The sequence below is a fragment of the Myotis nattereri genome (genome assembly GCF_964212035.1).
Source record: "Myotis nattereri genome assembly, chromosome: 18".
Taxonomy (NCBI): domain Eukaryota; kingdom Metazoa; phylum Chordata; class Mammalia; order Chiroptera; family Vespertilionidae; genus Myotis; species Myotis nattereri.
Window position 1 is genome coordinate 11,997,542 of NC_138093.1, and position 71,932 is coordinate 12,069,473.

The window sequence follows — 71,932 nt, forward strand, 5'->3', positions numbered from 1 at the left end:
CCTTGCCTTGACCTTACCTGGAGAGCATGGGTAGATAGGCGTTCTTTCTTTGATTCATTCTTCTCTCTTTGGAAAATTACATTCTAGGAAAGATTTTCGATGATCTCACTAGATCAAGTAAGTTCAAATAGGGCCATCTTAAGTCTGAGGAGTAGAAATGAAAGGCGGGGGATGTACATTTCAACTGGGCACTGAAAGAGGGATGGGTTGGTCCTTATTGCTTGTCCATGACTAAGTCTACAGCTTATCCAATCATCCACTGAAGGACATCTTGTGAACAAAACTGCTATACAGATTTGCATGCAGGTTTTTGTGTGGACGTATTTTGAAACCAGATGGGTAAATTTCCAGGGGTGTTATTATTAGATCTTATGGTAAAATTTAGCTCTGCAAGGCCTTGAGTCAGTTTTGATAAGCTAGCTATTTTGAGGAATTTTTATATGTCATTAAATTTTTCTCTAACTTATCCTCTTAGAAGTCTGTCAGCCCTCTCTTCCCAGGCAACAGTCATCTACTTCCCCCTAGGACAGTGATGGCGAACCTATGACACGCGTGTCAGAGGTGACACGCGAACTCATTTTTTTGGTTGATTTTTCTTTGTTAAATGACATTTAAATATATAAAATAAATATCAAAAATATGTCTTTGTTTTACTATGGTTGCAAATATCAAAAAATTTCTATATGTGACACAGCACCAGAGTTAAGTTAGGGTTTTTCAAAATGCTGACATGCCGAGCTCAAAAGGTTCGCCATCACTGCCCTAGGAAGTCCAAGGAGCTTTTTCTCCCTAGAATTTTTCACAATTTTTACCCAGGTTTCTTTGTTTTCTTTTATGATTTTTTGTGGCAGGACCTAATAGCCCATGTACATTTCCTATCTCAGGAAGACTCTTATGAGGAGAAGTGTCTGATTCATTCAATTTCTTGCCCGACATCCTCAATCTCACTAGTACATACTCTACTGGTAAGTTCATATTTTTTATTAGCTCTTGAAATCACTCCCTTAAATATTCTGATACTAGTTAGGGAATATAGACAAACCTCAGATATATTGTGGTTTTGGTTCCAGACCACAATAAAGCAAATATTACAATAAACATCTGAGGGAACCACGTAAGTGTGGTTCCATCTAGGAACCATTCGGTGATGACAATGTAGACACCTGGCCCCAAGGTGCTGAAATGATGGCTCTGTGCGTGTATGGTCATGGTTAATGGTAATCTTGGCCCAAAGCCCTTCCTGACTGACAGGAACAGGAGCAGTTCTGGGAACCTGGCCTATTAACTGAGGGGGTGTGCTGCTGAGTTGATTCAGTGATCCTTGACTTTCTATGCCTCATCTTCCTCTTTCTCTCCTTCTTCTTTCTCTTCTTCCTCCTTTTGCAATGATGAAACCAAGTTCTTGGAAAGCTTCCTGATTATTGACCAAGACACGGAAGCGGCAGCAACATTGCTTTATAATGTTAATACACAAGAGTGAGTCTGCCCTACTGACTGCAGGTAGATTTCGTAAAGATACGGAAGGAGTAATTACAAATTGCATGGCCATCAGGTCTTCAGTGACTAATTGAGACAAAATGGACAGATAAGAGAAGATAATGCGGCAGGTTGAGGGGTCTGGAGGCCTTAAGGAGGACAGACAAACAGAAAACATATTTTAAAAATGACTGTCTTTAAAGACCTAAAACCTGTTTGTAGAGTAAGAGAAAGCAGATACATATGATCAGCTTAAGTTCATAGTTTCACCTCGATTTCAGACTTTGAGTGTTCAGACCTAACTCCCTTCCTTAATGTCCTCTCAATCATTAAGTCATGAGTGTTGAATGGTATTTTTATTTATATTTGCTTCTTGCAATTTAAAAACTGATAATTTATTTATGAAATAAAGAGGCTTTATTTTCTGATAAGAAAATTGCAAGAATTTCTTGCAGTACCAGCAGGCTAGGGCTGTGTTGGGTCAGATGGGTTGGGGAGATGCTGATCCCATAACAAGTGTGTTCCCCCATTACACAGTAACATCAGGTCAGTGCTGTAACTTGATTCCTATCTTAGATTGGGCCTTCTCATCAGCCATAGTTCAAAACTAAATGTTTCAGTACCTGATGGGGCAGCAAGGAAAAGAGGATAGTTCAGGTCCAAGATCCAATAGAGAAACTGTGGAAGAACTTTTGAGAGCTTACTCTGAAAAAGCAGAAATCAAGCCTGTATCCAAGATTGGAGAACATACTAGGACATTGTTTCCCAAACTCTAATTACTCCCATAAGGCCCGGTATATTTATACATCACATGTATCATATAACATTCTTAATATTTTTACATTTAAAATCACTTTATATACCAACTTGTTGAATTTCTGATTTTATTGATCATGGGAAATTATGTCCATGAAATGGCAGATGAAATATTCAAATTATGTATTTAATGCAGAATTAACATACTAGTAGACATACAGCCAATGTTTGAGTTACTCTGTTCCCATCTGAGGCCATCTCCCATAACACAAGAAGTATTCCTGCTTTTGGAGACGCGGTTAGGAATTGGGGACTGAAAAATTTTCCCTGTTGGCAGATGAAACATTTTCAAAAAGCTTTTTATAAATAACTTTAGTGCCTCTTTGTGTGGTCACCTCTCATTTGAGGCACAGAAGACCTCAGGACAGGGAGTGTGTGACCCTGAAAAGACCTTGGCTGGTACCTCATGCACTTCCTGATGGACGGGGAAAAGCTGAGGGCACATTTCTCAGGAGATTCAACTACCCCCCACTGGGTGGGCACCAGAACAGTGCACCCCGATAGCTGGTGTGCCGATCTGTGTTGCCCATTAACCTTTGCACAAGGAAGGACTGCATCTTGTTCTCTACCGTAGGCAACATTTGAGGGAACCACATGGGTGTGGTTCAGCAAATAGACTTTAATGAATGTTTGTGATTTTGGTTCGCTTCTCTGCATTTTATTAAATGGTGATTAAGAGTTCCTTTAAAAAAAAAATAAAAGAGCTCAAATGTACAACCGTGAGGGAAGCTAGGAGGAAAAGTGCTGAGAGGCTGATTCCCACTCTGAAATCTGCCAGAGTATTTGAATTGCGATAAAGTGTGGTCCCGGGAGATTCCATGTGACCAAGGTGGTACAGACTTATCAAGAACAAAGGGATTAGCTCCATGTCCTCCACTTGCAGAACCAAAACAGTGCCAATAAGACCATGGAGGTCACATTTTACTGAATGTTCCTCTTGTCATTACGGGGAATCTACCGCGATGATCTGCAGCCGTACCTCAGCCCGTTTTAGAAGAAGAAGAGAGGACTTAGATCGGCAGGCCAGCGGATCAAAGACAAATGCCTTTAAGGACATTTTGGGTAAAGAGAAAGGCTTTTTTTCAACCCAGCTGAAGTGGAACAGGGCAGAAGGTTTTATGACTCAAGGCAGGTGAAATATGGGAAAAGGTCATCTCCCCCAATCAAGAAAGAGAGCCTTTGAGCACCGGTTAGAGAATCCCCCAAGTTCTCCCACAGCCCTACGTCACTGGCTGAGAGCCAAGCCAGGGCCTCTGTGAGTCATGAGCATGGAGCCCAGTGAGAAGAGCCTGGAGATGATGTGTTCTGTTGTCAGCGTCCCTGTCAAGCCTGCATGGATGGATTTGCATTTTGGGTGGGAAATTCATGGACCAGGTCAGTTTAGGGCTCCACTTCCCCCTGGGTGGAGCGAGCACAGGCCCTATAAAGAGGCTGCCTGCCGTGCCACTGCCATCCTCCCAGCCGCGAGTTCTGATCTACGCTGAGAACACGGTGAGTCTGTTTCTAGAGTTCAACTGTTTTTCTGGTGCTTTCAACTGTTGAATTTACCTAAAGACAGAAAGTTTGGCAGGTCTGAAATCATGATCATGGGTTTGATGCTACTTATTTGATGAAACCTTAGAATTGGGGTGCATTGATAGACTGTTTTCACTTCTTTTTAGGCAGTTTGATTTCCTGTATGAAAAATTAATAGGAAAGCTTTGATGAAAAGGAGAGCAAAGACAATAATATTTGTTGTTGTTTTTTAATATGTATATTTTGGTGTCCCTTCCATTCTGGTGTGAATTCAAAGGCTCTTTGCCTTGCTCCCGAACAGCCCTTTGTTATGTGCCTGCACCAGCGTATTGGGACCTCGCAAGAGATAATGATGATAGAAATTGCTCGTGAAGTTGCCCATGATATTAGAACTTGTGATGGGCTTTCATGATGGTGTTATTTGCATACAAAACATATCACTTTATTCTTTCAGCAATATTTTCTTTGGAAAATATGGTAAGCGGAAAGACAAGTCTTTCTCGGGGCTGGTGAAACAATTTTATAAAGATGAAGGGAAAAGCCAGAGAGTCTTCAAGTGAACTTAAGAGATAAAAGCACATTCTTGGAGATTGGAGAGATAAATCTCATGGTGTTATCTAAGTGCTGGGTTCTCTCTCTCTAGGAGTGCCTTCTTATGACCACTGTCATGTACTTTCATTCAGGTTTTAAGACTCCAGAAAGATGTCTTACCAGCAGCAGCAGTGCAAGCAGCCCTGCCAGCCACCTCCCGTGTGCCAACCTAAGTGCCCAGAGCCATGCCCACCCCCAAAGTGCCCTGAGCCATGCCCACCACCAAAGTGTCCTGAGCCATGCCCACCTCCAAAGTGCCCTGAGCCATGCCCACCTCCAAAGTGCCCTGAGCCATGCCCACCACCAAAGTGCCCTGAACCATGCCCACCCCCAAAGTGCCCTGAGCCATGCCCACCACCAAAGTGCCCAGAGCCATGCCCACCTCAGCTGTGCCAGCAGCAATGCCCATCTGTGCAACCTCCTCCACCATGCCAGCAGAAGTGCCCACCCAAGAGCAAGTAACAGCTTCAGCATTCATCAGGGACAGGGAAGAATAAGAACAACTGGCTCACCTCGTTCCCCAGCCCCTCCTCCATCTTCTTTCAGAGCCCATCATGGATGCAGAAGAAGCTCCTCCACCCTTCAGCCTGATATGCTTGTGATGATTCCTGACAGCGAATGATTTCCTTCCTGAGTCTATTCTGGAAGGAAAGGAAGCTGAGAAAGGGCAGTTCTCCACTGCACCAGCGTTCCGTTCCCCAGCTTCAGAAGGAAGAGCAGCAGCTGTCTTCCCGGAGGGGCAGTGGGGCGGTGGGGGGCAGCAAAGGGTTCCCTTGATGGCTTCTGTGTCTGTGATCTGGGCAGAGGGCTCCTACCACCTGAACAACTGTACCTATTCTTCCATTTCCTGAATAAAGCACTATTTTGTTTGTGATGGAATTACATTTTCTTTCTTCTTTTAAACTTTAAATTCACTTTCCGTTTACTATAACAGCACAGAAAAGAGATCGAAGTATGTCATTTTGACACCTACTTTGAGAGATGCCCTGAGAAGGAGAGAGAGAGAGAGAGAGAGAGAGAGATTACTCCACTGTTCCACCTATCCATGAAATCACTGGTTGCTTCCTGTATGAGCCCTGACTGGAGATGAAACCCTCTACCATGTTCCAACCAACTGAACTATCCAGATAGGGTAGCTTTTTGACTTTAAATATATTTTTTAATCCTTGCCCAAGGGCATGTTTTTTATCATTTTAGAGAGAGAGAGAGAGAGAGAAACATCAATGTGAGAAACATTGGTTGATTGCCTTCTGAACATGCCCCAACTGGCAATCGAACACTCAACCTAGGTATGTGCTCTGACCAGGAGTGGAATCTGCTCCCCTTTTGGTCTACAGGATGATGCTCCAAATAACCAAGCCACCCAGCCAGGGCCCAGCAAGGGCAGTTCTTGAGGGTATTGATGAAGTAAACTGTGAGCCTAGATTAAAATGACTTTGCTATTTTAAGAATACAGACAACTTTCTGGCCCTCCTTTCTTACTTTCCACACTACCCACTTCATGTGTGGGCAATGCAGCTCACGTAAGAGGATAATTTCATGAGGTGTATACAAGACCCCCAGAGAACAATGGATAAAGGATTCTCTCTCAGAGAGAATAAAGGCAAATCTAATAAAGGCAAAGAGGAGAATGAATACAGAAATTCTTATACTTTGCTACTCTTTTGTATGATGCTTATTTTCTTCCATCTTCCCCCAACCCCCATCTTGACCAATGTATAATTGACAAATAAAATTGTATACTTTAAAGTAAATAAGATAATCATGTTTACTTAGCGACATGATCATCATAATCACTTTAACATATCTGTAGCCTCACATGGTTACCATCTGTGCGTATGTGTTAAGAACACATAATATTGATCATCTTAGCATATTTCAAGTACACAACACAGTATTATTAGGAATAATCACCATACTGTATGTTATACCCCCGGAGCTTATCCATCTTTTAACTGAACGTTTCTACCCTATGACCAATATCTCCATATATTTGCCACCCCTCAGCCCAGTAACATTTATTCTCCTCTCTGCTTCTGAGTTCTATGACTTGACAACACCCTCCTCAATAGCCAATGGGTCATGAAGAAATAATAAGGAAAATCAGAAAATGCTTTGGGAGAAAAAAAAATAAAAACAGAGCCTACTAAACTCATAAGACACAAGTAAAAACAGTGCACGTAGAAAACTTTAAGTCTGGAGACATCTATATTACAAAAGAAGAAAAATCTCAAATCAATAACCTTATAGAACTTTAAGTCAAACTATACCCCAAGTAAAGATAAAGATGGGAATAATAGAGACTAGAGTAGAAATAATAAAGAGTAGAAACATAAGGAATTAATAAACTAAAAGTTGGTTCTCTGAAAAGATCAATAAAACTGACAATTCTATAGACTGACCAAAAAGAGAAAAGACTCAAGTTACTGAAATTAGCAGAGAGGAGACATCATTACTGATCTTATAGAAATAAAAAGGATTGAATGAATTCAGAGGAAGATAAGGCACTCAGTCATGGTGAGATCATTTGAGGAAAGGAGCCTGGATTCCTTTATGACTGCATGGAGCAAAAACCTTCCCAAACCATGCTAGACTTGGACACAAGTAAGAAATTACTTCTACTGGACCGAGCCACAACAATTTAGGGGGTGTTTGTTATAGCAGCTAACCTGTGCTGACTAATAAATTATATGATTAGAACACTTTTTTTGTTTGTTTGTTTGACTACTTTATTTTGATGCTAGGTGGCACTGTTTACTCTGATATAGTAGACCTTACCTACTGATAAAACAAGAAGACAGGTTAGCCCTAACTGGTTTGCCTCAGTGGGTAGAGTGTCAGCCTGCGGACTGAAGGGCCCCAGGTTCAATTCTGGTCAAGGGCATGTACCTTGGTAGGGGGTGTGCAGGTGGCAGCTGATTGATGTTTCTAACTCTCTATCCCTCTCCCTTCCTCTCTGTAAAAAATCAATAAAATATATATTTTAAAAAAGGAGACAGATTAATAAAACTTTTAGGATGAACGTTTTTCAAATAGTTTTTAAAGAATGTGGTCAGGTAAAAACATGATGATCAAAACCAGCACAATTGTTTGTGTTATACCAAATGCTCATGTTTTTATTCATTCTTTCATTTTACAACCTAAGGAAAAATATATCTCTTTTAAAATTTTTTTATTGATTAAGTTATTGCATATGTGTCCTTATCCCCACATTACCCCCCACCCCCCACCCCCACTCATGCCCTCACATCCCTGTTGTCTGTGTCCATTGGTTAGGCCTATATCCATGCATACAAGTCCTTTGGTAGATCTTTCCCCCTTACCCCCACCCTCCTCTACCTTCCCTCTGAGGTTTGACGGTCTGATTGATATTTCTCTGTCTCTGGATCGGTTTTTGTTCATCAGTTTATGTTGTTCATTATATTCCATAAATGAGTGAGATCATGTGATATTTATCTTTCTCTGACTGGCTTATTTCACTTAGCATAATGCTCTCCAGTTCCATACATGCTGTTGCAAATGGTAAGAACTCCTTTTTTTACTGCAGCGTAGTATTCCATTGTGTAGATGTACCACAGTTTTTTAATCCACTCATCTACTGATGGACACCTAGGCTATTTCCAAATCTTAGCTATGATGAATTGAGCTGCTTTGAACATAGGTGTGCATATATCCTTTCTAATTGGTGTTTCTAGTTTTTTGGGATATATTCCTAGAAGTGGGATCACTGGGTCAAATGGGAGCTCCATTTTTAGTTTTTTGAGGAAACTCCATACTGTTCTCCACAGTGACTGCACTATACTTCTGCAGGAAATTTGCTGTGTTTTCCATCCCAGGAATATAAAAAGAAACATATTTTTGATACAAACATGAATATGGACACATATATATGAATGGATGGCTGACAATTCTATCATGCTTCATTTCTCTGTAAACATTTTTATATTCTAGGAAGATGGAGTGGTGGGCTTTCCAATCCTCACTGCCCGTGGTTCCTGCCACACTGTGTGTAAAGTAAACAGTTTGCATCCTGAGGATGCAGTAGATGAGCTTTGGTGTGTTACTCTGGGAAACCTCCAATCTAGCTTGCATGGGTGTGTATGTGTGTTTGTGTGAGGGGTTGAGTGGGGAGAGAAGTACATCCCTCTAGACAACTGGAAATGCCCTAAAGGTCCTCATTCCCTTCCTGGCAGAGTGGCACTCAGCGAATGGAAGAGGATTGATTGAGATAAATGTGGAGGGTGCGAGTCCTTGTGGATGTTTGAGAAACAGAGTCACAGGTATCAGAAAGAAATGAGCGAGGAGGAGCAGATTCACATATGTAGGAACAATATCCTTTGAAATAAACAGGAGTTGGCTAGATGAGTGAGCAATCTGAAAGCCAGGTGTAGGGGCAGGGCACTCAGGGTTAGAGAGTCAGAGTCAGCGCGGACAGGCACTAACTAGACTCCAGCATGACTCACTGAGTCGCAGGAGGAGAGCCCTGCTCCAGCCTTGGATGTCCAAGGAACAGCCTCTGGGTGGCATTACACAACCTCCCAATGCCAGCCCAAGAAAAGTCAGCGGTGGGGTAAGGGGGAGGGGGGACCCGCCACCCACCTACTACCAGGGCCCAAAGACTCTGAAAGATGCCCTTCCTCACCAACCTGTCTGGGAACAGGTCCTATTTCACAAGGGAAAGGAAGAAAGACAATGAGTCAGATCACGACACACACAGTCAGGAGTGAAATGGAAAGTGCTTTTAATGGGGGCAGAACAGAGCTGATCCACATATTTGCACCTTAAGTCCCTCTTCAGATGAATCCTGAGCTGAAACTAGGGTTCTAAGGTATCAAGACCCTCAGCCTCATTCAGAAGCTCAGAGGCCCGGAGTGTTTGGAAAGGAAGGCTTCATAGTACATATTTTTAGGGGGCAACTGAGGGAGGATTGTAACTCAGGGTAACAGCGTGCTAATTACAAGGAAAATGGCACTCAAGCAGAATGGGAGAGGGGATTCAGCATCAAGGACCACATTACTTCTGCTTGGTCTGCTGAATTGGTGCTGGGATGACCGTTGAGGGACATGGCTCAGGAACCTTGGGGTGGCATGGCTCAGGATCCTTGGTTTGGCATGGCTCAGGAACCTTGGGGTGGCAGGGCTCAGGAACCTTGGTTTGGCATGGCTCAGGAACCTTGGTGTGGCAGGGCTCAGGAACCTTGGTGTGGCATGGCTCAGGAACCTTGGGGTGGCAGGGCTCAGGATCCTTGGTTTGGCATGGCTCAGGAACCTTGGGGTGGCATGGCTCAGGAACCTTGGGGTGGCATGGCTCAGGAACCTTGGGGTGGCAGGGCTCAGGAACCTTGGTGTGGCAGGGCTCAGGAACCTTGGTTTGGCATGGCTCAGGAACCTTGGGGTGGCAGGGCTCAGGAACCTTGGTTTGGCATGGCTCAGGAACCTTGGTGTGGCAGGGCTCAGGAACCTTGGGGTGGCAGGGCTCAGGATCCTTGGTTTGGCATGGCTCAGGAACCTTGGGGTGGCATTGCTCAGGAACCTTGGGGTGGCAGGGCTCAGGATCCTTGGTTTGGCATGGCTCAGGAACCTTGGGGTGGCATTGCTCAGGAACCTTGGGGTGGCATGGCTCAGGAGCCTTAGGGTGGCATGGCTCCTTGGTTTGGGGAACACATGGTTCCTGGGGTGGAGGCTGGCAGGGCTGTTTCACCTGCTGCTGCTGAAGCTGGGGAGGTGTGGTGCAGGGCTGCTTCTGCTGGTAGGAACTCATGGTTCAAAGGAGGCTGGACCTAGAGCCAGAACAGATGGTTTAAACAGGGATTAGCTAGGGAAGGAGCCACATTCAATGCCAGTTCAGGTCTCCTAAGAAGCAAATGTTCCCCTTGCTCCGTTTATGACTAAGAACAACCTGGTGATTTCTGAACCTTTGAACAGGGGGAACCGAAAGGTAATTTGTTCAGCTCCACTCAGGCCTCTCCCAGTGCTCTCTTTCTTCCTGGCACAACTTAAAACCCAATTAGCAACGCAACACAGCCACAGGTTCCTGGCAGAAATATGAGAGCACAATATTGGATCACATGGAAATGTGATATGGTTTGAAAGAAAAAAAACACAAAAAACCCCCACAACCCAGTAACTTCAGCCTAACATTTCTGGAAACAGAATGGTTTATCACCTATAAGCTAATTACTGACTTCTCCAGAACCCACTTGATCCCCTTCTAGCCCACTCACACCCTACTCTTTCTCACACGCTTCCTTCAATCTGCTCGTTCAAGTACTACCTGAACACCATGGGTCACAGGCGGCTTCTGTGATCCTCATCCGATACCTTGGGAGGCATTCCTAGAGCAAGCCTTCTCTTTCCCAAACTGCACAGCACTTTGCTTGTCCTTACTGCTTTATGCAGGTGACTTTCTACGTTGACTTTCTGCTGCCCATGTCTTATTTTCCTGTATATGCTGTAGTTTCATGGAATAAATTCTCTGTTGTCTAAATTGGTTTTTTTTTAAGCAAAGTACCAACATAATAAATTCTCATAAAACACTTTGGTGAAAGAATAAAATTCTCCGCATTAAGGTTATGAATAAAGAAAGAGGTATAATGTCACTATAAGTTCTACCAACTCTAAGTTAGCAGGGTTTATCCTGCTCATGGAGGGTCTCACGCAAGCCAATCCTCTTCTCTCTGTCACAGCAAGAGCTGATGGGGCAGCATTGATAACATCTTATTAGTAAGTCTCTTCAAGCAAAAACTATGATTGCATTTACAACAAAGCTATTCCTAGAGGCTATAACTCTGATAACAGAACTTCAATAGTGCCAAGGAGGTTCCAATAAAAATAAAATACCTTGAGCAATTGGTAAGCGTTCGGAAGAAGGAGAGCCACCTGATGCGTAGAGAAGAGCAGGCTGCGTGGTCACTCGGGTCTGGTGTAGTGTCCCCAGCCAACTGGCTTTTTATAGATGGAAACCTGTCTCAAGGAAATGGGATTTTTTTTTTTGGACTGCTATGTCTTAATCCTTTGCCTGTCAAACATGATTCACCCCAGTCCCCTCATCTACCTGTTGGTTCAGTCTTTGTGATGAAACCACCCACTTGACATTTTTTTGGCACTTGCTGTCTGGCAATGATGTCACCTGGGCCTTGTCCCCACGGAGGGTCCTTTACACCCAAGTGGAGTATTTACAGTGGGGGTGGTGTGGGCTGAAAGGCAAGAAGAGGGAGAAGTTCTAGGGCTGCCGGATCCAGAAACATCCCTGTTTCCTGGAGGCCCTAATCTCTGGTACAGTCCAGGCTTATTGAACTGCTTAGTTTTGGAAGTGGATGTGGAGATAAGCAGTTGTTCCTGGTTCTCCTGGGAGGCCAAGGGCATGGTGCCATGAACTTCCTCAGGTGGAAAAAAGTAATAATTCTCTTTATCCATTCCTAAGTGTACCCAGGTCTGCGAGGGGAAAGGCAAGGCTCAAATGATTCTTTTGGCCCTAAAATTCCTTCACTCCAAGGGAGACCTCAGCGTCAATAGCAGACAGGGGTATGGGGACCCCGACCAGTGATGGGGATGCTGATTGGTGAAAACCTGGAGAAGCAGTCAGGTTCAGCAGCCCCAGAGAAACCTGGTCCTTTTACCCATCCACTTGTTCTGTCTAATGTGCCAGTGGACCCTGAAGATGCTGCCTCCCATGAGGACCCCTCCCTGGAAGCAACACAGGAACATGGGACCTGTGATTCCTTGACCCTTTATATCAGAGTCCACTCTGCTTAAGATAAAATGAAAGTGAGGTCACTAATCCAGCCTGCCTTTCATACACAATCTGTAACAAGCTGGGGTATTTGGAAAATCCAAATCATCCTTCAAACCCAGGTACTTGTGTGGTCCCTTCTTCCTTACCTTTGCTCACCTATATTTTGTGGAGTAGCTGCTGGCTCCACAGCTGCGTCACCTCCCCTGAACTGGAGCCCAGGACCAGCCAGCCATCACCAGGAGCGATTCCCACTCATCTCCTAGTGACTATTCTATTCTTCATTCCCACAAGGTACTTGATAGATTGACAATAATAGAATAGGTGGATGAATGAATGTCATTACTTTTATGAGATACACAGAGGCTGCTTTGAGAACAGCTAGAAAGTTTCTTTTCTTTTTTAAAAAATATATTTTTATTGATTTGAGAGCCTGAGAGGAAGGGAGAGGAAGAGAAACATCAATTGGCTGCTTTCTGCAACCCCCTACTGGGGATGGAACTTGAACCCTGGGCGTGCACCCTGATGAGAAATTGAACCAGCGACTTTCTGGTGCATGGGGCAATGCTCAAACAACTAAGTCTCACCAGCCAGGACACTAGGATGTTTCTTATAAAAGAAACACTCCCTTGTCACAAGCCACATGGTATGAGCTGAGAATAGGAGTAACGGTTCAGCAAGAGTCAGTGACCTGATACACCTATCTGACTTGTGTGTCCTTTCCCCCGGACAACACCTTTTCCTTTCTAGCACCTGAATTTCTTCTTTACCCCACTGCACTTTTGTCTAACGTACAGCGAATAGTTGGATACCACACCTTTTTATATTATACATGGAAGCTCAATTTCTTCACCAGCAGTGCTGAATTAGCCAATGAATTTTCTGGCAACCATATGGCTTCTGATTGCAGCCAGCATCTCCTCAATGACTTTCACACTAATGCCTTTGTCTGGATGCTGCTAATGTTCTTATTCCAAAGCCTGATCTTTCTTAGTCTCACTGATTAACTGTACTAGACACCTTTTGGGCATCTCTACAAATTCTCTCTGCCCTACTTTGTATCCACACACTGCCATGTGGCCTTCGAATGTAGGCTCAAATGGGATTTGTGCAAGATCCTCCTGTCCCTTCCTGATCTAAGTCTTCTATGATACTAAAGTGCAGGGCACCCATAGAACAATGCACTGTTGAGTGCATAATCCAGGGAGAGTTAATGCACCTGGAGTCAGACTGGACAACTGGTGGTTGTGAACGGGAGTGATAGGAGGTTATGGACAAATACTTCTGCCTTCATCTCCAGACAAAGAGTTCTACATCTTCTCACCACATGAGAAAAAGCACACACACAAAAATATTTTTTCAAATACGAACCACAATCTGATCACTTCAAAATAGACATGAATCTCAAGAACTCAGGCTCAGCCACATGGGAGATTGCGGCCTTCCTAAGATCGAGCAGGATTAGTCACTTCTCAAGTCACCTAAAAGGACAAGTCAGGGCGTGTCAGGTGATGACATACCCTGGAGTCTCCCCACTGGAATATGTGCTCAGCACTGGAGGCCTGGCTCATCTTGTAGTTTCAACAGATGCTGGTGACAATGGAAATTTTTGAGGATTCTCAACTATCGCTCAAAGGACCTCCTCTCATTCATTCATTCACCTGATTCTTGAGTGGCTACAATAAGTCAGGCAGAGTTCTAGACCCTTGGGGGTATATCAATGAACAATAACAAAAGATCTCTGACCTTGTGGAGTTCACATACTATAGGAGAGGGTGAAAATAAACAATAAAGAAACATGATGAATATGCAAATTATTTAAATGCTATGAACAAAAGGAATACCCATGTAAGCAATTGAGAGCACCAAAGAGGTGGTGGTGATGGTGGTGGTGGTGGTGGTGGTGTGTGTGTGTGTGTGTGTGTGCGAGCGCACACGCGCCCTCATTGAGAATGTGATGTTTGAACAGATTTGAGGGTTGAAAAGTTAGCTATTAGGCTCTCTGTGGAAACAGTTCCAGGTCAAGAGGATATTCGATGTAAATGCTCTAAGGCCAGAGCTTGCCTGGCATGTTCCAGGGACACTGGCTGGACTGGAGAGAGAAAGTGGAAGAGAGGCAAGAGCCGAAGGAAAATAAGTTATCCTCTGCTTTTACTTTCTGCTGTCAGCTGTCATTAGGACAAGGATGAATCTTTCTTCTTCTAGGGCGCCTCTTCAGTCAGCAACAACAATCAGCTCAGAATAAGATGCATCAAGGAGTGCTTTCAGGAGCCCAAATGCCACTTACATTTCGTGGACTTTCTTGAAAATGTCCACTCTACACAGGAAGGTATAAGGATGGATTAAAGTCACATATAAGAGGCTTTTGAAGACAGAAAAGCTCTCTTAGCAGGCTTTCGTGTGTCATGTGTGATGTAAAAAAAAAGATGAATTCTGGGTTACTCTAATTAACGTTTTGATATCATTGTTTTCCTTGAAAAATAGAATGGCTGTACCAGATGCTCTGACATCTTCTTTCATTCCTGGCATTTTAAATCTTAATGACCAGCTCTTTCCCAACACTGTGGCTGATTGTTCACCTCCCCTGGATCATGTATCCCCAATCCCTGCCAAAAACCCCCCTCCGGTTTTAAGTCACTGGTTAAATCTAAAAACCAGAATGATTAGGTTCAAGTAAGTAGCAGTGATGTTTTGAGGAATAAGCAGGAGCCTTGGGGGCAGGGTCCTCAGGATTAGAGGTGGCTTGGAGCAGGCGCCATGTCATGGAACCGAGGCATGACTCAGTCCAGTGCCAGAGGAGAGTCCTGCCCCAGGTGTGGCTGTCCAAAGTGACAGGCTCTGGATTCCATTACACAATAGCCATTGCCATTCTTGAGATGCCCCCTAAATGTAATCACACACACATGGAAACACACAGTATCAGGACAGATAGATGATGTCTACACCAACTCCTCTCTGATGACAGGTTCTATCATGATAGCGTGGCAGTAAATGGGGTAGAGTCACCCAATGACACATACAGTCAGGAGTGCACTCAGAAGTGATTTAATGGAGGGAGAGCAGGAAACATGCGTTTCTTCCCATTCAGATTCCCTCTTCAGATGAACCCTAAGCAGCTGAGACCAACAAAACCACTAAGACCCCTGCTTAACTTAGAGGCCCATGGACCTCTAAAATGAGTGTAAGGAAGGTTTCATAGCACATATCTTTAGATGCAAGAAAGACATGGTGACTCACGGTGAGAACATACTGATTATAAGATCTGCAGGCAGTTAAGACACAGAAACGGAAGGGAAGGTATTCAGTATCCTGTGGTCAGCCCCTCAAGGGCATGGCAGTGGACCACATGACTTCTGCTTGATCTTCTGCTGGGATGGGCCCATAGTAACCTGGAACCTTAGGGTGACTCAGATCTTGTACCTTGGTGGGGTTAGGCGGAGGAACCTCATTTAAACCTTGGTGGCTTCAGCTGTCAGTTACTGGGCAGGATTTGAGGTCCTTGGCCGGTGAGTCTGAGTGGGTTGTTGGCTCCAGTGTACCTACCAGAAGATCAAAATTGGGATGGAGCTGTGTGAAGGGATGAGACATAGGGGCTACCCCAACCAGGATGTGGCATCCCACCCTTGGGCTGCTGATCTGGGACCTGCTGCAGAGCCTCAGGAATGTTCTTGATGGGCAGAACATACATTTATTCTAGCAACATCTTCACTGACTTTTTTATTTTCTAATATCAGGATTAGAAGCTCTACAAAAATCAAATAACATTGTATAATGCATAAAGTGGCAAAACAGAGCTATTAAAAAATGAACACTAACATATAAGCAGCCAGAAATAGCCATAGTTATATTTTGCTTTATTCAGTGTTGTTTTATTCAGGATATATTTTTTCCCCTGTAAACCCAGACACATGCATCCATTATTAAAAAGATGTTTTTGCTTATATTGTTTAGTATCTGCTTTTGTAATAATATAATCGGAACTTTTCCCAATAAGACTAATCATTTTCCTACAACAATCTTTTTAATGCCTGTAGTATAATCCCAGCACAGACATCTCATCTGTTGTTGCATTATCTATTGATATGCATTTCAGTGTTATCAACTTTTTTTGTATTAGATACAATGCTGAAACAAATATCCTCATGTATAAAATATTTGTGTACATGCATGAATATTTCCTAAAAATAAAATTCTGGAATCAAATGATCATTCAAGAGTCAGGTAGATTGTCAAACCTTTTGATTCTTTCCTGCCAAACTCTTCTTTATGATGTTTAAACTATATTTATAAAATCTGTGTATTACAGAGTCCATTTCCCCATTAAGAATCAGCCTATTTAATTGTGAGTGGCCCAGAGTTATCGCTAGACTCTTCCACTATTGAAATCAGCAGAAACATGAAGCCATTTCAAATGTGCATACCAGGCAGCCCCAAGACACGTCATTCCCTTCTGCCAGTGTGACAACTACTCAGCACATTGTAATAACTTGTTGGACGGTTTCTGTCTTGCAGTTTCCAAAGATTTCCGAGTTCTTGCCAACTCTGTTTGGAGTGCTTGTGCATCACGCCACTCAGATACTGTCACCTGCCTCACACCTGCTAGGTGTTATGGACCATCAACCTTGTCAAGAAATGGGCTTCACTTCCCAGTGACCACTGCAGCCATTCTGAAATTTTATGTTGGCTTTACTGGTTTTGGAAAAAAGTTCCCTAAAATCTCAGACCCACTCAACAAAAACCTGCAAACCTATTGATCACCCTTGAGATCAAAAGTGGCTGCAGGAGAAAGTTAGGGTGTAGATATATAGAGATCTAGGTTCTAGGTGTGATTCAGAAACAATTTCTCGTTGGTCTTGATCTTCTTCTCCTTTCTGGATATCAGTCTCTTTATCTGGAAATTCAGGGGCTGTACTAGGTGCTATTTAACTCTCCTTTCGCTCCTGACATTTTATAGCTTAATGACCTGCTTTCCACCAGTTCCTGACTAGTTATCCACCTCACTTGGATCACTTACTCCTCCTCGTAATCTCTTCTTCAAACTCAGCTCCTTTTTCTAATCTCTTGATAGATAGCCGTCCATGGTTTATTTTGGGAGGACCACCATCTGAAGTGGGTGCGTGTGGTTGTATATATGTTTATATGAGGACCTGAATATTGTATCTCCCAGAGAAGACTACAGATTCTCTGAGGGGAGGCACTGTGTATCCTCCTCTCCCTCTTCCTGGTAGAGATAGTATCAGGCCTCCCTGCACATGATGGGTGCCCAGCAAAAGATAACATTGTCTGAGCTGAGGACCGAGCTATATGGATAATTAGGTGTATGTGGCTACTTGAATAAATGTGCCTCTTTGTGAGTGTGTGTCTGTATGTGTTGGATGTCTGGAAGGTAAAATAAATGAAGAAAACCAGAAATATTAGGTTCAAGCATGTAGCAGTGATGTTTTGGGGAATAAGCAGGACCCTTGGGGGCAGAGTCTTCAGGATCAGAGATGGCTTGGAGCAGGCACCATGGGACTGAGGCATGACTCAGTCCAGTGTCAAAGGAGAGCCCTGCTCCAGGTGTGACTGCCCAAAGTGACAGGCTCTGTGTTCCATTACACAATAGCTATTGCCATTCTTGAGATGCCCCTTAAATGTAATCACACACACACACACACACACACACACACACACACACACACACACACACTCATGGAAGCACACAGTAACAGGACAGGTAGATGATGTCTACACCAACTCCTCTCTAATTGCAGGTCCTAGAACAGGAAGGGGCAGATTTACTCACTAAGACAAGCAGCCAAAAGTGGGATTAAAGTGCTTTAATAAGGACAGAGCAGGAAATAGGCATTGTTCTCATCCAGACTGACTCTTCAGGTGAGTCCTGAGCAACATAGGACCAGCAGAGCCACTCGGGCCTTCTGAATAATTCAGAGGCTCAGAGGACTCTTCAGAGTGTGCAAGGAAAAGTCTCATAGCAAATATTTGTTTAGGATGCAAATAAGAGAAAGATTCTGACTGATGGTGAGAACATACTGATTACAAGGTCTACAGATAATCAAGACACAGAAGCAGAAGGGAAGAAGGTATTCAGCATCCGGTGATCAACTCCTCAAGGGCATGGCTGTGGTCCACATTACTTCTGCTTGGTCTTCTGCTGGGCTGGGCCAGGAGTAACCTTTGAAGGAAATGGCTCAGGGACCTGAGGCTGGACAGGCTGAGGGACTTTAGGGTGGACTGGCTCAGGAAGCTTGGTGTGACCCTTCTCAGGAAACACAGGATTGCCTGGTTGAGGATGCTGAGGGTAGTATGGCTCTGAAATATCTTTTTGGCCTGGTTGAGGATGCTGGGGGTTGTATGGCTCTGGAACTTTGGTTTGGCCTGGTTGAGGATGCTGGGGGTAGTATGGCTCTGGAACCTTGGTGGGGCCAGGTTGTTGAACGTTGGTTTGGCCAGGTTGTGGAACCTTGGTGGGGCCAGGTTGTTGAACGTTGGTTTGGCCAGGTTGTGGAACCTTGGGGGGGCATATCGCCTTGATTATAGGAACAGATGGTTCTTGAGGTGGAGGCTGGTAGGGCTGTTTCACCTGATGCTGCTGAAGCTGGGGAGGTGGGTTGGTGGGCTGCTTCTGCTGGTGGGAACTCATGGTTCAAAGGAGGCTGGACCTAGAGACAGAAGAGTTGACCCAGTGATTTGGTGAAACAAGGAAAAAGACAAATTTAATGTTCAATATATCTGCTAGTGTGTCCCTTCAGATGTGAGAGCCTCTCCTCTTTCTCTCTCCCCTGAATCAATGGAAACTTTGTTGATCCCTGTGCCCTTTCAAGGAGAAAAGCTTAAAGGTGCTTATTCTGCTCCATATGAGTGGACCCCTGGCCTATCCTTCCTCTCTTCCTGGTGATTCTGAAAACCTACACTGGAAGCAAAACACAACATTGGCTCCCAGGATTGATCAAGTCCCCAGGATTTTAATAATTTGGGAGGATGATAAAGTCAAAAGTCTAAGATCTACCCTCTCGAGTCCACCACATAGCTCTCCTAAGAGAACTGCACACCAACCTGCCCTGAGCCACATGATTCCACCTCTGACCCTCTGTCCACATCCTCTCCTCTGTACATGCTTTATGGAAGGCTTTCCATCCTGTTGCTATTTCCACACATGTTCACCCGTCCTCCCAGACACTCTTTGTCAAATCCAAGTCACCTTCCTCATTTGCCACAGCACAATACCTGCCTTGTCCTCTCCATTAATTACTTTTCTTGAAGTATGTTTGTAAATTATGCCCATGTTCTATGTTCTTTGATAGATGGTAAGTTAATGGATTAAAGAAAAAGCTTCTTTTGAACATGCAAATCATCAGTGCCACAATATTTCAAATACTTGGTAATGATTAGAAGGCGTATTAAAAGTCACTAAAAGTACCCTGGTCATGGTGTAGTCTCTATCCTGTAACTGAACAAATCATTATTACAGAAACCATTCCTTTTGTTTATCCCAAGTTTCATAGTTACAATCTGAGTGGGAAGTCCACAGGCCTGAATGTCACCTTAAACACAAATTACCATTGCATTTAAAGTAAATATATTTTTAGCATGACAAATAGACTCCAAACAAATAAAATACAATGGGCACATATTAATAAATTACAAGTAGAGAGACTTACCTTGTGCAGAGAAAAGTTCAAGCTGTCTGGCCTCTTGGGTCTGGTGGGGAGTCTCTAGCCAGCTAGCATTTTATACAGAATATGAGCCCTGCCTTAAGGAAGTGGAAGTTTTTTTTGGACTGCTCTATCTTTATTCCAGCTTTTGTAATGAAAATCTCTGGCTTAACATTTTTTGGCACTTACTCTTTGACAAAAATATCACCTTGGGCTTGGTCCCACTGTCTACCCTTTGTGATGAGGTTGGTATGGATAACAGGATTCCTGGGTGGTGATGAGTTATGTCAGGGGGAAGTTCTGGGTTCTGGGACCAGGAACAAGTGTGTTTCTTGGATAGAAACCTGGTCTTTAGCTCAGATTAATTCTATTGAGTACTTTAATTTTCTAAACGGATGTGGAGATGAACAATAGGCACTACTGGTTCTTCTGGGAGGCTCTGAAGAATAGTAGGTGAATCATCTGATCTTTACTTAAGTGACTATTCAGTACGTGACAATAAGTGAACAATATGCGGTTCCATTTCTTAGCAGATCCAGCCCTTTGAGAGTAAAGGAAAGGCTGAAATGCCTGCTTTAGAAATGAACTGTTTTTACTCTGGTGAGAGACTTAAGATGCCATGTTGCCCAAGGACAGTAGATGTCAAGGGGATGGAGATCCAGGACTAACTGGGTCTGTTCAACATCATGCACAGCCCTGAAGACCTTGCCTCTCATGGGTTCTCTTTTATCATACACTAGTCATGTCCTCAGATCATGGTAAGATGAAACAGAGGTCACTAACCCCGAGTTGACCTCAACATGCAATCTTTTGCTAGGTGTGTCCCTGGGGAAATCCAAACATCCTTAAAACTCAAGTATGTGAATGGCTCCTCCCTTCCCACTTCTTTACCCCTGTGATACCTACCATGAACCTGAACCCTTAGTCAGAGCCAATGCTATGAAGTCCTTCCATCAGATCCCAAAGGTCTATTTGCACTTTATCCTCACGCCAGTCCGGTAGATGTTCAGTCAATGGACAATTGTCATTTTCCCTGATGGATGTGTAGTTTAGTGGAGGGAAGGAAGGAAGGGAGGAAGGAAGGAAAGAAGGAAGGAAGGAAGGAAGGAAGGAAGGAAGGAAGGGAGGGAGGGAGGGAGGGAGGGAGGGAGGGAGGGAGGAAGGAAGGAAGGAAGGAAGGAAGGAAGGGAAGATAGAAAAATCATTTTTTAGAGAGGTGTCTATAAATTGCTTTGATAATCATAAAGCCACTACTTGAAAATGACTCACTTTCTTATGACAGGTCTCATGATATAATCTGAGAAGAGGGTGCGGGCTCATCACCCTCTTCCTCTGCTTCCTTTCCCACCCATCTTCTTCTCTCTCTGCTGGTGTTGGACTAGTCACCTACCTCTGGGATGCTGCCAGTGCCACCATGATATCTAAACTCTACTTCCTGGTATCACATTAGCTCTCCTCTGGGGTTGGGTCCAGGTCCAAAACCATCTCTCAAGATCCCCTAGCAGAAGGAGCTTTGACCAGACTCTGCTGTTTCACCTGGGATTCTTATCTCCTGAGGTACCTACTCCTCTGTATGAATCTGGGTCTTTCTCGTGTCCTATCTTGATTCTGGACTTTGGTTCTAGAAGAAATGCCTTTCTCATCTCCTATTTTTCTTTCCTGGGTGGGCTTTCTCCTGCCCTGTCCTGATATCTTGTTCACTCTTATAAAAGCCTCTCTGGCATCAGCCTCTAGGACTTCTCATTTTCCCAATCCTGTCATTCCTTTTTGTTTGGACAGCATACTTAGTGTCTGGGTGTTAAGGCCCTTTCTGCCCTTCAGAGAAGCCTGGTTTGTTCACCAGTGTGCATGCACTAAGAAGACTAACCTCCATTGCAGAGCGTGAATCACATCACTTCTGATAAAGAGTCCCACTTCCAGGGGTTCCTTGACCTTTCCTGGCCTTAGGAGGCTGCTTCTTTCCCCATATCAATGGCCTAGGCCAGTGATGGCGAACCTTTTGAGCTCGGCGTGTCAGCATTTTGAAAAACCCTAACTTAACTCTGGTGCCGTGTCACATATAGAAATTTTTTGATATTTGCAACCATAGTAAAACATAGATTTATATTTTTGATATTTATTTTATATATTTCAATGCCATTTAACAAAGAAAAATCAACCAAAAAAATGAGTTTGCATGTCATAGATTTGCCATCACTGGCCTAGGCCTTGCTTGAGACCTGAATGTGGACAATATTGGGTAACTTTAAAAGTTTCTGGGCCTTGTTCTTTTGTCATGACTGTATAGACTGTTCCCACATAATTCCTTGGACTCTTTCTTTTCTTGAGCCTAGGTTCCAGCATAGTAACAACCTGCAGCCCAGTGGGAACTCCCTTACTGAACAGTTCTCATCTAGACCAGATACTGTCTTCTGTTTTCTTCAGCACACATGGAGACTCAAGATGCTGCTGGGGCCAAGGAAACCAAGACCCACCCATGCAGAGAACCAAATGTGCATTTCTTTTTTTTTTTTTAAATATATTTTATTGATTTTTTACAGAGAGGAGGGGAGAGGGATAGAGAGTAAGAAACATCAATGAGAGAGAAACATCAATCAGCTGCCTCCTGCACACTCCCTACTGGGGATGTGCCCGCAGCCAAGGTACATGCCCTTGACCAGAATCGAACCCAGGACCCTTGAGTCCGAAGGCCGATGCTCTATCCACTGAGCCAAACTGGTTAGGGCCAAATGTGCATTTCTTTATCTGCACAGGGGACGCCTGCATCCAAGCCAGCAATATACAGTTTATCTCCTGTGCGTAGTTTGTGCCTCAAATTCCTCACACAGACACGCTATCCTACCCTCTGCTATTGGCTGGGTGAATGGCATTCTACAAATAGAGAGAAAGGAGCTGAGGCAAGAGGAGGAGCTCAGACCAGTCGGAGAACTCTACCTCTGCCAGATAACCTTGAGGTCACAGGTTCAAAGGCAATGGGCAAGACTGGAGTCCTTGGTTGTGAGTGGGGTGGAGGGAGTGGTGTTCTGGGGGATTTTTCACAAAAAGATTTAGAATTGTATTGGGGTTTATATGGGATATCATTTTTTAAAAGACTTCACTGTGATCCTCTCCCCACGCTTTGGGACCGCTAGCCTGGAAACTTGCTGCAGGACTCAGGAAGTTTCCGGAATAAAAGTTCTGGAATAAATGTTTCCTCTACCTCATCAACATCTTGGAGTGCTCTAATTTTTTAAATATGTAAAACAAGTGTTATCAATAAAAATATTTTCAATTTATGGTATTGAAAATGATTAAAATATAGGGATATTCAAAGAATAAAATAATAATTCATTTTACTGTCCAGCCAAACATGTTGCTGTTTATATTTTGCTGTATTTATACTGGTAGGTTTTAAAAGATTTATGCATGTAGACATACATTTTAACAAAGGTATAACTATGTAATTATGTATTACATGCCATAATATTTTACATGACCTTGACATTTTCTGAACATTTTTCCACATGATGAAATATTAGTATGACCTTAGTATATTCCATGACATAGATACTCAATAACTTGTTCAATTAATTTTCTCTTTGGGGGAATTTATTTTGTTTCCCTTCCATCCTTTCCTTTTCCTTTATTTTTGTTATTTTATAATGTTGAAATGATTCTCCTTATAAATAAATCTTCGTGCCCATCAATGCATATTTCCCAGTGGAATACAGAGGGTATGCAAATGTTTAAGGATTTTGATTCCTTTTGCTCATCTCCTCCTGTGATGGCTCCTTGACTTTACACCCTTCCAACTGTGTATCACCAGTGTCCCTGACTGTGGTCAGCCCCTTTAAAGCTGCCTGCTCCTGCAGATATTAGAGACATTTTCCATCATGTCAGTGTGTAGTAGTTTGAAATCACCTGAACATGTGCAAACCTCACAAACCCAGATGATGGCATTCTCTCCTGCCGGTCTGATCATGACTCCTGGATCTGCAAAGCTTTGTGAACGCTTTTTGTCTTATCATCTCCGAATCTGGACTTCGTCCCAAACCTACCTGAGTGCTGTACATCATGCAGGGACTAATGTTGACCCCTGGATATCCGTTTGTTGATTTGGAACATAAATGAGCTGTGACGGGTGCTCTTTAAGCCTTTCATTTCACATCGTAATGACCTGGTCTCCCTCAACTTTATGATGACTTTTTGTCTTATCTGTATTAACCTCTTTTCCTCTGAAACCTTCCTAAATGCTTCTTTTCTTTTTTCCTATGATGCATTTGCTTTTATGTTCTACTCTGTGAGGTACCTGGATGTGCGTGTGGATGGAGAGAGAGAGGAGAGAGAGAGAGAGAGAGAGAGAGAGAGAGAGAGAGAGAGAGAGAGAGAGAGAGTTGTGTTAGTGTAAGTTTACATAGGAAAAGGGGTAAAATCACCCCTCTTAGGCTTCTCCCAGGGCAGGCACTGTGGAGTCTACTCTCCTGCACCACTGAGGTCTTCTTATTGCCCATTCAGTGAAAGATAATCAGCATGCATGTGTGTGTGTTCTGTGATTTTTGGGATTTGTGTGTTGTATAGTGTGAGTGTGTGTTGTGTGTGTGTATGTGTGTGTGTGTGTGTATTTGCATCTGAGAGTGAGTGTTTCAGTGCTTGCCTTCCATGTGTTGTGGCATCAGGAAGGGAGGATGAATGAGAAACAGATAATCACGTTGGAATATGTACAAGCACTATTTCTTTGGAATAATAATAAATAATCGAATAAATGAATGAGGGCTATTTGAGAACAAGGACTCAGAGGCAGAGATGGCTTGAAGCAGGGACCACCTATATTCAGATATGATGCACTCAGGGGCAAAAAGAAAGCCCTGCTCTGGCTGAGGCTGCCCAAAGTAACAGGCTCTGGGTGGCCTTGACCGCTCTCCCATTGGCAGCCCAGGAACACCTGGTGAATACAACAGTCACATGTACACATCTGCATGTTCTCAGTGCCTGCATGAGGCCCCTTCTGACATCGGCCCTCCTAACCAGCCCTGCTGTGTGCAGTTCCAGCTTCACGTTGAGAGACCAGTGCAAAAAGCTGAGTCAGCCAATGACACACGTAGCCAGTTATATTGTTACAAATGATTTAATGGGGGCAGAACAGGAAAGAATCACTTGATTTCTCCTCCCTCCAAAAAATCACTCTTCAGATGAGCCCTGGGCTCAGGAGCCCTCCAAACTGAGTGTGAGGGACATCTTTCTGGATGGTGCAAAGAGGGAGGGATTATGACTCAGGGTGACAGCATGCTAATGGTAAGTGGGACAAATAGAATGGAAGAGGGGATTCAGCATTCAGTGGTTGGTTCTTCAAGGAGATGGACCACATTACTTCTGCTTGGTCTGCTGAACTGGTGCTGGGATGACCTTGGTGTGGCAGGGCTCAGGAACCTTGGTGTGGCAGGGCTCTGGCAGCTTGGTGTGGCATGGCTCAGGAACCTTGGGGTGGCAGGGCTCAGGAACCTTGGTGTGGCAGGGCTCTGGCAGCTTGGTGTGGCAGGGCTCAGGAACCTTGGGGTGGCAGGGCTCAGGAACCTTGGTGTGGCAGGGCTCAGGAACCTTGGGGTGGCATGGCTCAGGAGCCTTAGGGTGGCATGGCTCCTTGGTTTGGGGAGCACATGGTTCCTGGGGTGGAGGCTGGCAGGGCTGTTTGACCTGCTGCTGATGAAGCTGGGGAGGTGTGGTGCAGGGCTGCTTCTGCTGGTGGGAGCTCATGGTTCACAAGAGGCTGGACCTAGAGCCAGAACAGATGGTTTAAACAGGGATTAGCTAGGGAAGAAGCCTCGTTCAATGCCAAATAGGTTTAATTTCAGGCCTTTTATGAGAGTGAGCCTCATCTCTCCCCTGGCAGACCCCTTACATTTGAGAGTAAAATATGCTTTGGTCATTTCTAGGCCCTCTCAGGGGAGAAGCTTAAAGGCAGTTTGTTGGTTCCATTTCAGTGGAATTCATTGCTCAGCTCCCTTTCTTCCCCAGATATGTCACATCCCTACTGACAAGTACACATAGTGGGTCTTTTGGAAAATGATATCTTAGAAATGACTACAGTATGCCCACTCCTAGTACTACACAGCACTGTGACTTAGAGGATGACTCATATGAATTCAAGCTCCTGCAAACTGACTCTGGCCTTTGCTTACACAGCCCCCTCTGGAATTCTTTCCTTCCCACCTTTGCTGTCCAAACACTCCTCCACTGTAGCTCATATCATGTGCCATCGCTTGGAGCTCTTCATGAGTGGGGCTTCCCAACTGCCACAGTCCTTTCCTCATACCAATCACTGTCTACTCCTACTAGTATATACTAGTATGTACATGCATTATCTTCCCTGCTAGATTGTGAGTTTGTTGAGTAATTTCCTATGGGTATGTGTTACCCAAAGTGCTTAAATATAATAAAGGCTCGGTAGAGGTCTATCATATGAATTAAAGTGTTATAATAAGTTTCATGAACAGAGAGTACAGTGGTGTTTCTGAGAGTCTCTGGGCCTGAGTTCTAGTTGTAAGCCTGCTTTTAACTATGGTGGGATCTTACACAGATCTGTCCCCTTCCCTGAGCCCAGTTCCAAAGCTGCCCACTGAGGTGACTGACATAATCACCTATTAAGTTCTCTTCAAACCCAAACTATGCTTTAATTTAAAATAAAAAATATCCCAATAGTCTCACTCTCCATTCAGTACCCTGCACCAGCCCTCTTACACATTTGCCTCTGCCCAGTTTCTAATGAAAAAAATAAACAATCTGGTTCCAATCAGAGACTCACCTGGTACGCAGTGAAGAACAGGTTTCCTGGTCCCTCTGATCTGGTGTAAAATCAATGGCCCGCTGGCTTTTTATAAGATGACTGAGCCTTTGGAAAATTGGATCATCCCAGGCCCTTCTGTTTTCATTCCTTACCTGTCAAAGATGATTCACCCCACTCCCCTCAATTACCAGTTGGCTCACCTTTGGTGATGAAAGCCACCCACTTGGTAGTTTTTGGCACTGGCTGCCTGCCAGCGATGTCACCTGGGCCTAATTCCCACGGCCAGCCTCCCCCGTGTACCCAAGTATAGGACTTGCGTTGGGGTGGGGTGAGCCATAGGTTTCCTGGGGAGTTTTATAAGTTAACCCCGGAGGGAAATCTGAGTGCTTCTGTGATCTTGCCACCTTTCAGCTCTTTTTCCTTGAGATGGCTGCTCTCCTCATGTTCTGTGGGATAGAATACATTTGGGCACATGAACAAGTGGGAAAGGGAAGGGGAGCGGAGGAGCGGAGGTGGGCGGGCACCAGTTGCTTGGCTTATATCAGTAAAGGTAGATGGATGCTAGAGATCATGGAATTGACCGAAGGTAGACTCCTTGTCTGCGGGATTTAAGACCAATACATCCCTTTCTCCCATCTTTCTCCTCACTCCACTGAACCACACCCATTCAGAATTACTTAATTATTAGCTCCCCCAACCCCACCCCTCCCGGACTGGTTGCTAATCTGGGGAAACCTGCTTTGCTTTCACCAACCACACCTTCACCCCTTTCCTATTTAAGAGATTTTCAAGGGATAATTCATCTTCTGGGGTAACTTCCCCTCTACTCCACCCAGGCTTCTGGCCATGGCCCTTTCCTCCTTCCTTACCCAACTATACACCACCCCCAACCTGAAATCCTGGAAGCCCTTTCTAACTGCCTGCACCACAAGCCCATCTATGGAGCCCTCAGTGATGAACACCACCCTTCTCCCTAACTCTTGCTCACTTCCAACTCCAGCCTCAACTCCTGGAGCTCTTGCTGGCTGCAATGCTTCCCTCGCCCCCTCTGGCTCTGTATGTCCTGGGAGCTTTCTGAGTGTTGGAGCTGTGCCTGCTCAAAAGGATGGTAATTCAATAAATACTCATTCATTCAGAATCCTTACTATACACCAGGCATGGCTCATTCTAGGAGCTCGCTATAGGAAGATCACGTTTCCTCATCAGATCAGGAAGTCCCTGGGGCGAGAGACACAGCCTCTAGGGCAGTGATTCTCAACCTTCCTAATGCCCCGACCCTTTAATACAGTTCCTCATGTTGTGGTGACCCCAATTTCATTGTTACAAATTGAACATAATTAAAGCATAGTGATTAATCACAAAAACAATATGTAATTATATATGTGTTTTCCGATGGTCTTAGGCGACCCCTGTGAAAGGGTCGGTCGACCCCGCAAAGGGGTCGCAACCCACAGGTTGAGAACCGCTGCTCTAGTGTAATGGATTTCAGGGAGCCTCAGGCCACACTCATCACCTGGTGATGGGGAGTTGAGGTCACAGGAAGTGAAGTAACTCCCCCAAAGTCAAACAACCCTATGAGAAAAGGACTTTTACACAGAAATCCTATGTTCTCCTTAGTCTTAACCCCTCCTAGTGCCTACAGAGGAAATGAAGCAGGAACATGATTAAAGGTGGACAGGGGGAGCCCAGGCTTCCTGGCTTGAAGCTGGGTCCGCTCAGCGTCCTGGGAAAGCTTTGCGTGTGTGGCAATGTGAAAAAACATTAAGAGGCTTCTTGAATTTGGGTGAGCCCTTAATGGTTGCCAGGACGAATCCGCTTAAGTAGTCATAAATCTGCTTAATGTTTGAAGTGGCTGTGGGGATAAACAGAGGCATTTCCAGTTCTGCTAAAAATGGGAGGAGACATGAGTGAACAGAGGTGGAAATAAGGCACTGATTAAGTTCCTCACCCCTCATGGGCCAGGGTCTGAGAGGAACGAAAAGGCTAAAATGCCTGTTTGAACCAGAGTTGCTTTCTCTCTGTAGGAGGTCCCTGGGTGGCAGAGTGACAGGGACAGGTACCCTGACCTCAATGACACTGAGGATGGCAGAAGGTGGGCAGCCTCTGAGCACCTGACCAGGTGCACCTTCCCTCCACTCTGGGCCGGGCCGGAAGATTCTTTGCTGTGGTCTCTTTTCTGGGGCCAGAAGAACAGTTATTCCTTGAGAACTTACACCAGCAAATTCCTTTGATCAACACAAAATAAAACTGAAGTTCAGAGCTGCCTTCAAAACACAATCTATTCCTAGGTGTGGCCTTAGGAAAATCCAAATCACCTTATAACCCAGGTGTGTGGATAGTTCCTCCTCCTCATTCCTCTCCACTATGACACTTAAATATTTGGGGAGCACCTGCTGGCTCCCCAGCTGAGTCACCTCTTGTTAACTTTAGTCGTGGGTCAGCCTCCCACTGTGTCCCCACAACCATTGGTCCACGTCCATCCTTACACGCGGTGCCTGGTGGGCAGTAGCTGCTCAGTGAGCTTGTGATTACAGAATGACTGACTGAATGAATGAAGGATTGAATGAATAAATTAATGGATGGCATTGTTTGTAAGGAGAGGCCCAGAGACTGCTGGAAAGTCTCTCATCTTCGGAGATGAGCTGAGAAAAGTCGTCTCACACAAGGACAGCCCTTCCACTGCTTTCCCCACACATCTGCTTCACTGTTTAACAATCCGCCTCTCTCTGGGCTTCCACCAGCACCGTGGCCACACAGAGCTCCAAGCCTCTTCCCTCACCTTAGCTCCCCTCTGGGCTTGAGCCAAGTCCCTCTCTTCACCCAATGCCCACCCAGGAGCCCCTGACAGAGGGAGCACCCGTAAAAGCCTGGCATAATTCTCAGCCCCAAGGAAGCTGCTTTCTGCTCCTCTGCTCTCCCCACCCAGCTGTCTCAGCCCTGAGGATCTGAACCAGCTCTGAAGCTGGGTTCCCTGTGCCCTCCCCTGGCCTTGGCTTTGGATAAGAGTTTCCCTGTCACCCAGTACCCGCACTGGCCAGGCTCTCCTGTCCCCACCTGGGTTTCCTTCTCTCCACCCGACACTGCTCCGGCTCTGACTTTGGAACTTTCCCTTGACCCCCCATTTGTTTACCAGACGCTCACTCAGTGGCTGGTGTTAAGTCCATTCTCCCCTTCAGATAAGCTTTGATTCACTATCAGGGTTGGCCTAGCTGGTGAATCCGGTCCTACAAACTCCCCACATTAAAAAAGGGGGGAAGGCAATGGCCTCTAACGGGAAGGCCACCTCCCAGGGTTGCTCAGCCTGTGGCAGAAGCCCCTCCTACGTTCACAGGGGGCTGCTGCTCTTCCCAAGTGCAAGCCTGGCTCCCCTTTGGACCAGCTGTGGGATCTTCCATAGCTCAGAGCTGCCTCTGGCTCACCACCCACTTACAGAGCAGGGCAGCCTGGCCCTGAGCCTGACAGTGATCAGGCCCTTCCTGACTTTGGTGGCTCCCTCCTCCTTTACTTCCCGAGGCTCAGAGCAGGCAGAGAATGTCACGCAGACATTCAGTTCCAGTCATTTCACCGTGGTAGCCCATATTTGAAATATGGCAACCTCGAGAAACAAGCAGTATTAAGAGAATTTTACTTTCATCCTCACCATGATCACTGAGAAGAGCAGCGGACTGGCTGCTTGGTGCAGGTCACGATAATGAAAGAGAAAAGTCTCTGTAAGGCACAGGCTCCCCATCTGAGAATGAGGAGGGGAAGGAGGAAGCAACACCAGGCCCCCGGGACGTGGAAGCCTCCTGAGCACTTTGGCCCGCACACAGGGGAATCGAAGGTTGCAAGCATGGATGCAGAGGTGAAGAGAGCACTGAGAGCCTCTGCAACACTGTCCTACAGCGAGGAAGGGACGTGTAGGGTGGGGGAGGGATTTGGTCCAGGCTTCTCAGCTTGCTTAGCAGCAGAATTAGACCTGGGATACTATCTCCATGCCGCTATCTCTTTTCATCTTTCCAATCCCTAAGGGATGGAGAAACATTTAAATATCTTCTTTGCTTGAGGCAGGTAAAAAAGAATCTAGGTTACTATCTGGCCCAGTTGTTTCAAAGCCTTGTTCTGCCCTTGTTAGTTGGGTGACCTTGAGCAAGTTGCCTAACCTTTCTGCACTTTAATGTCCTCGTCTTTAAAATGAGAACTTCAAACTATATTCTGCAAGGTGATTGTAAAGATTAAATGAAATGATGCTTCAGACATTTTTAGGATGAATGGGCTAAAAATGTTGTATGTGATGATTCTTGCTAATCTGTCTCATTTTTTCCTCTTCTTTCACTTGAATCAGATGAAACTTCTTCCTATTATTCCTATTGTCTGTGTGTTTTCCTTTTTCAGCTGTGTGTGTGTGTGTGTGTGTGTGAGAGAGAGAGAGAGAGAGAGAGAGAGAGAGAGAGAGAGAGAGAGAGAGAGTGCTTTTTAACTACCTTCTCTTTTTCCACTAAACTTTCAGGAATACATATTGGCAAGATTTTACCATGAGTTATTGGATAGTGGCAATGACTGCAAAGTCCATTATATGAGTGAGGGCACAGAGGGTGGCTAAAGTTCCTGGTGATTATACAATGGCCTGAACATGCCCTAGATAAAGAAACAGAGGCAGAAAAAGGTTAAGTAACTCTCCCAAGAGGTTACAAAGATAGAATGAGCCAGGATACAGTCCCTTAGCAACTCTGCCACATTGCTTCTCAATACTAGTAAAGCATTTCTATAAGCCATTCTATAAGCTGAGGAACTACTCTCAGAAGAGACACTGACTGGGTCCTGATGTTCCCACATAGCTGAAGTGATCAATTGCTTATCTATTATCAATTTGACATAAAGTTTCCCTGGGTATGGATGATCGAAAGACACAGGTAGACAAGTATTTTTAGTGGAGGATATTGAGTTTGAAATGGAATTTGGGATGGTTTAGACTATATACTAGGTGTGCTCCCCCTCCAATCACTCATTGCCTCTTGGACTGCTGAAAGGGCACAGTGACAAGCACACAGCTAAGCATTTTCCACAGAGAGTTCAGAACCCCACTGGCGGAGACTACTCTTTGTAGGTGTTGGTCTCACCTTTGTTTGTTCAGCTGTGTCAGCTCCCCTGATCCACCTCTGAGAGCCAGCACCTCCAGAGTACAGAGTGGCCTCTATAGGTCACGGGTGTGGAAACAGAAAGTCCTGGGTTCAATTTCTGCCCCTGGTCCTTCCTAGCTGTGTGTGTATGACATTGGGAAAGTTTCTTAATAACAATAGCTCCCATTTGATTGGCACCCACAAGATGTTATACTTTGTTCTGAACACTTGACGCTAATTGTCATAACAGCAGTGCTAGGAATAGATCATTAAACTCATTCTACAGATGTGGAAGTTGAAGCACAAATAAGACACCTGCTCAACTTTATGTGGCAAATAGGTGGCACGTTCAAGATGCAAATCCTGTACTGTGACCCCAAGGCCTTTATGAATCTCAATTTATCTTGCCCATACATTAGAAATGATAATATTGGCTTCCAGACTGTTATTAAATGGGATTACATATGCGAAGTAACTACTGCAGTGACAAGAGCATACTCTGTGGATACAAGATGTCAGGATCAGAAACATATGAATTATTAGAAACTCATCTCCAGTGACTCAGAACATTTCACAATTTTCTTGGTCTGTGAAGTAGCCATTTGTCTAACACATGTTGCTGAGTGACAACCAAATATCAAGCTTGAAGTCTGGCAGAGAAATAGGCAGCATTTGGTGAGTTTCTGAGACCCAATACCGATTGGTGAGGAGTGTTTCCCTGACCTAAGCATAAGAACCAATTGAGATGCGGTTAAAACTACGGCTGCATTGTATAAATATACCGCAGCTTTTTAAAATCCACTTACTGTTTCCAGATCTTAGCTATTGTAAATAATGCTGCTATGAACATATATTCTTCCTGATTGGTGTTTCAGGATTCTTAGGATATATTTTCAGAAGTGGGATTGCTAGATCAAACAGCAGTTCCATTTTTAATTTTTTGAGGAATCTTCATACTGTTTTCTATAGTGGCTGCACCAGTCTGCATTCCAACCAGCAATGTACTAGGGTTCCCTTATCTCCACATCCTCGCCAGCACTTGTTTGTTGATTTATTGATGATAGTCATTCTGGTAGGTGTGAGGTGATATCTCCCTGAGATTTTAATTTGCATCTCTCTGATGATTAGTGACATTGAGCATTTTTTATGTCTATTGGCCATTTATATGTCCTCGTTGGAGAAGTGTCTATTCAGGTCCTTTGCCCATTCTTTATTGAATTGTTTGTCTACTTTTTGTTGAGTTGTATGAATTCTTTATATTTTTTGGAAATTACTCCCTTATCACATTATTATGCTAAGCAAAATAAGCCAGTCAGAGAAAAACAAGTATCACATGATCTCACTTATATGTGGCATATCAGGATGCTGCTCTAACCAACTGAGCTACTCAGCCAAGGGCAAGTGTCCCAGACTCTTGTCAGCTAGTCTCTGGGCTTTCTCCCTCACTCCTTTACCTGAACTGCATCAAGATATGACCTTCCTGTCATTAGTCATTGGAGAACAACTCTGTCCATGAAGATGCATTCCCAGGCACCTGTGTGCTCACACACTCACTTCCCCCAAATTTATCCCTTCTGAATCAATGAAAGGTCACAGACTGGAGCCAGGAAACAGATAATGACATGAAGCACAGTTTTATTAGGGAAGAAAATAAGAAAGAAGCTGAGGGAAGGAGAGCTGGGGAGCTGTGCATCAGCCCCTTGTCTCCCCACTAATCAGGGTGGAAGCCTGGAAGAAACCCAGATACATTCTTTGCTTTGGCCCATGGATGCACCATAGCTGTGGTCAAGCCGGAGGTTGGAGAGAATGAGGCCTCCTCATATCCACCTGAGAGAATATCAGGGTGGAAGGTAGAAGACTTGGAGGCAACGATGAGATGTGTGTAGGTCTCAGTGGGAAGAACTTCCAACAGTGCTTCATTTGACCCTGGGTAGGAGGAAGTGGGAGAGAAGGGGAAATCCTGGAACTGGGAGCAGGAGCAGGAAGAAAGAGGGCTCCGTCTGGTAGCCTAGATGTCAAGCAGGTGGTATTCCAGATGATCCTTACTTCTGTTTACTCTGGGGGACTTGCTGGGCCATGGGGCACTTCTGCTGGGCAGGGATGGCTGTGCCCTTAGGTGGGCATTGCTTCTTGGCCTGTGGAGCACATGGATCCTTGGTTTGGGGAGCACATGTCTCTTGACATTTGACAGGCGGTGGCTGACAGGGCTGTTTCACCTGGTGCTGCTGGGTCTTCTGGGGCAGCTGCTGCTGCTGTTGCTGCTGCTGGGAAGACATTGCTGCAGGAAGAGGTGAGCCTGAAAGAAAGCCAGGAAAGGGGTGCCATGAGAAGAGCTCCCTCCATCTCTTCTCCCTTCTAACACTGAGAAGAGTGTTTTCTCCACCAGCCAAGAATGTGATAAGTGTTTAAGGGCCTCAAATTGGTTAATGGATTGATTCCTATGCACCCATTGTTGCCATCGACCTCTTTCCTTTTCTTTCTCTTCTATGTTGTTCTGATATCTTATCTTCCTTCATCTCCCCATGGGTTCTTGACTTAACGGAGTACATAGTATATTTCTAAGTCTTACCAGAAAATATGTTGGGGTGCTGAATTGATGATTAAAAGGTAGCCTAGACATTTTATAAGATCAAGGCATGAACTCTTAGCTGATGTGTCGGTAATGTCAGCTGGTTGCCTTGGGTAGTGCAATGAATGTGAGCAAGACAGATGGGCATAAAGAAAAGGTAGCCTTGGTCTCAGAGGGAAGTGTGTGTAAATGATGGTTTGGACAAACCCTGTTCCAGGTACTCAGAGGACTGAGTTCTAATCCTAGCTCCATCCCTCCCTCCCCACTTAACTTGGCTGTGGGATAGTGGTTCTAGCCCTACATGGAGAACGTGGTTATTTAAGGCCAAATAGATCACTGGAGAGAAGAGACTTAAAAGGAAGATGTTTCACCAAGAGGCAGCTGGTTCAGAGGAAAAGAACACTGGCTCCTCATTGGCCAGGTACACCTCTGGGCAACCTGGACCCCATGCCTTTACCTGGAGGGTGCTGACCAGAAAGGCCTCTGAGGCTTTCCTGGTGCTGACATGCATCTCTGGTTTCCTCTGTAGACAGCATTCCTCACCTTCTGAATTTGAGATTAGTGAGAAATGGGAAGTATAGGTCCCAGGGGGTAATCATGATAGTGAGACATGGGAGCTGCATAGTATAAAATATGATATATAAAATGTGATTTCTGTAAAGCCAAAAGCGAAGTATGATAGTGCCAAAAGGGCATGAGAAAGCTTCGAAGAAGAACCAGAATTGGCACAAAATGCTATAGCTCTAAATATATCCCCTCAGTGAGAAAAATCCTCTTGCCAGGGAATTAAAACCCAGAATCAGGAAATTAGTTGCACCTAGCAGTGGCATAGAATGGAGAATGGAGACTGAATTTCCTAAGCAATAATTAGAGTGACATTTCCGTAGCTGTCACAAGGCTTATGCCACTTCTCTGACTACCTGAGAAAGAAGAGGAGAGTGGCCTAACGGCTCAAGATAGTTCAAGAAGGAGGAAAGGACCCTGAAGATCCAGGGAGGATAAATGCGTTCCCACTTACCGGAGCTGCAAGCTGGATCCTAGGAAAGGAGGCTGAGGTTCATGGCCAGCCACTCCTGGCAACCTTATAAAGGCCCCCAACCTGCCCCAGGCACTTGGCGTGGCCCTGATCACCACCTCTCAGGCAATTCTTCACCCACTTCTCCCACCTGCACTTCCTCTAGGGACTTGCTTTACTAGACTAGACTGTTTTGACGGAAAACACCCACCAGATATTTTAGCATTGTGGGTCCCTGTCTACCAGAGCTGACGTCACCCACATAAGGCCTTTGCTCAAACTCAAGGACTCAAGATCTTTTGAAAAATAGAACAAATGTGAGGATTTATAAGAAACATTAAGGAAGGAGAAAGAAGAGGAGTATGGCCTTGGGGCACTTTCAACTAAAATATGAACATCGTCTTTGCTGCCATTTATTGAGCATTCACTGGCTCCTAGTGCTGAGATCACCCCTCATGCCATTGCTTCAGTTTCTCTTTATAGCCCCTATAAGGCAAATGTCATTGTTCCCATTTTACAGATGAGAAAAGTGAGGCTGGGAAGGATGCCTTAGGTGGTAAGCAGCAGAGATGGGATTTGAACTCAGATGGGAAGGATTCAAAGAACCTATAGTTTTAAACATTATAGAGGGAGAAGTCCCCCAGCCCTGCCCCACTACACAATGTTGTGGGTTTCCCAATCTATCAAGGACCTTTTACACAGGATTCTATTCATCTTCTCATTGAGCACAAGCAGAAGAATGTGAGTGGTGCCCCTAAACTTCATCATCGTGGTGCTGTGTCCCCGACCTGCCCACCAGGAGTCAGGGACTGATGGGTATTACTAGTGTTGGTCAAGGAAGGTGGGATAGAGTTTGACCTTTGTGTTAGGGCTGCCAGATAAAATACAGAATACCCAAGTTCAATTTCAGATAAACAACAGATTTTTTTTAGTGTAAGTATGTCCCAAATATTGCATGAAATATATGACAAAAGCACTGGTTTATCTGAAATTCAACTGTAACAGGGCAGATTGTATTTTTACCTGCTAAATCTGGCAACCGTGTTCAGATGGAAGGAAAGCGCTCTGTACCTCCAGTTGACCTCCTAGTCCCTGTGCTCTAGGAGGCTGATCCCCTTTGAACCACTGCCCAGAACATCAGGATCCTGCTCGACGAGAGGTCAATGTGCTCTTTTCCATCATTGTTGAGTGTAAGGCTGCCCGAGAAATGATAGAAATCCCTAAAAGTAATTTTTAAACCATTTCCAAATCCCTTATTCAATGTTCATGGCAGTTCTGTTAGGTAGCTTAAATTAGATTTTACAGTTCCAAAAAGTAGACCCAGGAAAGTTAACTGGCTGCTCAACAACTTGTAACCAATGGGGTGAAGTTGTGTGGGGACCTTTGCCCAAAGATTGTTTCCACAGTATCACAGTGGCTAGCATCTCCTTGGTGGACAAGAGACTGCCACTGGGTGGGGACCGTGACTAATGATCTTGCCTGTGCTTTCTGTCATATACAGACCGGATATTGCTCATTTTTCAGGGTCAGTTAAACCTTTAACGTTAAGCCTTCATTCCCCTTCCAGGCCATGCCTCCTCTTCTACCTACGCCCAGGCCTATGGGAGGAAAGGGCTCTGATCCTCCAGTTGACCTCCTAGTCCCTGTGCTCTAGGAGGCTGATCCCCTTTGGACCACTGCCCAGAACATCAGGATCCTGCTCGACTAGAGGTCAATGTGCTCTTTTCCATCATTGTTGAGTGGAAGGCTGCCCGAGAAATGATAGAAATACCTAAAAGTAATTTTTAAACCATTTCTAAATCCCTTATTTAATTTTCATGGCAGTTCTGTTAGGTAGCTTAAATTAGATTGTACAGTTTAGGAATGGTTTCAGGTTCCAGGCTCTCCATTCAATCTTGGAGATGAACACCCTCTCTGCCTGTGCCCCTCGCTTCCATGCTCCCACGCCATTATGTTCATCCTGATGCAGACTCCCCAAAGGGAAATATGCAGCAAGACAGATCTGGTGTGGACATAAATCAAGGCATTTTCACGTGCCTGGCCTCTAGAATGCGTGAGTGTAGATGTGCTGGGTATGAGTGAATAGATGGTGCCGTCCCCTCATATCTCAGTCACCTCATAGCTTCTCTGGAATACACTCGAATCTTTATTCTTCCCAATCTGCTCATTGACCTCTTACTTGATCAGTAAACAACCCCTGTTTAATTTTAAGAATTCTAGCTAGTGATACAACTTGGCTTATAACACATTATCTCAGAGGATACTCCAGGGGTGGCTGGGATAGAGACCTAAACATGGCTGGCCTTGAAGGGCCAGTGTCCTCTAGGTCATAAATATCTAAGACAACATCAAGTTGGTCTGCATCCAATATATTCAACTTTTTAAAGCTGTCACTCAGCTTTCCTGTTGGCCACATTATCCCCATTTTATAGAGGGGAAACTGAGATGTGGAATGGAGATACGCTCTGCTCAAGGTCACAGAGAGGCTAATGTCAAAGCCAGGGTTGGCTCATTGGTCTCCTGACTTCACAGCTATTTTCAGTTAGCTGAAGTGACTGAACCATTGGACTGCCTCTTAGCAGAGGTTAAGTTAATGACAAAATTAAGGAGTTGGTTCTGGTGGTTCCCATCTCTGGTGTAAGTCTCCCTCCTTCCCTCCTCCCTGGCACTCAGGTGCTCTCTTTCCTACCAAGCCTGTCTTCCCTCCCTGCTCTGAGAGACCTGAACGGATCCCTGGTCCTCACACTGCCAGGCACAGGTGCATTTTTATTAGTCATTAAACCTCATAAACACCTCCATATACAGTTTTCACAATACTTTATGAAGAAAGCTAATTGTTTCATATATTTTATGGAAGAAAAAACTGGCTCTGGTGATGGCTGGGTCCAGAATCCAGAAGAGAAGGCGGATCCAAGTCTCTTAAATCTGTAATGATTAATTTCCAGACAGAGTGGACTATTCTTTAAAAGAAGGACGAAGGAGGGGAGACTTCCTGGCACTCCTGGAATCAATCACGACACGTAAACAACTCCTGCGGGTATGGAATGGTGACTCTAGTCCCTGCTCCCACCCCCACCACCTAGCCTGGCCTCGGGACTGTCACCTGGCCATCTTGAGTCTTGCATCTGCTCCCTCATCCTCAAAGGGCCATGGTGTATTAAAACCAGAAGGCCAGGCTCTGCATCGTCCCTCCCTAGGAAGCAGACACCTGAGAACAGGTGTGTTCCTGTGACTCCATCAGGGAAGGGAGGGAACAGGCAAGACTCATTTCTGAGGGTGAATCAAAGCTTGAGAAATCCCAGCCCCACCCTACATACAAACAATGGGGTGACTGGGCAACAGAGACCTGACATTGGGAGGGGACCCTGCCAGAGACAATGGGAAGAATCATCTATCTCCCCATCTGGACACATCCCCACCAGAGCACCTTTTCTCTGGGCTTTGAGGGTAGGGGAAAGGGGTTGTTGATGGCTCCATCTGGAGACACATGGAACATGTTCATGATGCTATTTTCAAGAATGATACAAGAAAAGACAAAAAGGAGAGCTCTGAGTTACTCGTGAGAGGCTTCTAGGATGGGAGGATGGTGCGTAGCAAAGGGAACTACAGAGGGTCGGGCCTGCCAAAATTCCTGTGTTTGAGCTGCGTACCCAGTAAAATAAAAAAATTAAATCTGGCCAAATTACATCTCGTTTTAAAAATCACAATCATGTCAGGTTTGCTTCATTTCTGGTTGAGCATAACCAGCAGACATGACTTAGTGCATTTTAGTTTCGAGTTTCTCCCTTCACCAATTACTTATTCTATCAGCAAACATTTCAGAGGACGCTACATTAAAGAGATCTTGTGACCTTTTCTTCGTTTGGGAAATCCATCTGCAACATGAATCACTTCACCCTGTAATTTAGCTGTTTGTAAACAAGATGTTCAGAGGCTAATGTTAGGTATTTTGTATAATGGCATTAAAAGCAGACCCATGGAGAGAGGAGTGAGATGATGAGTCTCCAGAAATATGTGATTAATTTATCCCCTTCTTCACCCCCTGTCCCTCTGTGATATGTTTTTAGAAGACGCTCAACAGTCCTAGGAGTTTTATAAAGGGGGAGATAAAGTCCTGAACCTGGTGAGAGGCTAGCTCCAACAGGACATCCATAGATTGTCACCAGTGGAAGTTGAAAACTGGCTATGGAAGGAGAGGGGGTGTGTGGGCAAAGCATCCCTCTCTGGGAAGATAGCCAAGGTCATCCTCTTGGAAGCCAAGAGGCATTGAAGCATAGTCACCCTTTCCTCTACATGACAAGTACAGTTAGAGACATAGGGAAGGAGCCAGGGGCATAAAGAAATAGCTCGCCTGATACTCGGCCCTCACTGGCTGTCAGATCTTGAGCACAACCCTTAACTTTTCTGGGCCTCAATATTCCTCTTCTCTGATATGAGGAGATTGGCTAAAATTTTCTGTAAGGTCCCATTAAGTGCTAACATTCTGTAAATGTATGATTAGGTCTTGGAAGGCAGCCGAATTTTGTTTGAGTGGTATTCACAGTGAGCTGAGAGCACTGAGGTTGAGTTCAAGCTCAACCAGAGAGAGCACTATAATTGATTAGAGACATCTGCTATGGGAGGGCTGCGTGGCCAAAGGTGTATAGGTAGTCACCTTCTCTGGTTTAGCCTAAAGCAGGGAGTGATGTGCTGGGGTTTCGTGTGAGAATAATGATGAAGCACTTGAAGAAGAAGAGAGGGTATAAACTGTTTCCAAAACTCACCTCGTGCTTTCTTTCCTCAAACAATTCCATCAATGATGGCCCTCTACTCCCAAATTTCCCAGTGAAATTCAAGGTAATATTTTTTGTTGTCATTAAACGTCACCCAAGGATATTTTTTCCATTGATTTTTTAAGAAAGAGTGGAATAGGGGAGAGAGAGAGAAGAGAAGAGAAGAGAAGAGAAGAGAAGAGAAGAGAAGAGAAGAGAATGAAGAGAAGAGAAGAGAAGAGAAGAGAAGAGAAGAGAAGAGAAGAGAAGAGAAGAGAAACACATCAATTATTTGCCTCTGCAACATGTGCTGTGTGTGTTTGATTCCCTGACCAGGACTGGGAATTGAACCTGTAACCCAGGTACTTGCCCATGACCAGGAATGGAACCCACAATTCTTTAGTGCAAGGGCCTACCCTCTACCCACTTAACAACACCAGCCAAGGCTCAAAGTAATCTTTAGGAATCATTTTAAATGTTACTTTCTCCATGATCTCTTTTGTTGGTCTTTCCCAATAGATTGTTCTCTTCTGCAGAACACCTGCAGTTTTTTATTTATACCTATTTGAAGAACTTTTCATATAATTTTTTGACTTGATATACATATAAATAATAAAATATCTATTTACTTATTTATTTTAGCATTAAAATGTAAGTTTCATGATAGTAGGAGCTGTTAAACCTTCATCATATATATTCATGTGCTTATCATTTATCAGCTATTGTAGCCAAAGATATATTGTATTCATTCAATCAATATGAACAAATGAATGCAAAAACAAATGGGTGAAACAAAGTTGGAAGGATCACAGTACCAGATATCAAGCTATATTACAAAGCCACGGTTGTCAAGACTGTCTGGTACTGGCACAAGAACAGACATATAGACCAATGGAACAGAAAAGAGAACTCAGAAATAGACCCAAGCCATTATGCTCAATTAATATTTCACAAAGGAGGCAAGAGCATACAAGGAAGTCAAGACAGTCTCTTCAATAAATGGTGATGGGAAAATTGGTCAGATACATGCCAAAAAATGAAACTAGATCACCAACTTACACCATACACAAAAATAAACTCAAAGTGGTTAAAGGACTTAAACGTAAGATGGGAAACCATAAAAATCTTAGAAGACTCCATAGGTAGCAAAATATCAGACATATGTCGTAGCAATATCTTTACTGATACAGCTCCTAGAGCAGTGGTTCTCAACCTTCCTAATGCCGCGACCCTTCAATACAGTTCCTCATGTTGTGGTGACCCCCAACCATAAAATTATTTTCATTGCTACTTCATAACTGTAATTTTGCTACTGTTATGAATTGTAATGTAAATATCTGACATGCAGGATGTATTTTCATTGTTACAAATTGAACATAATTAAAGCATAGTGATTAATCACAAAAACAATATGTAATTATATATGTGTTTTCCGATGGTCTTAGGCGACCCCTGTGAAAGGGTCATTCGACCCCCAAAGGGGTTGCGACCCACAGGTTGAGAACCGCTGTCCTAGAGCAATGGAAACTAAGGAGAAAATAAACAAATGGAACTACATCAAAATAAAAATCTTCTGCACAGCAAAAGAAACCATCAACAAAACAACAAGAAAGACCGCTGCATGGAAGAACATATTTGCCAATGGGGTTTAATCTCCACAATCTACAGGGAACTCATACAACTTAACAAAAGGAAGATAAACAAACCAATCAAAAAATGGGCAAAGGACCTAAATAGACACTTTTCCAAAGGGGACATACAGAAGGCTAAGAGACATATGAAAACATGCTCAAAGTCAGTAATCATCCAAGAGATGCAAATCAAAACAACAATGAAGTACCATCTCACACCTGTCAGAAAGGCTATCATCAACAAATCAACAAATGACAATTGCTGAGGAGGATGTGGAGAAAAAGGATCCCACGTGCACTGTTAGTGGAAATGCAGGCTGGTGCAGCCACTGTGGAAAACAGTACGGAGTTTCCTCAAAAAGTTAAAAATGGAACTCCCATTTGACCCAGTAATTCCACTTCTAGGACTATACCCCAAGAAACCAGAAACACTGATCAGAAAGGATATATGCACCCTAGCTTATGTTCATGGCAGCACAATTTTAATAGCTAAGATTTGGAAACAACCTAAGTGCCCATCAGCAGATGAGTGAATTAAAAAAACTGTGGTACATCTACACAATGGAATACTATGCCGCTATAAAAAAGAAGGAACTTTTACCATTTGCAACAGCATAAATGGAACTGGAGAGCATTATGCTAAGTGAAATAAGCCAGTCCGAGAAAGATAAATATCACATGATCTCACTCATATGTGAGATATAATGAACAACATAAACTGATGAACAAAAATAGATCCAGAGACCAGGTAACACTGAAGAGACTGTCCAACCTGGGAGAGAGGCAGGGGAGGTGCGGGGGGGGGGGGGAGGCAGTTAGAGATCAACCAAAGGACTTGTATGCATGCATATTAGCATAACCATTAGACACAGACACTGGGGCGGTGGGGGCTTGTCCTGGGGGTTGAGAGTGGTGGTGGTGGGGGGTGTCAATTGGGGAAAAAGGAGACATATGTAATACTTTAAACAATAAAAAAGTAAAAACAAACAAACAAACAAAACAAATGGTGAAATGGTGAAAGATTTATAAATGAATGAGTTGAATGGAATGGTAAACCTATTGTTAGACATTTTGGCTTTACAATCAGAACCAATGAAGTACCAAGATTTTTTCTGGGCTAATCCATCTTTTCAAGTTCAGGTTGATGCTTGCCCTCTCCGATTAGCTCTTCCAGTTTATCCCAACCACACCCACTGTCTTTATATCTCTCAAACTTGAAGACATGTGTTGAAATCAACCATTACCCATAGAGGAGGCCTTGGTACCGGTGTGTGTGTGTGTGTGTGTGTGTGTGTGTGTGTGTGTGTGTGTGTGTGTGTCTTTGTACCCAAACTGCTAGATTCCTAAGGGCAGGAAGGATGTTCAGGATATAACTTACACTCTGGTAAAAATTGGTGTTTGGCCAGCTGATAGACTAGCTAATCAGTGAGTGGGTGGTCCAATTACTAAAGGATGTTGCTGAGTGAGTGAGTCAGAGAGTGAGTGAAAGAAGAAGGAGTAAGTGAGTGTATAAATAAGAAATGAGCTGACAAACAAGCTGACTGATTGGCTAGTGTTCTAAATGACTGACTGACTGGTTTAGTGGTTGACCAACTGACTGACTGACTGGTTAGCTGGCTGGCTGATGGGTAATTTTGGGAAGCAGGATCTGGTTTAGTAGAGCAAAGAAAGCCCAACTGGGGACCTAGGACTCATGGTATGAAACCAGAGATTGCTCTGTATAAGCACCCCTAGGAAGAGTATCTTATGAGCTGGACAAGTATTCACTAACTTTCTTTCTTCTTCTAGGAGTCCTCTGTGATCACCATTCCTGGTTTACTGAGCTCAGTAGATGTAACCTCAAGCAAAGACCAGCCAGAGATAGCCACGGTGAAACAGTAGCTCTCTTCCTAGAAGAAGATGTTTGGGGAGAGAATGTTTGCATTTATGTCACTACCCACTGGGGAGCTTGGATGTTCCCTGGACCTTGGGCCCTGGGGGTGGTGAACTGGGACTCATAGCTGTTCCTCAGGTCAGAGAAAGGGGCCTCTGTGATGGTGGCTGAGATAGGGAACTAAAGCAAACAGATAAATTAGCAGATACCACTAGTTGGGCCAGTTTGTTCAATCAATGCTCTGTTCTCTGACCACGAAGATCTTCCTTGGGGAAGTGACTGCAGAGGCTGCAGGCAAGGGCTGTGAGACCCAGCCTCAGACTATGCAGGTGATGACTGAGACCCCCACGTTGGGCCAAGGCTCCTAGGGCTCAGTGCTGTGATTGGCCTCTATCTACTCTCAACAGACTGATATACAAATACATCACCCGGCCACAGCCATTGCCTGAGTTGGATGAGAAGGGGCCAGACAATGCCTTGTATCCATCGTAACCTAGCCACTCCATGCCCAAACCCTTCTGTGATTCTCCACAGGCCTCCGGATCAAGTCCAAGATTGCTGACAGGGTTTTAAAGGCCCTCCACACTCTGCCTCTCTCTGAGAAAGCTTCTAGTCTCTTCCCAGTAATCCCACCATCCTATACTGCTCCAACCATAAGCCATGATGACTATTCACAGGTGTTTGTTTTTTTTAATAATGGGCTGTTTTTCTCATTCTCCTCCTGCCAACAAGCTACTCCCTCTGAGAAGTGATCTGCCCCTCAGCTGTGCCTGACAAGTCTTAGAACTTTGGGAACTAGCTCATTTCTTTTCTGAACAGCCCTCATTTGGTGTCACGAGGCAGCATTCATGCCTGCGTAGGAAACCCCTGTCCTAGGACTGAATCTGCTGATGTGGGCTAGATATCCACCGTCTGTCCCTCTGTTAACTGGGAGCTCCTTGAGGGCAGGGCATCCCCTGCTTTTCCTTGATGCCTGTATGTAGTAGTCTTGTACCTTGTCCATCACAGCTATTCAATGAGTGCGAGAGCAGACAAACCAAGCACATGGCCAGTGCAGGGCATCTCCCAATGTATGGCCGTCAGGGGCACTCACATCCTCTGCTGAAGCTGAGCCCAGGTGCCTCCACATCACTGGGCTCCCCCTTCCTGGTGGGTTCCCTTGCTCTCTGTTGGCCTCGGTCAAATAGGGCCTCTGTGTGCTTTGTTTGCAGCCCGTTCTTCCTGTGGTTGCTCCTCCTACGGCGGGCCTTAGCGGTCCTTCGCATATAGAACTTGGTAAAGCTTGGTTGGGTTTTCTGGGATGAGACTCTCAGTTCAAAAGAAGACAACACTGGGATCAATAATTCCAGGGGGTGGCTTTCCAAGACTCTCTTAGGCGGGTGAGGCAGATTGTGCGACGTTCATAAAGCCTTTGCTGCCTGTGACCCTCTCCCCCAGAGAGTACCCTTCCCTGCCCCGTTGATGATGGCAGCCCTGGCCTATGACGTGCTTTGCCCATAAAATGTCAATGTGAAGAGCCCTGGTTCAGCATGCTCTTTTTCCTCTCTGCCATGAGACGGGCCCTGTTCCAGGTTGGGCTGCACTGACACCCAGCTTCCTGAATTTAAATTAATGTGCAGCACGACTGCAGCTGACCCTTGGTACAGGTAAGGGAAGCAGGAAACAAACCTTTATTGTTTGATGTCACTGAGATGTGGGACTTACTGGTTACTGAGGCATAACTTAGCCCTCCCCTCCTCCCCCGCCCCCGCCCCCGACTTCCTTCTCCCAAAAAGATTCCACTCTTAGTTCTGCTTGATTCTGGCCAAAGGGGAAAGAACTGCTTAAATCTCTTGTCTATTAACTGGTAGCCAAGAGAGTGACTCAGATGTGTGTACGTGCCCCTGTGTATGGGCTTGTGCGGGTGTGTGTGCCTATACCCAGAGGTAGGATATAGGAGGAGGGGGGGTGGGGGTGGGAAGGGAAATGGGGAAGGCAATGTGGGGCCTATACAGCACCCAACAAGGACCATCTGTTTGCAGGCAACCGATATTTTCCTACAAATGACTTTCTGTCTGTGGTTGGGAAGCTAAATAAACCATCTCTTGTTTTCACTCTGGCCACTGGACCTTGAGCCAAACCACAACCCACAACAGCCCCTGGGTAGTTGGGGCAGAGTGCCACCTGCTGGGCCTGCCAAGCTAGTGCAGCAGTTTTCAATTGCAGCAGAGTCCCTGCCTCAGAGGCTGGTACCAACCCAAGGCCACAGGACACCCCAGTGATTGCTCACCTCACTTCACAGGCAGAGGATTTAAGGGCCTCAGCCCGTACTGTTCTCATTCCGATGGCATCTCGAGCTGGACAACACCTACCCTGGAGGGAGGGATCCGCTGCTTCTCTATTGGAGCCAGTGCCTTCCCAAGGTCCCCTTGTCAGTAATACATGGCAATGGGGTTCCATGTAGATTCAGTGGTTTGAGTCAGTGCATACATAGGGTGGGCAGTGGGAAAGGACACAGTGGCATTCAGGAGAGCCGACCTGGACTGGGAGCAGTAGAAGCTCTCGCTGCATGGCCTCCATTTACTGAACAGCTAAGACATAAAATGCAAGTCTCTGCATTGTTGCCCCCATCCCTGCAGGAGGGGGAGCACCACCTCCATTTAGCAAATGAGGAAACTGAAACCCAGAGAGGTTAAGTGCCCTGTCCAAAGTCCTGTAGTTGGTAAGTGGTTGGGCCAGAATTCAAGCCCCCATCAGCTGGGTTCTAAGACAGAACTCTGTGCTGCCTCCTGTGGCCTCTAAACAAACTGCATGCTTTCTGTGCTCACTGCATCCTGCCAGCACCTGACATGACTCAGCCTTGGGCAAACTACGGCCGCAGGCCGGATAAATGAATAAAAAAAAAAAAAAAAGACCGTACCCTTTTATGTTAATGATGTTTACTTTGAATTTATATTAGTTCACACAAACACTCCATCCATGCTTTTGTTCCAGCCCTCCGGTCCAGTTTAAGAACCCATTGTGGCCCTCGAGTCAAAAAGTTTGCCCACCCCTGGGGCATGTGCACACGCAGGGCTCAGACATAAGGGCTACAGAACCAGATTCTTTCAGCAAGTCAGCAGACTGCAAGATGAGGGATTGCTGAGCAGACAAACGGTGTCTTCAGGGAGCAGGCCTTGGCTGGAGACTGTCTGCAGCAAGGGAGTATGAAACCACTTCCTCAGAGCCCAGGGGAGTCTGAACATGCAGGTCCTTCTGCAATACAGCTATGGAGGACCCACCTGGGCCAAGCCCTGTGTCTGCTAAACAAACTGGCAGTGAATGGGGCATAAAACAAGTGACTAGGTGGTCATGTCCAGGCAGCTGAGTGTAGCCACTAAGGAACCACAGGACATTGAAATCTCCCCTGGGGGTTCACAAAAAGCTTCTGGACCCCCAAAGCTAGGCCCCTGCCTCTCTTCCCTTGAAGAATCACTATTCTAGCCCAACTGGTGTGGCTCGGTGATTGAGCATTGACTTAAGAACCAGGAGGTCACTATTTGATTCCTGGTCAGAGCATATGCCTGGGTTGCTAGTGATGGACATTACTTTGAATAAAGCACTTTTGATGTTTCTCTTGAAATTACCATGTTTTCTTTGATTACAAAATTCCCACTTTTAACTGGTTGATAGTTAATCCAAATTATTAACTGGTTAATAGTTAATCCACTTTTAACCAGTTGGTAGTTAATCTGCACTATTAACTGGTTGAATAATAATGTGGATTTTGTAATAAAAGAAAACACGGTAATTTCAGGAGAAATATCAAAAGTGCTTTGTTCAAAGTAATGTCCATCGCTAGCTACACATTCCCCCATCTTTCAGGTAATAGAGCTTTTCTTGTTTTAGGCAGACCATTCAGAGACCCAATTTTCCACTACTTTGTACGTTTTAAAGTGCTGCTCAGAAAGTGTGGGTGCCATTGATCAGAACAAGTGGTAATTTGAAGTAGCAAGGTCTGGTGAATATAGCAGGTGGGTTAATACTTCCCAGGCAAGATCTTTTAACATGTCTTTAACTGTTTTTGAAGTGTGTGATGGTGTGTCATCATGAAGCAAAATTACTTTGCTGTGTCTTGGCCCATTCTGGTCGTTTTATGATCAAAGTGTGGTTCAAACTGATAATTTGTTGTCAGTAGCGATTAGTATTAACGGTTTCATCTGGTTTTAGAAGCTCATAATACATTGGGGCCTTGACTTACGAGTTTAATTCGTTCCGAGACCGAGCTCGTTAAGGAGCTCATTAGGGAGCTCGTTAACTCAAATTACTCTACCAACTCAATGCAAAAAATCAGCCAAGAGACAGCTGGTATCTCAAAAAACTCGTTAGTCGTGACACTGGTAAGTCAAGGCCCCACTGTACACCACACCTTCCTGATCCCACCAAACGCAGAGCATTGTCTTCTTTCCAAAGTGATTTGGCCTTGCAGTAGATGTTAATGGTCGACCTGGATTAACCCATGATTTTCTGCGTTTGGGATTGTCAAAATAAAATCCACTTTTCATCACCAGTCACAATTTGATGCAAAAAAGACTTTCTTTCGTGCCGCTGAAGCAACATTTTACTGATGACTTTTCGGTTTTCCATTTGTTTTTTGTTCAGTTGTAGTGACACCCATTTTCCTTCCTTTAAAATCTTTCCCATTGCTTGTAAACAATCGGAAATTGTTTGCTGAACAACGTTTAACCTTTCTGCAAGTTGTTTTTGAGTTTGACATGCATTTTCATCCAATAATGCTTGTAATTGTTGGTCTTCAAGCTTTTTTGGTTGACCTGGACGTTGTCTTTCACATCGAAATCATCATTTTTAAAGCACTTAAACCAGCGTTCACAAGTATCTTGAGATGGAGCATGTTCACCATAAGCTTCCTGAAGTATTCAGCAGCACTTTTCTTCAAAATAAAGTAATGAATTAAAACTTCCCACAAATGCTCTTTTTTTTTGGCACGAAAATCGACATTTTTAAGCATAAAAATATTTATGATGGTAACACTTTTAGAAAATTTGACATATGAAGTTTTAAAGCTTGTTGTCAATAAAACAATATAGCAAACATATCAAACTGCATATATATCAACATATGTGTAACTCCATCTATTGAAAAAAATCCGCATTATTAACCAGTACACCTAGTATATGTGTGTAAATATTTGTTTGTATATTTATTTAGTTATTTATTTATAAATAACACTAGCTGTAGACTGTTGGGTTCTGTGTAGGGAAGCAAGTTAGTGCTAAGACTGAAGTGTAGTAGAGCTCAGGAAGTATGTCTCAGCTCTGTGGCTGTTGCAATGGTGTGAGCACACTCCACCATGACATGCTTCTTCGGCACACCAGGAAGTAGCAACGCCCGCCTGAACTAACTCCTAGAGTCATGTGCACAGTACCCCAGCCTTTCAGCCATTGGTCACCTATAGCAATGTGTCTCCCTCTGATTGGTCGCCTATAGCAACGTGTCTCCCTCTGATTGGTCGCCTATAGCAACGTGTCTCCCTCTGATTGGTCCCCTCATGCTATATATACCCCTGTAGTTCCTCAATTAAACGGATCTGCGTCAATGAACCTGGTCCCCGGGGTCGTGCATGCAGACGCCCTAGCGCGTTGGGGCCCCGTCGTCCTCACCCCCGAGGGATCCCCTGCTTCACTGAGGAATATTAAAATACAGATGTTGATTTTAGCTAGGCTTCCTCTGGCCTTTTCAAGGAAGCCATACAAAATGTCTGGGACCAGGTTGTCCCCATTGCATCCTTATCTCTTTAAGGGTTTTTGCATGACTGTGACTTGTTTGAAGAAGAGATTCAATAAAGATTGCAGTGAGTCACCTCAGACTGGGACAGGAGATGAAGGAAGCTGATAAAGAACCAGCAGACGCCACATTGTCTCCTGCAGGTCAGGAGATGGAACCCAGGGAAAGGATCACACAGGAGGCAGAACCTCTCTGTCTAGTGCACTTTATTCAGAGCTATAATGCCTTCTAACCCATTAAAGGTGACCTTGTTCCCTCAGCCCTTGGAGACCAAGGAGACTCCAGCCAAAGGGCTGCCTGGAGAGCTGAGGACAGAGAGAATGGTTTCCTTTTGCTGTCATTCAAGAGTGAGATGGAAGCAGCCATAGTCTAATACCTAATAGCTGGGGTGAACATTCCAGAAGACAGGGGACTATGATAAATTCCAAGGAGCCAGGAGTTGCTGTCAATAATGACTGTTCTCTGCTCTGGAGAGAACCCCCAACAACAGCAGTCCTGACATGCACAAAGGGACACAGGTGGCACCACTGTGAGTCGGGAGGAGACCTGGGCACAGGCCAAGGCGGCTGTCTCAGCGCCAGGTGTCTGTTTGATCCCCCCGCCCCCCGCCAGGAGCATCAGGCAGCCATGCCACATTTAAAAACAAGCCAAGAAAACTGGACCACACTGGGTTAGCTGGCTGGCTGGTGGGTAACTTTGGAAAGCAGGGCCTGAGTTAGTAGAGCAAAGAAAGCCCATCTGGGAACATGGAACTAATAGTATAAAACCAAAGAGATTGCTGTATAGGCACCCCTAAGAAGAGTATCCTATGAACTAGACAATTATTCATTAACATCAACAGGCCAGGCCCCATCCACCGGATTCCTGGTGGCTAGAGCTGGGGCCTCTCTGTGAAAGCCATCACCAGCTGGGGATCCCCCTGAGGCAGAACAGGGTGGGTGCCCTCACCCAGTGACAGAGATGCCTTCACTTTCCCAGGGAACTTGTGAAGGAGGGGACGAGGGATGGGCAGACCACCACTGTCTGCCTCCTTGAGCTTCTAATTCTGATTGTGAAGCTTGATTATTCATATTTTACAGCTTAGAAAAGCTAAGTAAGTTGGCCAAGGTTACTCAATTAAGATAAGGAAGAGGGGATTGAACCCAGGTCTGCGAGGCTCCAAGAAGGGTGGGTATTCTTTTCCTACACACACACCCTTCACGGTCTTTCTTTACTCAGAATATATAGCTCTATTCTTTTTATAAACATTTCTTCATTTTTGAAAGTATTACATATGTCCTGTAGCTCTATTCTTCTTGGAGGAAGGCACCCCTCCTTCCAAGCCCTTAGCACCACACCCTTCAACCTTGGAACTTTGTCCTGTGGAAATACACTCAAGGTTGATGATTAGATATCCCCACTGAAATCTGGCACCTGGGGAAAGGTGACAGGCCAGGCCACTGAACTTGAGAACAGAGGCTGGACTCTGCTCAGGGGCCATGCACTTCAGGGACAATGACAGTGTCCGTGTTTATGTGTTCAGGTGTCTGAGTGTGTGTGAACATGTGTTTGAATATGATTGAGTGTATGTGATTATGTGTAGTGTGTGGTGAGTTGTGACCTCATGTGAGAGTTCATGAATGTATATGTGTGGGAATATGAATGTGAGAGTGGGTGCATGCATGGGTGTGCAAGAGTTAGTGTGCACAGGGCTGACATTCAGCAGGTTCGCAAAGGTATGCACAGGTGTTGCTGAATGCATGCTTCAACCATGAAAACTACTTCTGAATTACAATTGATTTGCCTCAGCAACAGATGGCAAATAGCCACTATACCCACTCCCCTGCCCACCAGTGGCCCTGCCACCACCGTGGATGACCAGCTCATTCTCCAATGCCCTCAGGAAACTGGGAGCGGTGCCTATCACAGCAGGGGCCTCTGGAATGCTGTTCCAGCTTCTGCTCTCATGCCCAATGCCAGTCTCCAAAGCTGTAGACTTTACTTTGACTAACAACCCTATATGTGTGATTTTTGTGAATGTGTGAACATATATGAGTGTGTATCCCTGAGCTGGGCAAAAATTATGAGTGTGATAGGGGCAGAAATAGAATATTGGGGACCAAATATAATTGAAGAAATACTAATCATACTCTATTAACTATGATTGTTTTTGTCCTTATTAAAGAAGATACATAATAACCCGGCTGGGACTTGCACATGGGACCTTGTTTCTCTCTGTGACACCCACTCAGACCCTTTGCTTTCCTTAACTGGTTCTTGCCCTTGCCCCTAATATGGGCCCTGTTCCTCATACCTTTGTGTCACTAAAGGTCTGGAGCTCCTGTCCTCAGGGTGGTGGGAATAAACAGAGGGTGCTGCCTGTGGGCTTGCTGCCTTCAGGACTCGGAGAATACTAATCAAGACAATAGCTAACATTGATCAAACACTTATTATGGATCATGCTATGCTTGTTATTTATTTACATGTCTCATTGAAATGCACCCCTCCCCTTTAACCCCAAGAGATGTTCTTCTCCCCACAATGTACATGAGAAAAACGAGACCAAAGGAAGTTAATGTGACTCATTTCAAATCATACAGCACAAGAGGGGTGGTTCTGGGATCCAGACCCAGCATAATGGACATAAGAGAAAAATCAACAGGATGGTCCACACACAAGCACCTGTGCACATATGGTAGAGGAGAAAACAAAATGAAACCCAAAGGGGCAAAATTAAACCTAATGTTTAGCTGCTGAGTGAGGGAGGGTAAGGAAAGAGGGAGTGAGAATCCAAATGAAAAAGGAAAGTTTATGTGTGGGGGGTGGGGGTAAGAAGGAAGACATTTGGAGAGTGTGCTGATGGTAATGTCTAAAGGTGGGGAAGTTTAAAACTTCTCATCATTTTCATAGAGTTCAGGTAAGGTTTACATAACTTGTCAATGCGTTTTATATGTCCTACTTGAGTTTCTGTTGAATGTCACACCCCGGGGGACATGTTTATGAGACATAGGTCACAAGACTGGAGCCAGCTGGTGTAGGTGGCTACAGAGGCCACACTCTCTAACCACCATGGACCAGGGCTATGATGCTGGAGGGCTGGCTCTCCTGAGCACACCGGGCACTCATGGCAGTGGCTCATGCTGTGCCCAGTTGTGGGATGCACTCCTCCCTGACTGGCAAATCCCACTGTCATTCTATTCTAAATCCCACCTTCTCCAGGCATGCCTTATGGGACAGACATTCCTGGGAGCCCTGTAGTTGATGTCATGATGACAGAGATGGCCAAGTTCTCCTTCCTCCCCTCAACAGCCCTCATTGTTCCCTCTCTGTCTCCTTTGAACTCTGAGAGCAGGAACGAGGGACCCGTCCTGCCCAGTCATCCCTCAATTGGATGCCACCTTGTCTAATTCTTATCTTGGGAGTCTCAGTTAAATCTTCTTATGGGTATGCTTAAACCAAGAGGCTCAGGGCCTTGTGCTGTGTTTCTGTGCTTCTTAATCCCTTTCCTCTTTTTCACCCATCCTTCCAATACCTCTGCTCTAACACCCATTGGTTTGTTCTCTGTATCTATGAGTCTGTTTTGTTTTCCTTGTTCATTTGTTTTCTTCTTTAGATTTCACATTTAAGTAAAATCATACAGAATTTGTTTTCCTCTAACATTTCACTTGGCATACTACCCTCTGGGTCCATCCATAGCACCTACCATATTCTGAGCAAATGGGAGGGAAAGGTGCTTACGAAGGGTGCATGATGTGTTGATGGATAGAATAGATGGACTCATTAATGGATGGATGGGTGGATGGGTGGATGGGTGGGTGGGTGAATGGGTGGATGGATGGATGGATGGATGGATGGGTTGACAGATGGATGGATGGATGGATGGAGCCTAACTCAAAGGCATTGAAGAAGGTCTGGTGGAGGAAGAAGAACCTAGTCAGCCAGGGAAGTGATGATAAAAAGCGTTGGTTTTTAGCTAATGCTACATTCTCCAGGGCCTGTAATATATGTTGGGGATAAACCAGTCATTTTGTTTATGTTATTTTCCCTGCTGGCTCCTTTTGGATTCTTCTGCTGCTTCTCAGTAGGGGAGACAAGTGTAGGAGAGGAGGTTCAGATGCCCTAATTTGTAGACTATTTTTTAAGAGAAAGGTTTGGTGGAGAGGGGTGAGGTGAGTTGGGGGGTTGTAGAAGCCATAAGAAACAAGAAGTTTGGATTACTTGCGTGTATGAATTATCTGGCTACTTCAGTCCCCCATAAATGTAGGAAATGAAAATAAAAAGGCTGGTAGTGGGTAAATAGGCCAGGAGAATCCCCAACTGAAGAAAAATGGGAACTGTGATTTTGGTCAAATATTGCTGGTATATATGTGGGTATTGGTTAAGCAATGTTGCATAGACTGTCTTCTAATTATACATTTGGTTAACTTGAAGAAACTTTGATCTTTTACTTGTGGGTGAATGTTTAAGCCCCTATGCTCAATTCCTTTTGACCCATAAGCCCTTGGAGTGTGTTCTCTAATTACAATGATTTGCTTCAGTCTTTCTCCTCCTCTACGTAGCCCTTGGCTGGAGATTCAGGTTTGAGGAGCAAAATACCACATCTGCAGGAATATAAAATTGTCAAACAGCAAAATAATCAGACATTAGTGCCAGAGGAATTACATTTAATTGTTTGGAAAACAGGAGCAGAAGGGAACAGTGAGAGGGTAGGGTGTCCGGGCAGGCTAGCCAGGTTTCCAAAGGCCGACAGGGCGATGTAGGTACATGTCAGCAAAGACGATTCGACAGGTGAGGACAAGATCCTTGTCTGGGATGGAAATTGCAGCTGCCAGTTAAGAAGTGGTAGAAATCGAGGAAGCTGTCAGCCTGGTGCTGCCTTTTTCGGAGCTTGGCTGTAGGTGAGTGCAGATGACATCTGGCTGTTGGAGGGAGGTGGTTGATTTCTTCTTCTCTGCTTTTCCTGGGAGCTTGGCTTCTGGTCACATGTCCAACCTCAGTTTTTCTGGGGTGGGGTGTAGCACTGCATGGGTGCAGGGTAGCACTGCTGGGGTACAAGGTAGCACTGCAGGGGTGGGGGGCAGCACTGCATGGGTGGGGGGCAGCACTGCATGGGTGGGGGGCAGCACTGCATGGGTGCCGGATAGCACTGCTGGGGTGGGGGGCAGCACTGCATGGGTACGGGGTAGCACTGCATGGGTGCCGGATAGCACTGCTGGGGTGGGGGGCAGCACTGATTCTGCTGAGACATTCTGAGCTGGAATTGCAACTGGAAGAAGAAAGACACAAAAATGAGGACCCCTAAAACCCTCCTGGTCCAGGTAAACCTCCTGCTAAGTTCATGTCCTGCTCTGCTTTTCCTTTGCCCCCTGATCACCTTCCTAATTTAAGGTGTGTGTGTGTGTGTGTGTGTGTGTGTGTGTGTGTGTGTGTGTGTATAATTTGTAGCTAAATGTTTGTAAAGCATTTTAGCTCTTTCTGAGACAAGTAAAGAATAGAAGAAAGGAAAGAAGGAAGGAAGGAAGGAAGGAAGGAAGGAAGGAAGGAAGGAAGGAAGGGGAAGCAAACAAAAAATAAACCAGTAGAGGTAAGACAGGACGGGGAGAAAGAGAACTAAAGTAATACACTGTTATGGCAAAGACTTTGAACTCTGGACCAGGGTCACCTGGAATATGAGTCCTGGTAAACCATTAACTAGCCTTGTGACTGAGCAAGTTACTTCACTTTCTGCACTCACTTCTCTCAGGGCTATTGGAAGGGTTAACAACTATATAAAGATACATACATATGAAGGTGCATACATACATATGTAAATGTATGCAGCTTTATATGGATTTGTGCACACATGGTAACTAGCTCATGATAAGCACTGTGTAAGTATTCTGATTTATTAAACAAATTTCTAAAAATTCAAAAAGAATGGCAAGGAACATTTTAACTACACTCTAAGAGAATTTATAGAAAACTAGAGGCCTGGTGCACAAAATTCATGCACTCAGGGAAGTGGGGGGTCCCTCAGCCTGGCCTGTGCCCTCTCACAGTCCAGGAATCCTTGGGGGATGTCTGACTGACAGGAGGCAGAAGAGGCTCCCACCTCTGCCGCTTCGCTCACTACCTGTGAGCCTGGCTTCTGGCTGAGTGGCACTCCCCCTGTGGGCATGCACTGACCACCAGGGGGAAGCTCCTGCATTGAGTGTCTGTCCCCTGGTGGTTAGGGTGCATCATAGAGATGGATGGTTTCACCATTCAGTTGATTTGCATGTTATATAGGATAGGCATCTAGAGATGAAATTAACTTTTTCAAATTTAATTACAGTGAGGAAAGCCAGTGTCAGAAAGGGAAGTAATTGATCTCTCGGCGCACAGCACCTGTGGGGCAGGTGGAAACAGTGATCCTCGATTCCAGGAGTGGGACCTCATCACTGTGCCACAACCTCTTGTCCCTGCTGCTCTGTCCTCCTAGGGCCTCTATACTTCCACTCCCTGAGGCAGCCTGCTATCCTCCCTCCCAGAATTCACCTCTCCCTTAAAGGGCAGTTCTGAAAGTTCCTCTGCCCCATAGCTGGTGCCCCCTTCTCCTTCTACTGAGTCTGTCTTGAATCTGGGAATATTCAACACTCACAGCACACCAGCAGGAACCTCAGGACTCAGGCCTCTGAGCAGACCCCCTCCCCATCTCAGCCCACCTTCCCACACCCCTCACCCGACTTTCAATCTGAGCCAGATTGGTCCCAAAGGATACAAAGAAGAGTGATGCTGAATCACCCAGAGCTCCAGCCTCAGCTCCCAGTGCCCAGGAGCCTCCCTCACCTTTGGAGCCTTTGGAGCAAGGCTATGAGGAGCAGTGCTATTTTGCCAGACTTACCCCAGTTCACCAGAGCTTCTGAAGCATGGCAGTGCAAGGGGTCTGCTTTGTCTCCACCCCATGACACCTATCCTTCAGCACTGTGACTGGAGCCTTTCTAGAAGCACACTGCAGCTGAATCCAGCCTATGAGAGATACCTGCACCCAGCCTGGCTGTCCCTCCATCATGCTCTGCCTGTTAGAGGCCCCCAGTTCCAACCCTGGTTGGCTCACACTTACCAGGCCCACAGGAAGGATGGCTGGACAGGCTTCTAGTGGAATGTTGAGCTGAGCAGGGGCAAGGGCACCCTTTATACCAGTCCCAGACTAGCTGACTTCCTAGGTTGAAGGTGATGGACTCATTCCACCACTGAAGTTGGTCAAAGTCCTCCAGCCCCTCCCTGACTTATCACAGGCATCTGAAGTAAAAAAGCAAACCTTCACAGCCCCTATTCACAGACAGACATAGCTCCTGCCTGGCCAGAGGGCTCTGGGGGCTTAGGCACCATTGCCCCACTCATGACCTGGGCACAGGGAGGTGAGGGAAGCAGCTCAGGAACTGGGTCCCCTTTTCCTATTGTTTTGTGTCCTCAGCCAAGCATCTCTGAATCCCAGTTTCTCCACCTGGAGACTGGGTTTATCCTCATATTAGACTGAGATTCATTTCCAAGGGCAAGAAATGGAAAGTTATGTTTCTCTCTGGAACATCCACACAGGGTATGTGGTGTAAAGGTGGGAAGAATCACTTCTCATGAAGAGATGGGGTTCCTGGGGATTCTCTTGGCAATTAGCCCACAGCCCATCAACTCTCAGGGCCTATCTATAGCTCTGTGCTGTTGGGAAATAAACCCTGTCTTCAGGGGAGAGGGCTTTAGGCCCAACAGGGACAAATGGAAGGCTTCTAGGGGTTTCCTGCTACGTGCCATAGCTCTCCAGGCCCCACGTCCAAGACTGTAGTTCAAAACCTCCCAAGAGTAAAAACTCATAGAAATTCCAGAAGATGGGCCACTTTAGGTAAGAAAACAGGCATTCAATACACAATATATCAAATGAAGACTGTTTCTTTATGATGCTAAATCAATCACTTTCTAGAATTTTTTTGGAAATGCATAAAGGTATGAAGCTAAAACAAATCATCTATTACTTTCTCCACACGATTCTCTCAAAAGAGCTTAAGTCATGTTACAGTTTAGGTACTGCCGCAGGTCCCTCCCCAATTTTGGTGGTGACTCAGCACATCCAGAATAAAGTCCAAACTCACTGCCCTGGTGTCAGAGACCCCTGCTAAGGGGCCTCAGTTCCCAGGAGAAGCCCAGTGCTCCCCACCTTGGGGCTTGCCACTCCTGGGCCCCTGGATCTTTGTGCCTCAGCATCAGCATGAAGGCACAGACCAGTGGTTCTCAATCTTGGCTGCACATTAGAATCACCTGGGAATCTTTTTACAATCCTGATTTCTGGGCCTCATCCTCTGGAAATTCTATTTCTTTGTTACTAATGTTGTGGCCCCACCCCATAACAAAGAAACAGAATTTCCGGAGGACGAGACCCAGAAATCAGGATTGTAAAAAGATTCCCAGGTGATTCTAATGTGCAGCCAAGGTTGAGAACCACTGGCACAGACTATCCCATCTATAGGGTTATCTTCTGGCTCACTTCATATCAGCAATAACAATTGAGGGCCTTTGTTTGTATTTGGTCACTTGTCCATTTCCTCTCTCTCCAATTGGAAAATAATCTTTATAAGTTAGGGGTTGCTTTGCCTGGAGTGTGTTCCAACATATCCCCAGAACCCATCATAACCACAGCATGGACCCAGTGCTCTACAAATGTTACGTGAAGGAAGGAATGGACTGTGACTCACCACGGGGAGATAACTACTATCAAAGAAGGTAGTGTTATCTGTGTGTTCATGTGTGTAAAAAAACAATTATGATATGGTTTTTAATCATTGTTTTATAGCTTATTTTATGGACATTATTTATTTAAACCACTTCTTTACAAGCAAATAAAAAAAGACCTGTTAGAACAATATGAAGACCAATACTCTGCCCCTAGTGTGTCACAGATATGCAATGGGTGCCAGTGCAGACAAACCCAGCATGTGGTCAATGTGGGACATCTCCCAATGTGTGGCATCAGGGGCACCCACACCCTCTGCCGGAGGCCAGCATGGTGCCTCCACAGTAATGCCCCCTTCCTGGTGCATGTCCTTGGTCTCTGTTGGCCCCAGGCACACAGGGCCTCTGAGTGCTGTTTTTGCATCCTATGCTTTTCTTCCTTTTTTTCCTGTGGTTGTTCCTCCTACTCAGGGCCTTACCAGTCCTTTGCACTGTGGCCCTCATCCCTCCAGGAGGGGGAGCACCACCTCCGTTTAAGCAAATGAGGAAACGGAAACCCAGAGAGGTTAAGTGCCTGGCCAAAGTCCTGTAGTTGGTAAGTGGTTGGGCCAGAATTCAAGCCCCCATCAGCTGGGTTCTAAGACAGAACTCTGTGCTGCCTGCTGTGGCCTCTATGCAAACTACATGTTCTCTGTCCTTTTCACTGCATCCTGTGCAGGCAGGCAGGACAGGAGTGGCCAGCAAGGCACCCTTGTAGTGGAGCCTGCGCCCAGAATGAGTGACCCAGCTTTACTAACCTAGGGAACTGGTCCACTGGGTCCACACCCTTTAGATTGTAACTGAGCCTTTAGCACAGTCCTGTTGAAAGGCTGCTCTGGCTTCATTTTAGTTCTGACACAAGGGCTTACAAAGAGGAAGTCACAGTTAGCAAGACATCTCCAAATGGAAGGTGCATCTTGAGCAGCAAGAATTAGGCTGAAGGTCCATGCAGCCTGACTTGGGGCTTGTTTCCTCTGGTGACCTCAAAGGACAGTCTCTAATTTCAGCTAATGGAGCTTTCTCACAGAGGCAGCTTTAATTACCGCTCAGCTCCCAGTCTTCCTCCCACAAAAGTCATCTGGCTCCCAGCCCTGGGACAGACAGTCCCTCTTGGTTGAACCTAGAGGTAGAAGGAGCTCCTGATCAGCCTCACTGTCAGCCATGTGTGCTGCTCTTTTGGCACCTGTGAGGGTCCTGAGCACATGCCTGGCCTTGCTCACCTCTTCACAAGGTTCCTGCTCTCTGATCCTATCTCTTCAACTTTCCCTCTTTTCCCATCCCCTGTCCTGCACGCAGGGATCACCAGCACCCTGGGAGAGAAAGCCAACACTCTGCTCACTACCCAGTTTGTTCCAAAGAGTGTCAAAAAGAGCCTCTTTTGATCAAGACTCTGATTTTACATCTCTATTCCCAGAGGACTCAATCATAATACAAGACATAATGGGAGACCAACAGAAAAATCTATTAAGATTATGGTAGCAGGCGGCACTTTCCTGACTATCCCCAAAGAGAATAGTATATATGCAAGCATGTACACACACACACACACACACACACACACACACACACACACACACACGGCCACTCTTCTGAGCCAGTCTCAAGCAGAGGATGGAGTAAGAACATTCCATGAAGACTTGAATGGAAGGTGGCAAACTGCTGTCAATTGGTTTTAAAAACCACAAGCTAATCTCTCAGCATCTCCCCACAGAAACCATCTAGCTCCAGGCACATTTGACTTGCCATTTAGTTTGTCTTTCTTCAAGGCCATGAACAGCAAGTCAAAGGGCTCCTGGCCATGTCCTCAGGGGACAGAGGTGGCATCTAAGCATTCCACTGGACATGGCCCAGAGCTCTCTCTCGACTAAATACTATGCAAACAGCAAATGAGAGCAACTCAGCCCTGCTTGTCCAGGAAAAGTTTTCAGCTTAACCTTGGGGGAAGATAGGATTAGTAAAGAAGATGAGCTTGTGTGAAAGGCAGGCCTATATTTGAATCCCAGCTTGTCAGCTACTAGCTGTGGGGTATTGGGCAAAGTTTACAACTTCCTTGGGCCGTATTATCATATGCAAAATAAGATTTTTATCTTTTATAGTAGTAATAAATATTGTATAGAATAGCAGTGTTAAAATCCTAGTATAGTGCAAGCAGGTTAGTGCTAAGATTGAGGAATATTAAAATATAGATGTTTATTTTAGCTACGCTTGCTCTGTGCCTTTTCAAGGAAGCCATACAAAATGTCTGGTACCTGAGAGTCCCCATTCCAGCCTTACCTCTTTAAGGCTTTTGCATGACTGTAACTAGTTTGAAGAAGAGATTAAATAAAGATCGCAGTGAGTCACCTCAGACTGAGACAGGAGATGAAGGAAGCTGATAAAGAACCAGCAGACGCCACATTGTCTCCTGCAGGTCAGGAGATGGAACCCAGGGAAAGGATCATGAGGGAGGCAGAACCTCTCTGTCTAGTGCACTTTATTCAGAGCTATGATGCCTTCTAACCCATTGAAGGTGACCTTGTTCCCTCAGCCCTTGGAGACCAAGGAGACTCCAGCCAAAGGGCTGCCTGGAGAGCTGAGAACAGAGAGAATGGTTTCCTTTTGCTTTCATTCAAGAGTGAGATGGAAGCAGCCATAGTCTAATACGTAATAACTGGGGTGAACATTCCAGAAGACAGGGGACTAAGATAAATTCCAAGGAGCCAGGAGTTGCTGTCAATAATGACTGTTCTCTGCCCTGGAGAGAACCCCCAACAACAGCAGCCCTGACATGCACAAAGGGACACAGGTGGCACCACTGTGAGCTGGGAGGAGTTTCAGCAGAACTAGGTGGAGGCCAAGTGACTGTGACTCAGTGCCAGTCATTTGTAATCCCCCAGGAATGACAGGCAGCCGAGTCTCATGTGAAAACATGCAGGAGAAGGCAGAGCCAACTGAACCAGGCCACACCCACAGCAGGGTCCAGCCACTGGATTCCTGGTGGCTAGAGCTGGGACCTTTCTGTGAAAGCCATCACCTGAGGCAGAGCAGGGTGTGTGCCCCCACCCAGTGACAGAGGTGTCCTCACTTTCCCAGGGTACTTGTGAAGGAGCAAACGGATGAGGGGTGGGCAGACCACCCCTGTCTGTCTGCTTGAGCCTCTTATTCAGATCTTGAAGCTTGCTTATTCTCATTTTTGCACTTAGAAATGTTTAGTAAGTTGGCCAAAGTTACTCAATAAAAAGTAGGGAAGTAGGGATTGAAACTGGGTCTTTCAGGCTCCAGTACTTACCCCCATCGATGGTCTTTCTTTACTTGAAATATATAGCTCTATTCCTTTTAAAAATATTTCTTTATTGTTGAAAGTATTATATATGTCCCATAGCTCTAGTCTTCTGTGAGGAAGGCACCCCTCCTTCCAAGCCCTCAGCACCGCACCCTTCATCCTGGGATCTCTGTTCCATGGAAATTCACTGAAGGTCGATGGTTAGACATCCCTGCTGGAATCTGGCAGAGACCTGGGGAAAGGTGACAGGACAGGCCACTGAAACTGAGAACAGAGGCTGGACTCTGTTGGGAGAATTGTACATGAGCGACAATGACAGTGTCTGTGCTTATGTGTTCAGGTATCTGAGTGTGTGTGAACCTGTGTTTGAGTGCGATTGACAACATGCAATTATGTACAGTGTGTGGTGAGTTATGACCTCATGTGAGAGCTAATGAATGTGTATGTGTGAGGGAAATATGAATGTGAGTGTAGAAGCATGCATGAGTGTGCAAGAGTGAGTGTGCACAGGGCTGATATTCAGCAGGTACAGAGCTTTGCACAGGTGTTGCTGAACCCATGCTTCAAACATGAAAACTACTTCTGTAACAGATGTCAAATACCACTACACAAACTCTCCTGTCCCCCAGGGGCCCTGCCACCACCCTGGATGCCCAGCTCAGTCTTCAACACCCTCAAGAAACTAAGGGGTGGTGCCTGTCCCACAGGGACCTCTGGGATGCTGTTCCAGCTTCTGCTCTCATGCCCAATGCCAGTCTCCAAAGCTGTAGAATTTACTTTAACTAAAAACCCTGTGTGTGTGATTTTTGTGAGTGTGTGAACAGGCATGAGTGTGCATCCCTGTGCTGTGCAACAAGTGTGAGTGTAAGACTGGGTCTTGCCTTCCCAATGGATTTGTGCATTGTAAGTCTTGGAAAGGCAGGATTCTGGCTTCTTCCAGTCATTACCATGCTCATTGCTATGTGGCAAAGGATACAGACCTAAGAGCCAGATGGTCCCAATTTTGAATCTTGGCTCTGCCAACCACAAGCTGTTATTACTCTGAGCAAGTAACAAACTTCTCAGAGTTTCAGACCAAAATTAATGGGAGTAGCAATACCTATCTAAACAAGGTGGTATCATGTGTGTAAGTGCTTGGCACACCCCGGGTCAGTCAGGTCCCTGGCCTGTGAATGCTTTCTTAGCTTATGGGCCACAGATCTTGTCTCCAGGGAGCAAAGCCTGTCTTAAAAAGCCATGGCTGATGGTGTACTGACAGGAGAGAATCGCTGTGGGCAGAGCTGCCCAGGACTGCCTTGAGAGCAGGATCCTTTGTGGGCAGGTGTCCAAAAAGAGAAGGTTCTGGGAGAAAAGGGCAACTGCCAAATGGTGTAGTTATGCCTGAGTTATCTTGTTTCTACTTGTGACTCCTACTCATACCATTTGCTTTCCCTAACTGGTTCTTGCCTTTGCCCCTAATATGGGCTCTGTTCCTCATACCTTTGTGTCACTAAAGGTCTGGAGCTTCTGTCCTCAGGGTGGTGGGAATAAACAGAGGGTGCTGCCTGTGGGCTTGCTGCCTTCAGGACTTGGAGAATACTAATCAAGACAATAGCTAACATTGATCAAACACTTATTATGGATCATGCTATGCTTGTTATTTGTTTACATGTCTCATTGAAATGCACCCCTCCCCTTTAACCCCAAGAGATGTTCTTCTCCCCTCAATACAGATGAGAAAAGTAAGACCTAGAGAAGTCATGTAACTCATTTCAGGTCACACAGCACAAGATGGGTGGTTCTGGGATCCAGACCCAGCATAATGGACATAAGAGAAAAATCAACAGCATGGTCCACACACAAGCACCTGTGTACATATGCTGAGTATGGTCATTTGTAGTGGAGAAAAATAAATGAAGCCAGACAGGCAAAATTAAACCTAATGTTTAGCTACTGAGGGAGGGAGGGTTAGGAAAGAGAATCCAAATGAGAAAGGAAGGACAACGTATGAGGGTGAGGGTCAGAGGGAAGGCATTTGGAGTGTGTGCTGAATGAGATGTCTAAAGGTGAGGGAAGTTTAAAACTTCTCATCATTTTCAGGGAGTTCAGGTAAGGTTTACATAACTTGTCAATGCATTTTATATGTCCTACTTGACTTTCTGTTGAATGTCACACTCCGGAGGACATGATTATGAGCCATAGGTCACAAGATTGGAGCCATCTTCTGTGGTATCCAGCTGGTGTAGGTGGCTACAGCGGCCACACCCTCTAACCACCAAGGACCAGGACTTAGATACTGCAGGACTGGCTCTCCTGGGCACCCTTGACACTCAAGGCTGTGGCTCATGCTGTGCCTAGTTGTGGAATACACTCCTCCCTGACTGGCAAATCCCACTGTCATTCCATTCTAAATCCCAAATTCTCCAGGCATTCCTCACTGGATAGACACTTCTGGGAGCCCGTGCTTGGTGCCATGATGACAGAGATGGCTAAGTTCTCCTTCCTCCCTTCAACAGCCCTCATAGTTCCCTCTCTATCTCCTCTTTTCTCTGAGGGCAGGAATGAAGGACCCGTCCTGCCCAGTCATCCCTCAATTGGATGCTACCTTGTCGAATTCTTATCTCAGGGGTCTCAGTTAGATCTTCTTATGGGCATGTTTAAACCAAGAGGCCCAGGGCCTTGTGCTGTGTTTCTGTGTTTCTTAATCCCTTTCCCCTTTTCACTCATCTTTCCAAACCCTCTCCTCTAGCTATCGTTGGTTTGTTCTCTATCTAGGAGTCTGTTTTGTTTTGGGCTTTTTTGTTGTTCATTTGTTTTCTTCTTTAGATCCCACATCTAAGTGAAATCCAATAGTATTTGTTTTCCTCTGTCTGACTTATTTCACCTGACACAGTTCCCTCTGTGCCCATCCACAGCACCCACACATTCTGAGCAATTAGGGTGCACTAATGGGTTGATGGATGGAACAGATGGATTCATTAATGGATAGATGGATGGAGCCTAACTCAAAGGCATCGAAGAAGGTCTGATGGAGGACAAAGAGCCCAGCCATCCAGAGAAGCAATGCTAAAATCTTGGTCTTTAGCTAATACTACATTCTCCAGGGACTGTAATACATGCTGGGAATGACCCAGAGTTTCAGTTTACATTATTTTCTCTGCTGGCTCCTTTTGGGTACTTCTGCTGATTCTCAGTGGCTCCCCTGGAGTTGAAGCATGAAAAGGGAGAGGTATAGGAGAGGAGGTTCAAATACCTGAATTTATAGACTATTTTTAAAGGGAGATTTTGTGGAAGACTAATTTTTAAGAGAAATATTTGGTGGAGAAGGGTGGAGGTAGTTGCGGGGAGGGTAGTGGAAGCAATAGAAACAAGAAGTTTTGGACTACCTGTGGGTCTGAATTATCTGGCTCCCTCAATCTCCCATGAATGTACAGAAATGAAAATAAATGACTTGTAAGGGGAAATAGCCCAAGAGAATCCCCAACTGAAGAAAAATGAGAACTGTGATTTTTTTTTTTCCAGAGAAGGATCATGAACAGAGCTTACTTTTTATTTTTAACTAGAGGCCCGGTGCATGAATTCATGCACCAGTGGTGTCCCTCAGCCTGGCCTGTAGGATCCGGCTGAAACCAGTTCTCCAACATCCCCTGAGGGGTCCCAGATTGTGAGAGGGTATAGGCCAGGCCAAGGGACCCCACGGATGCATGACCGGGGCCAGGGAGGGATGCAGGAGGTTGGCAAGCCGGGAAGGGAATGTGGTAGGGCTCCAGGTCATGTCCAGCCCGTCTCACTCAGTCCTGATTGGCCAGACCCCAGTAGCAAGCTAACCTACCAGTCAGAGCATCTGCCCCAGGTGGTCAGTGCATGTCATAGCTACTGGTTGACAGGTGGACTGTCTGCCCCCTAGGTTTAGTGCATGTCATAGCAAGTAGTTGAGCAGTATCATTAGCATATTATGCTTTGATTGGTTGAATGGACAACCAGATGACCAGACACTTAGCATATTAGACTTTTATTATATAGGATCCTCACCTGAGCATATTTTTCCATTGATTTTTAGGGAGATTGGAAGAGAGAGGGAAGGACAGAGAGAAACATAGATGGTGTGATAGAAACATACCATTGGTTGACTCCTGCATGAATGCTGACCAGGACCTGGGCCAGGCTAGAGCAGGAACTGTGATTTTGATCAAATATTTCCCATACACATGTGTGTGTTGGTTATGCAATGTTTGCAGAGACTGTCTGCATTACATATTTGATCTGTTCTTTTACTTGTGGATGAATGTTTAAGGCCCTATCCTCAAGTTCTTTTGACCCATAAGCCTTTGGTGTGTGCTCTCTGAATCACAATTGATTTGCTTCAGCCTTTCTCCTCCACTATGTAGCTCTTACCTGGAAGCTCTGGTTTGAAGAACCAAATACCAAATCTGCAGAATGTAAAACTGTCAAACAGAAAAACAGTCAGACATTCGTGCCAGAGGAATTACATTTAATTGTTTGAAAAAACAGGAGCAGAATGGAATACTCTAAGGGGACGGTGTCTGGGCAGGCTGCCCAGGATTCCAAGAAGCCCACAGGGCGATGTAGATACATGTCAGGAAAGAAGATTAGACAGTTTAGGACCAGATCCTTGTCTGATATGGAAACTGCAGCTGCCAGTTAATAAGTGGTAGAGATGGAGGAAGCTGCCATCCTGGTGTTGCCTTCTCCATGGTGAGGGTGAGTGTGGCTGGCATCTGGCTGTTGGAAGGAAGGGGTTGACTTCTTGCTCTCTGCTTTTCCTGGGGCTTGGCCTCTGGTCACATGTCCAGGCTTATTTCTACCTGTACATCTGGCACTGCTGGGGTGGGAGTCAGCACTGCTTGGGTGGGGGGCAGCACTGCTTGGGTGGGGGGCAGCACTGCTTGGGTGGGGGGCAGCACTGCTGAGGTGGGGGGCAGCACTGGATGGGTGGGGGGCAGCACTGCTGAGGTGGGGGGCAGCACTGGATGGGTGGGGGGCAGCACTGCTGAGGTGGAGGGCAGCACTGGATGGGTGGGGGGCAGCACTGGATGGGTGGGGGGCAGCACTGGATGGGTGGGGGGCAGCACTTGGTGGGTGGGGGGCAGCACTGCTGAATTGGGGGGCAGCACTGCTTCTGCTTCTGCTGAGACATTCTGGGCTGGATGTGCAACTGAAAGAAGAAAGACACAAAAGTGAGGAACGCTTACAGCCTCCTGGCCCAGGTGATCCTCCTGCCAAGTTCATGTCCTGCTCTGCTTTTCCTTTGCCCCCTGATCACCTTCTAATTTAAGGTGTGTGTGTGTGTGTGTGTGTGTGTGTGTGTGTGTGTGTGTGTGTGTGATATAACTTGTAGCTAAATGATTGTAAAGCATTTCAACATTTTCTGAGACAGACAAACAACAGAAGGAAGGAAGGAAGGAAGGAAGGAAGGAAGGAAGGAAGGAAGGAAGGAAGGAAGGAATGGAGAGAGGGAGTGGAAGCAAACAAAAAATAAACGAGAAGGAAAGAGAGAAGAAAAGGTGGGGAGAAAGACAACAAAAGTAATATGCTGTTATGGCAAAGACTATGGCATCTGGACCACGGTTACCTGGAATCTGAGGCCTGGCTAAAGCATTAACTAGCTGTGTAACTGAACAAGTTACTTAATTTTCTGCACTCACTTCTCAGGGCTATTGTAAGGATTAACAACTATATAAAAACACATCCCTACAAAGGTGCATACATACATATGTAAATGTATGCATGTTTATGTGAGTTTGTTCACACACAGAGTACCTAGCAGATGATAAGCACTGTGTGTTTCAATTTATTAAGTAAATGTCTGAAAATTCAAAAAGGGTGCAACGGGCCATCTTAAATACACTCTAAGAGAATTTACAGTAAAGAGGAATCTAGAGATGAAACAGACCTTTTCAATTCTTAATTACAGTGAAGTAAGCAAAACTCAGAGAGGGAAGCAATTGTTCCCCAGCCGCTCAGCACCAACAGGAGGCCAGTGGGAATCAGGGTCCCTGATTCCCGGAGGGGGACCTGGCCACTGTGACACATCCTCTTGTCCCTGTTGTTCTGTCCTCCTCGGGCCTCTGCACTTCCACTCCCTGAGAGCCTGCTATCCTTCCCCCGAATCGACCTCTTCCTTAAAGTCAGTTCTGAAGGTCCCTCTGCCCCATACCTGGTGCCCCCTTCTCATTCTGCCACGTCTGTCTTGAACCTGGCAAGATTCAACACCAGCTAGGACACAGGCCTCTGAGCAGACACACCCCCATCTCAGCCCACCTCCCCACACTCCTCACAGGACTTGCAGATGGAGCCAGATTGGTCTCAAAAGATACAAAGGAGATTGAAGCCCAAACCATCCAGAGCTCCAGCCTCAGCTCCTGGTCAGAGTTTGGGAGCCTGTGGAGCCAGGCTGTGAGGAGCAGCGCTACATTGCCAGACTTACCCAAGTTCACCGGAGCTTCTGAAGTGTGGCAGTGCCAGGCGGTATGGGATGCTCTGAGCCTGTCCATCTTTTATACCTGCCCAAGGCCACTAGGTAGCCTAGGATTGGGGTGTCCTAATTAGTCCCTAGTTACAATAGGATCCAAATATCCTTCCTCAAATTTTAGGTTTTACTCATCCCCAGGGCTGGCAGCCACCTTCTTGGCATGGCAGATCTTGGGGATGACGGTGCCTGCACTCTGGCCTGACCACTGCTCCCCATCACTTTACAAGGTCTGGCTGTTTTGGATTTCCAAACACACTCATGACTTTTGACTTAGAACCTTGGCATCTGGAATACTCCCAAGGGAGCATTCAGGACAGTGCTGAAATTGTGGGGGGTGAGGGCAGCTTTGGGGGACGTTCTGATTGGTGAAGAGGAGGTGTTGGGCTGGGTGGAGTATGCCGAGAGCATTGTTTGACAGGAAACTTAGCAACTGAGGGGGTGAGTGGCTATCTGGGCAGCCCATTAAACTCAGCAATGCTATGACTTTGACTTAACCAAGACTCAGAGCTACATTCACCTGAACGGGTGGGAAGTGGCTTGGGGTCTTTGCCTATAATTAGTTAAACAATAAATTGAGGCCAAAGCCCTCTGACCTGCTGAAGTAGAGAACACCATTAGGCTCCATTAAAAGAAACTGGGTGGTTACAGCAGACAGTATTTACCTCCCCATCTCTTTACATATGTATGTATGTATATGTCATCTAGACTCCCTGGTTTCCCAGCAAATGATTACTAAGAGGTCGAGAGGGTGGAGGAACCAAGAAGCACTGACTTTGAATGACCTCCTGGAGGAGTCACCTGGGCTGCTCCTAGATCCTGAGCTCTGAGATACCAGTACTGACTCGTCCCCCGCTCCTGTTAGGGATTCCAGGACAAAGAGGGATGACACAGGTTGGGATGTTCTCCACGTGCCTGACAAAGGATAAATCATATCTCTACAAAATCTCCAAGTGGTGCTCAGGTTGGGTTCTCACTTTTCCCTGTTGGGTGCCTTGGGCACTTAATGTCTTTGAGCTTCGTGGGAAACGGCCTATTGTGTTCACTAGCAGAGGGGTGTAGACAGAGAACCCAGAAGGCTGGTGACCTTTGAAGCCCTAGGAAAGGTCAGAGCTGTGCACCACCTCTGTTAATCCAGATAATGGTAGCTGAAGCAACTTCCCCACCTTTACTCATGTAAATCCTTATTGATAAAATAATCTGTGTGTTACCGGAACCTCCCTGCCTAAGGGCTACTATGGGTGGATCCCAAACCAAATATAGGGTTGGTGGAGCCTGAGCACCAGGGTAAGTCCTTCCTCTTGAGTTGGACTTACCTACCTGGCCCCCCACTATTTCCAAATTATCTCCTGTCTCTTCTCTTTCATTTGGGTGCGGTTCCACTTCCAGATCCTGAACCCTGAACCACGAGGGACATGGAAGGAAACATTTACCACAGAGCCTCAGTTTCCCCATCTGCTGGAGAGGAAGAGAACATCATGCTGCATGTCAGCAGTCAGATTAAAATGGGCAACACGTGTAAAGAATGTGCATAGTGTTTGGCACAACATAAGCGCTCAACCAGTGTTGGGTGCTCCATGGAGCTGGGCTCTGAATACTAGGGCAAGACACACCCTGAGAGGTATGGAATAGGTAGCTGCAAAATTTAAAGGCAAGTAGTGGCACTTGCCACCGAGTGTCATAACACCTTAGCTGAGAGAACTGAAAATAGGCAAGCTAGTCCCGAGGGTGGCGTGGTTTAAATTTCAGACATGGAATTTAGTCATTGCTCTACTGAAAGCCTTACACTATCCCAAGATCTTGGGATGTCTCACTGCCACAGCCAGGACACAGGCTTGGAGATGAATGGTCTTTCTCTTACAGCACGGTCCTGACCCCTGGGCTCACAGGCTTGGGCTAGTTAGTACCTGAGAGAGACCCAGAGCCATCCAGGCCTCCCTGGGATGGGGAGCCCATGGGCCCGGTGTGACAGAAGACACTCCAGAGAGATGTGGAAAGGGATTTCAGTGCAGGTCTCTGGTAGCAGAGCAGTGAGGGTGTGTGTGGCAGCAATGCTGGAGTTACCACCATCAGAATGCACTGCTCTCACACCAGAACCGTGCCTCACCAGGCACTGCCCTGGGGACCATGGTGAGCACCACAGCCAGGCCTTCGCTGTTCCCAGGATAGCAGTGCAGAAGGGGATCCACTATGGCAAGCCAGCGCTCAGAACTGGGCCTGTGAGTGGGATGAGAATAAAACTGATCTTTTCCTCTTATCTTCCTCCTCTTTCCAAATCTTACAGATATTTTATGATGGTCTGACTGGGATTAGCTGGAGAATTCAAACTAGTTTGATTCAGCTACCTAGAGAATGGATCGCTTCTACAAACAAAGGGCAGAAATGGAATAGGCAAGCTGGAAGCCACCAAGAAACCAAATGCTTCTCTGGGCATTTGGGTGGTATTATTCCTTGGCTTTCCTGAACATCCACTCTGTCTTCCACTTTCCCCAATCCGCTGTCTCTCTTACACACACACACACACACACACACACACACACACACACACACACACATACACATTCCAACAGCCCCGAGTGTTTATGGGGGCTTGAGGCCAGTTCTTAGTAAAGAATATGGGGTGGGATGTGGACCTCCCTGCCACTGGTCTTCATCTCCCAGGCACACAGCCCCCACTTCCTTTCCCAATAGTTACCAGCATTTTCCTGAAGCCTCTGCCCCCATAAGAAAGGCAAATTCACAGTCAACTTAGGAAACAATTTGGACATATTCATGCTGCATCCCCATCTCACTGCTATCTCTCTCTCTCTCTCTCTCTCTCTCTCTCTCTCTCTCTCTCTCTCTCTCTCTCCCTCCCTCCCATGCATACACACACACAGACACACACACTCCAAAATATGGTCCCAAGGAAAGAGGGAATGGGAGGGGATTGCTGTCCGTTCTGTCTCCACCCCGTGACACCTATCCCTCAGCACTGTAACTGGAGCCCTTCTAGAAGCACAGGTACTGCAGCTGAATCCAGCCTATGAGAGATACCTGCCCCCAGGCTGGCTGTCCCCCCAGCCATGCTGACTGCTTGGGGCACTCCATCCCATCTCTTCTTCCACTGGCTCACACTTCCCAGGCCCACAGTTAGGATGGCTGGACAGGTTTCTAGTGGAATGCTGAGTTGAGCACGGGCCAGGGCACCCTTTATACCAGTCCCAAACTGGCTGCCTTACCAGGGTGGGGAACTTCCTCCAGCCCCTCCCTGAGTTATCACAGGCACCTGAAGTAAAAAGAACCCTCAGGTCCCCTTTTCACAGGCAGACAGAGGGCCCCTTTTCCTGCCTGGCCAGAGGGCTCTCAGGGCTCAAGCACTCCTGCCTCACTCATGACCTGGACACAGAGAGGTGAAGGAGGCAGCTCAGGAACCACACCCCCTTTTCCTATTGTTTTGGGACCTCAGCCAAGCATCTCTGAATCTCAACTTTGCTACCTGTATAATGGGTTTATCTCCATTATTAGACAAAGATTCCTTTCTAAGGACAAGAAATGGAAAGTTATGTTTCTCTCTGGAATATCCAGACAGGGTATGTGGTGTAAAGATGAGGAGAATCACTTCTCATGAAGAGATGGGGTTCCTGGGGGTTCTCTTGGCCATTAGGCCACAACCTATCTACACTCAGGACCTATCCCCAGCTCTATGCTGTCAGGAAATAAACCCTGTTTTCAGAGGAGAGGCCTTTAGGCCAACAGGGACAAATGGGAGGCTTGTAGGAGTCTCCTGCTACGTTCCATAGGATGCCCAAGCCCCATGTCCAAGGCTGCAGTTCAAAAGCTCCCAAGACTAAAAACTCCAAAAGATGGGCCACTCCAGGCAAGAAAACAAGCATTCAACATACAATATATAAAATAAGGATTGCTTTTTATGATGGTAAAACAACCACTTTCTAGAATTTATTGGAAATTAATAAAGGTATGAAGATAAAATCAAATCATCCATTGTTTTCCCAACCCATTCCCTAAAAAGAGTTTAAGTCATATTACAGATTGGGTATTGCAGCTTGTCCTTCCCTGATGCTGGTGGTGACTCAGCACATCTGGAATAAAGTCCGAACTCACTGCTCTGGTGTCAGAGACCCTTGCTGAGGGCCCTCATTTCCCAGGAGGAGCTCAGTGCTCCCCTCCTTGACGCTTGTTGTTTCCAGGCCCCTGGCTCTTTGTGCCTCAGCATCAGTGGGAAGGTTGGGGCTTCCAGCAGCCTTCCCTGACAACCC

At 45.6% G+C, this 71,932-nt stretch overlaps 3 protein-coding genes across 5 annotated transcripts; 1 reads left to right on the forward strand and 2 right to left on the reverse strand.

Moving 5' to 3' along the window:
• Positions 1 to 4,509: 4,509 nt before the first annotated feature.
• LOC308533696 (uncharacterized protein) lies at positions 4,510 to 5,194 on the forward strand (the record flags this gene model as incomplete). The annotated part of the gene is made up of 1 exon (XM_081111784.1): positions 4,510 to 5,194. The coding sequence occupies one exon, from the start codon at positions 4,510 to 4,512 to the stop codon at positions 4,858 to 4,860; it is 351 nt and encodes a 116-aa protein (XP_080967910.1). The 3' UTR covers positions 4,861 to 5,194.
• A 4,217-nt stretch (positions 5,195 to 9,411) lies between these two features.
• On the reverse strand, positions 9,412 to 25,514 carry LOC308534443 (uncharacterized protein; the record flags this gene model as incomplete). Of its 3 annotated transcripts, none has more annotated exons than XM_081112947.1 (2): positions 9,412 to 9,546; positions 25,191 to 25,514. In XM_081112947.1, 2 exons carry the CDS (start codon positions 25,512 to 25,514, stop codon positions 9,412 to 9,414), a joined length of 459 nt encoding a protein of 152 aa, XP_080969073.1. The 3 variants fall into 3 exon arrangements, with proteins under 3 accessions (XP_080969073.1, XP_080969072.1, XP_080969074.1); XM_081112946.1 differs by lacking the exon at positions 25,191 to 25,514 and adding an exon at positions 10,027 to 10,158 and having other exon boundaries at positions 9,412 to 9,786; XM_081112948.1 differs by lacking the exon at positions 9,412 to 9,546 and adding an exon at positions 18,263 to 18,328 and having other exon boundaries at positions 25,311 to 25,514.
• An 8,171-nt stretch (positions 25,515 to 33,685) lies between these two features.
• On the reverse strand, positions 33,686 to 33,919 carry SPRR4 (small proline rich protein 4; the record flags this gene model as incomplete). The annotated part of the gene is made up of 1 exon (XM_081113018.1): positions 33,686 to 33,919. One exon carries the CDS (start codon positions 33,917 to 33,919, stop codon positions 33,686 to 33,688), a length of 234 nt encoding a protein of 77 aa, XP_080969144.1.
• Positions 33,920 to 71,932: the final 38,013 nt, after the last annotated feature.